We start from the raw sequence: 72089 nt of genomic DNA, 5'->3' as shown, positions 1-72089 counted from the left end.
GAGACGGCTGAGGAAGTGGACATCGCCCTGTTGAGACTCGGCCTCCTCCTCATAGAATTTGGCGAGGGATCAAATACATAATTAATAACTGGATTGCTATTGCCAAAGATGATGCAAACGAATTATTGAACGCTACGCGCCAAGACAAGTAAAATATATACTTTTTTCATAAAAGAATATACTCATATGTCTCAAAAAGTGTGCTCGAAATAACTTATGTCAATGCTTCCATGTTTTCTGTCTATTACGTAATGAAAATATCACAGGAACATTAGAACTATATCAGTTTGAAACCAGCAAAGCAGTGCATGCTGCTGATATGTAAAATTGAAAGGCCATGAAATGAACAAGTTGAGGACAAATATTTTGATGAAATTTTGTTAGCCTCCCTGCCTTTCTCTCATTTGCATTTCTCTCTCTGTGTCATTCAAGAACCTTGTTTATATTATTGTATATGCGACGATCAGGGAGAAATCTCAATGGCGCTATCCTTTGTCAGAATGTACTGCGCAGGCGCAGCTGTCAGTGGTCGCGTATCGTGAGCAACTGCACGAAAATTATAGTCGCAACCGAGAGGACATATAAAAGCCAGGAGTTCTGCAAAATATGCGAGGGCGAGTGAAATGAAAGTGAGCCAATGCGAATATATGACTAACGGCGTATTTTATTTAAATGTAGTATCCTTGAGCATTTAGATATTTGTCCCACTGATTAACAAATCGCGTGATTCCCGTCCGATGAAAGTCCTTGCGTTGCTGCTTCAAAAAGTCCGTAACGGACTCTTTCACGTCATCGTTTTACACGAATCTGGTTCCCTTGATCAGCTTTTCTTTATAAATGCTCCAAAATGTGGAAGTCAGAAGGTGGCAGGTCTGGGCTGTATGGCGGATGTTGCAGCGTTTGCCACTTGAAGTTTGCCAGTTTTGTGTTAACCACATCAGCGACGCCGGGAGGGGCATTGTCGTGGGGCAAGATGACCCCATTCCTCAATTTTCCACGTCATTTGTTCTTGATTGGGACACGCAGCCAATCCGACGTTTTAGAATATCAGAAACTATTCATAGTCTCTCCGGGTTTACAAAATTCGATCAGTCATGGCCGCTGACAACCGAAAAAAAAAAAAAAAAAGTCAACAACACCTTCCCGGCGGAAATGACGGCCTTTGCGTTCCTTGGGGGTGGTGAATTCAGATGTTTCCACTGTAAGATTTGCCGTCGTGCTTCAGGCTCGTAGTAGTGGCACAATGATTCGTCCCCGGTCACAATTACAGACAAAATGTCGTCACCCTCATTGTGATACCAGATTAGATGAGTCAAGGCAGTGCCGAACCTCTCTGTCTTCTGGCGGTGGTTCAAAATCTCGGGCATCTATTACGCACACAAGAGCCGATAACCGAGGTGTTCATGAATTATAGTGTGACCCGAACCGTGACTGATGTTCACAGGCCCTGCTAATTCATCGACGCTTATCCTCCGTTCTTGTCTAATGAGCCTTTGCAATTGTGTTGGGGTGATTGCACGGCGGCTTTGACCCGGTCTTGGATCGTCTTTGCAACGTTCACGTCCTTTGAACCGTTTTCTCCAACGTTTCACAGTGACCAATGAAATACAATGTTCAACGTACACGGCAGCGATACGGCGACTAATTTTTTCTTGGGAAACATCTTCAGCTCTCAAAAACCTCACGACACCACGCTGTTAAACTTTTGCAGTGTCCATTATGACACGAAGCCTAGTTCAACCCAGTGCACGAGAGCATTAAACAACCTTTATCCTCACACCTGCGTGTAACTTTTGTAAATGAGAGATGCCTGTGTGCTACGTGCATGCCTCGCAGATAATGAACCGAACCATTATTGCACGGGGTTGGTTGGCTCACTTTCATTTGACTCGCCCTCGTACATTAGAAATACGAAGATACAATGGAATACGCAAATGCGAAGATACAGCTTGATAAAGGGCAAAAAAGTGTCACTGTAAACAAAGTTCACTGCACGTATACACTAAACCTCGCAACAAAATATTTACTTATACATATAAGTCTCCAATAAATCTACGTATCTAAGAAAAAGTCGCGGCATATAATTCATAAAACAAGGCAAATAAACATCTTGCGCAACAACAGATTCACAGATCACAGCCCCCCACCCCCCTCCTTCCTCTCCCTCTTATGTATCGCGTGCGACAGGAGGCGGCGTGCTTCCTTCCCGCTTTCTCCCTTGCGCACTGTTGGAATCGCACCGCTGGCACGAGTTGTTGGGGTCTCGGTGCTGACGCCCGTTATTGCCAATGGGTCGCAAGCCCCAAGGGTAGCGTTGGCCTGGCGGCCTGGGGCACTGGAAGCATCTGAAGGTCCCGGCAAAGCAAGAGAAGACTGGTAACAGAACAACTTGTTTATTCTAACATAGCAAAAGAGCGGCCGGTCAGGTCGACCGAAGTGGAGAGACGGGAGAGCACGTAACTCAACAGTACAAATCGGAGCCTCTCCCCTGGCGTCCGGGGGCAGCTGCTCTTATACCCTCGGCGTCGCGGTCCAAAAGAGAAGGTCACGGGATGAAGGTCACGGGATGAAGGTCACGGGACGGCGGAGCATGACCCCACGACGGCGCGAACTGTCGGGCCGAGAGACCTGCTGAACCGAGTGTAGTGACGCATCGCCAACCCTCACCCACACGACGGCGCGAACAGTTGAGCCGAGAGACGTCCAGGCTCCTCATTCGGGGAACTCCGCTCCCCGGCTGCCGCGCTTTGACAAGCGAGGGCACACACACACACACGCACACACGAAGACACGTGGCACTGAAACACGCCTGGACACGCTTGGCGGGTAGGCGTCGCGGCGGCGTCGGACGGGCCAAAATGTCCGCCGCTTTGAACAAAGCCCCGGCGTCCGTTGCATCCGCGCCGGCATTACCGCGCGTTGTAGGCGAAACGTAACAGACCGCCCCGCCGGGGGAAGGAGATCCCGAAGGTCAGGGGACTGCATCCGCTGTCCGGAGGGATGTCGCTCGATGATGCTCATAACCGAAGTTGGGCGTCCTTGGGCGATTCTTGAGCGCAGCGCACAGAGAAGGCCTCGTTCTCACGTTCAGGTGCACACAGGACACTGCAAAGTGACTTCGGGAGAGTTGACATTTTTGTTCTCGTTTCCGGCAAGCGTTAGAACCACGCCAAAAGTCAACCGCTCAGTCAGCAAGCACGGCACAACCCTCACTAAGCCCTGCCAGGCTCTTTCCCCTTTTTTACTGCTGCCTAGTTCCTTACAGTAGTTTAGCAGCACTCAGAACGCGTCCACAAATCGAAAAAATTGCACTAAAAAGCACATCATCACTTTGAAACACTACACAAAAGCAATAGGTTAAAAATCCTGCCTCAGGAAGAAAAACATCAGTAACAAGCAATTTTGAGGCTGATTCCCACGTTAGGGGCTTCGACTTAAGCCATCGGCGTTACCGTTGAGACTCCCCTTTTTGTAACGCACCTCAAAGGAATATTGTTGCAAAGCGAGGCTCCAGCGCAGGAGGCGGCCATTTTTGGGAGAGATGGTCTGCAGCCATTGGAGAGGGCAGTGATCCGTTTCAATGATAAACCTCGAGCCGGCTAGGTAACATGACAATTTCTGAACGGCCCACACGATACACGCACACTCTTTCTCGGTGGCGCTATACGCCTGCTCACGACTGGTCAGCTTACGACTAGCATACAGGACGGGGTGTTCTACTTCTCCATTTTCCCGTTGGCACAGTACAACGCCCATGCCTCGCTCACTAGCATCACACTGAACAACGAACCCTTTTGTGTAGTCGGGCGATCGTAGCACAGGCTGGCTTGTTAGGGCGCTCTTTAGGGCGCTAAAAGCTCTTTCCTTCGTCTCATCCCAGACGACTGTTTGCGGCTCTGTCTTTCTTAGAGCATCCGTCAAGGGAGCCGCGATATCAGAGTACCTGGGGATGTACCTCTGATAGTAGCCGGCGACACCTAAGAACGACCGAATATCGGTCTTCGTGCGCGGTTGCGGGAAGTCTCGCACAGCGGCCACCTTTATTTCAGAGGGGCGGCGACGACCCCGACCAATCACGTGTCCGAGGTAGACAACCTCGGCCTGTGCTAACTGGCACTTGGGAGCCTTGACTGTCAAGCCCGCATCGCGCAGGCGGGTTAGCACTGCCCGCAAGTGCGCCGTATGTTCCGGCCAGGATGCGGAGAATATCGCTACGTCGTCTAGATACGGTAAAGCGAATTCTTGCTGTCCCCGCAACACTTTATCCATGAGGCTTGAAAAGCAGTATGGCGCGTTCTTCAAACCAAAACTCAAAACTTTAGGACGGAATGTCCCCATTGGTGAAATGAACGCCGCATACCTACTAGCCTCTTCTGTAAGTGGAACCTGCCAATAACCCCTGACAAGATCTAGGGTGGAAATAAACTGAGCGCTACTCACTCTCTCAAGGCGCTCCTCGATGTTAGGGATCGGATAAATTTGATCCTTAGTGATGGAATTAAGCCTGCGGTAGTCGACGCAAGGACGAGGTTCCTTGCCCGGTACCTCAACTAAAATCAAAGGGGAGGTATAATCACTCTCACCCGCTTCAATAACACCGAGCTGTAGCATTTTCTTTACCTCAGCCTCCATAATATCGCTCTGGCGGGGTGACACCCGGTACGCCTTGGATCGTACTGGCTCTGGGGAGGTAAGTTCTATGTCATGAGTAAGGACAGAAGTCCTACCAGGCCTCTCAGAGAACAGACCTTGAAACTCTTGTAAGAGCTGGTGTAGTTCTGTTTTCTGCTCAGGCGACAGCGATGCTTTACTTATTAAGTCACTAATGACTTGATCGGCGTCTTTCCTGTTTGTCACTGAGCCTAGTCCCGGAAGCTCGACCGGAAGCTCTTCGGGAACGTTTACCATCATGCACACCACTGCTTCCCGTTGCTTATAGGGTTTGAGCAGATTACAGTGGTAAACTTGCTGTGCTTTCCGCTTTCCTGGCAGACTCACCACGTAGTTAACGTCCGACAGTTTTTGAACAATCCGTGCTGGGCCCTCCCACTGCACGTCGAGTTTGTTCTTTAGCGATGTGCGCAATATCATGACCTCATCGCCCACCTCAAAACGACGGGCCCTGGCTGTCCGATCATAATAAACCTTGGCCCTCTGCTGGGCCTCTGCCATTGCTTCACCTGACAACTCCTGTGCCCTTCTTAAGCGTTCGAGGAGCTTAAGCACGTACTCTACCACGACTGGGTCGTCGCCCCTGCCTTCCCATGATTCTCGAAGCATGCGAAGCGGAGATCGCAGCGAGCGACCGTACACCAGCTCAGCTGGCGAAAACCCCGTAGCCGCATGCGGCGCGGTCCTTAATGCAAACATCACTCCCGGCAGACACAGCTCCCAGTCAGTTTGATGTTCAAAACACAACGCTCTCAACACGCGCTTCATGACGGAGTGGAGCTTCTCAACGGAATTCGACTGGGGGTGGTGCACTGAGCTGTGTAACAGCCTTACCCCGCACCTTTCGAGAAAGGCTGTCGTCAAAGCGCTAGTAAACACTGTACCCTGATCTGACTGGATTTCTGCAGGAAAACCAACTCGCGCAAATATGGACAGTAGTGCATTGACTATCTCAACTGAGCTGAGTTCTTTAAGCGGCACTGCTTCAGGGAACTTTGTCGCTGGGCAGATCACAGTCAAAATGTGTCGGTACCCCGTGGCTGTTACCGGCAGAGGTCCCACTGTATCAATAACGAGCCGTCTAAAAGGCTCCGTAATGATAGGTACCAACTTCAACGGCGCCCTCGATTTGTCCCCTGGCTTGCCCACCCGCTGACAGGTGTCGCATGTCTTCACAAAGTGGTCTGCGTCCCGAAAACACCCTGGCCAATAGTACTCCTGCAAGAGACGGTCCTTAGTTTTCTTAACTCCTAGGTGTCCGGACCACGAACCCCCATGCGACAAGCGCAACAGATCCTGACGATAGCATTGAGGCACGATCAGCTGATCGAACTCCACTCCCCTGCGGTCTAGATACTTCCGGTACAGGACCCCACCTCTTTCCACAAAGCGAGCATTTTTCTTGGCGACACCTTCCTTGATAATGCAGCGTATGTTTTCTAGGCTGCCATCCTTCTTTTGCTCGGCTATCAAAGCCGACCGGCTGACTTTTAGCAACCTGTTAAGTCCGTCTGACGTAGGCGCGATGAGCAAATCTGGAGACAGCTCTTCTAACTTTCCCGTGTCGGGATTTTCCTCTCCAGTATCTGGTGCCTTTAACGCTACAGGCTCAATTTTATTCAGTTCGGGCGTGCTCTGAATACCAGCTTGCTGCGCCTCTGACCCTTTCTTATCTTTCAACAACGTCGGCCCCGCAACTACCGCCTTTGCAGCGAGCTCCCGAACCTTCGATCTGGTTAAGGCCTGAACGCTAGCCTCACCAAACAAAAGCCCCTTCTCGCGCAGGAGGTGATCGGACCTGTTCGAAAATAAGTACGGGTACTGGGGGGGCAGCATAGATGACACTGCGGCCTCCGTCTCAAGTGCTCCGAAAGGTCCTTCAATAAGCACTTTTGCTACCGGCAGACACACGCTATGAGCTTCCACTGCTTGCTTGATCCATGCGCACTCGCCCGTGAACATATCGGGTTCTACGTAAGAGGGGTGAACTACATCCATTGTAGCTGCGGAATCGCGAAGCACTCGGCACTCTTTCCCGTTCACGAGGAGGTCTCGCATGTAAGGCTCGAGAAGCTTCATGTTCTCGTCAGTGCTGCATATAGACAAAAAGACGACTTGTGTTTTTGTTTCTGGACACTGCGCCGAAAAGTGACCCGGCTTCTGGCACGTATAACAAACGCGCGCTTGCCTCATCTCGAACCGCTTTCTGCGTTCGGCTTCGGTTGCCGCCGTCTCCTTACGTTCGGTCGGACTGCTTTCATTCGCATCCGCACTACGTGTGTCCCCCTTTGCTCTCATGGGCGTGAACTTTGGCCTCTCAAACTTGGAGCCAAATTCACCCTTTTGACCGTCCTTAGCTCCACGAGCCCGACGCGTCACAAACTCCTCGGCTAACTCAGCGGCTCTAGCCACCGTACTAACGTCTGGCCTATCCAAGACCCAGTACCGCACGTTCTCAGGTAACCGACTATAAAACTGTTCTAGCCCGAAACACTGCAGAACTTTCTCGTGGTCACCAAACGCTTTCTCTTCTTTGAGCCACTCCTGCATGTTTGACATAAGCCTGTGCGCAAACTCTGTATATGACTCACTTCTGCCTTTCTCGTTTTCCCGAAACTTCCGACGGAACGCCTCCGCTGACAGCCTGTACTTTTTTAGCAGACTCGATTTCACTTTCTCGAAATCCTCTGCCTCCTCTCTCTCCAAGCGAGCGACTACGTCGGCCGCCTCGCCGGGTAGCAAAGTGAGCAAGCGCTGTGGCCACGTTTCCCGAGAGAACCCCTGCTTCTCGCACGTTCGCTCAAAGTTAACCAGGAACAAACCAATGTCCTCTCCAAGCTTAAACGGCCGCATCAGGTCAGTCATTTTGAACAATACTCGTTCTCCTGCACCGTGTGCCTGACTTCCATTACGAGCGCGTTCCATCTCTAACTCGAGACGCTTCATTTCCAATGCGTGTTGACGGTCGCGCTCTTCTTTTTCTTTCTCTTTTTGTTCTTTTAGTTCGCGCTCCTGTTTCTCTTTCTGTTCTTTTCGTTCACGCTCCTGTCTTTTTGCCGTCTCCCTCTCCTCAATGGTCTCAAGGCATTCCGACAGCTCGTCATCCTCAGCTTCTAACTCAAGAATAGCCCTTAGCAGTTCTGGTTTTCTGAGTTTGTCTGAGACATCCAGACCCAACTCTCTCGCAAGCTCCAGCAATTTCGGTTTGCGCAACGACTTCAAATCCATGGCTGCTCTGAATGCTGCTTTCTCTACTGCCTACTATTGTCTTGCCGCAAACTAACCCGGTAGCAACGACAACCACAATTACCAGCTCTGTTTCTAACACTAACAAAAGCCTGGCAAAACTCAGAAGAAGAAAGTCCCGCACTCACCAAACCTCGCAGCCAAGACTTCAGCGCAGTCGTTCCGCTGCAGGCAACCAGTCATCACACAGGGCTCGTTGCGCTGCTCCCGGATGGTCGTTGTGCTGCTCAGCATACAGTCAACCGCATCTCTTCGCTGCTGGCCTCCGTTGTCGCGATCTCACCGCTGGCAACCAGATGTTGGAATCGCACCGCTGGCACGAGTTGTTGGGGTCTCGGTGCTGACGCCCGTTATTGCCAATGGGTCGCAAGCCCCAAGGGTAGCGTTGGCCTGGCGGCCTGGGGCACTGGAAGCATCTGAAGGTCCCGGCAAAGCAAGAGAAGACTGGTAACAGAACAACTTGTTTATTCTAACATAGCAAAAGAGCGGCCGGTCAGGTCGACCGAAGTGGAGAGACGGGAGAGCACGTAACTCAACAGTACAAATCGGAGCCTCTCCCCTGGCGTCCGGGGGCAGCTGCTCTTATACCCTCGGCGTCGCGGTCCAAAAGAGAAGGTCACGGGATGAAGGTCACGGGATGAAGGTCACGGGACGGCGGAGCATGACCCCACGACGGCGCGAACTGTCGGGCCGAGAGACCTGCTGAACCGAGTGTAGTGACGCATCGCCAACCCTCACCCACACGACGGCGCGAACAGTTGAGCCGAGAGACGTCCAGGCTCCTCATTCGGGGAACTCCGCTCCCCGGCTGCCGCGCTTTGACAAGCGAGGGCACACACACACACACGCACACACGAAGACACGTGGCACTGAAACACGCCTGGACACGCTTGGCGGGTAGGCGTCGCGGCGGCGTCGGACGGGCCAAAATGTCCGCCGCTTTGAACAAAGCCCCGGCGTCCGTTGCATCCGCGCCGGCATTACCGCGCGTTGTAGGCGAAACGTAACAGCACACAAAACGGAGCCACCATGATCGGCTTACCCATGCCACCGCTGCCCCCTTGCGCTTACATACAGCATGCTGCACGTGGTCATGATGTTATCGCCCGTGGACTTTATACGGAACATGAGTTTGACGGCGACGGCAGGAATGCGCCTGGAGTGTCCATATAATTGCTATTGCAATAATATAATAAGAGTATCCGGCAACTGAAGTGTCCCGTGGCCCATTATTTTCTGCAAAACAAGTAAGAAAAGTGAACTTTCACAACGCGACAATTCGCTTCGCCGTAGCAATTTATTTTTTTCTTTTGTGGGGCGGGGGCACGGAAATGAAAAAGAAAACGCAAGGAAAGCATGTTTGCCATAATCGAATGCCTACTTCGGGCACCTAATGTGCCTACCGAAGGTATATCGAAGAAAACGTCAGACGCTTGGTCCACAAAGACCCATAGGCATACTGCTCGGTATTCTACACCGGCGAGACAAAATTTTCCTGAGCGGTTGTGCTCAAGCAAACGCGTTGCAATCGAATCCCCGCAGTGATGGCGGCGCGCGACCATGCATTGTTTCTTTTTCTCGACTGCTGGTCAGAAAGCATCCAAAACTATGCCAGGCGCAAATCTACTAGGCCAGAGAAAAAACGATCGAACGCGCATCGAAGTGCACAGCACGGTAGTCGGGGCAACACGAGAAAAACGCATGCACTCTGGCTGGTTCCGGCAACCCGCGGGTAGCGAGAAAAAAGAAGATGAAGAGGCTCAATGTGTCCTCGCGAATAAAGATCAAAGAAAAATAAGAATATATAGTTATTTATGTGGACTTAAGTGTTTTGGTATGATTGCTTTGGCGCAGGTGAAAAAAAAAAGACGTTGATATTATTTTCTGTGACATGACGGCAAAAACGAACCACCATAACGCTTTGTCTACTCGGACCTCGCGGCGTGCTTTGTCAACTTGTCTTATAGTATGTTGATTTGACTTGTTCGTTGTATGGTCCCATGTACGACTTTAAAAAAGTCAATGCACTTTTGGCGCCAAATGTTTGTAACAACATTAAACCCACAAAGTTCCGTTGTTGAAAATCTAAAGCACGGCTTTGGAAATGTCAATGCACCTGTCGCATCAAAAGTTTATGAGAACTTTATACCCATAAAGTTTCATAATTGAAATGCATGCGCTCCGTAGATTCCGCGGCCTTCGCGATGTGCCACGACGAGCCCGTCGCCATCGAAACGCCCTTGAAACTTCGTGCTCGGATGCGGCTTCTTGCATTACGATATGTGACTGCCGGCGCATGGACGTTGCCGCGAAATCCAGCCCTATTTAGAAATGTTTGCGTTGAAATGTCTTTTCGAGCGTGAAAACGACATTCTAGACTAAATCCAGCATGATATCCGGCGCCGTGGGTTGTCTTGGTCGGCGGCGCACGACAGCACGAAAAAATTTCGGGGGGGGGGGGGGGGGCTGAAGCCCCATAAGCGCGCCCCCCCCAGGGCTAGGCCCCTGGTGGGTGGCGCAAATTACCTAACGCTGTTGCTACCCCCGTCCAGTGAGTCGTTTTCTGCCTTATTCAAAATAAGTGACATTTGCATAAAAGGCAGAAGTGGTAAAGTAAGTCAAGCACATCTCTTATCTACTGTTTCTATACTCTGGCTAACACATGTCGTGTGATTATCACTGATATTCCATTTTTGTTTTGCTTTTACAACTTTCACAGCATTAAGAAAAAATCTTTTAATGCACCGCCGCTACAATAACGCCCTCTGTGTGGCTGTAGTGCTGTTAATAAATAAATAAATAAATAAATAAATAAATAAATAAATCCCTCTTGTAAAATGGGAAGATTCCACAAATTTCTGAAAGATACTCCTACGAACGCGTACAAAAAACAAGCATCACGCCGTACACAATTATGGTTCCGCCGTTTTGAAATACCGGCCATCTTTCAGATAACACGTTGATAATGACAAGTCTATACAGCCTTGGGTGATATAGATTATGATATCGACATGCCCAAAGCGCGCGATCTACCCGATCCTTTTTTCGTGAAAATGAAGCTTATGCGAGAAGTGCGTAAGCCAGCTGCGCAGGAGCTTCCGCCGGACTGGGTGCACTTGATGTGTGTTTGTGTCTACCTGGCTTTTAAGTGGTTATGTAGCGATATTATCCCTGTTGTATGATGTTCTTAGTTTTGTTTCCATCTATTAAAGGAAAACAAGAGGTTGCTGAGGGGCAAAACCTTTGGCTGCTGCTCCGTGGCATCGGGGTTAGAATCCACTCGGGGCCTTGCTTATTACTTTCTTGAAATTTTTATAAATTTACAAAACATTTTGTAAATAATGAGGCGAAAACTAAGGGAGTAACTACTAGGCGATTGCTGTTACTTTAAAGTACGAGAAGAAAACGCGATACCTCTGTTTGAACTAAGCGTTACTCTTCCGGGAACACAAAATGCTGCATACAGACGCGTGGAAATCTAGTTGCCATTTAGCCAAATTGACTTTGTCTCTCCGAATTGAAGAATCGGCAGTGCGCAGTGGTGTGCTCCAAGTATAGTTGTGAGTTACTCCCTCTAGCCTGTGAACGGGCACAAAGTTAGAAGAAGGGACGCGAAGAGGGAAGACGTTTGTATTTGTCGAGAGGGAAGAAAAAAAAGAAAACTCACGAATGTGTAACGCAAAATGTTTAAGCGTTAGCCGTGGTGCAGCCAAAGCGTTAGTTCACGCGATCTCGAGAGAGAGAATTGAATTCCGGTGTTTTACGTGCCAGAACCACGATTTTATTAAGAGGCCCGCCGTAGCGCGGGACTCCAGATTAAATATGACCTGCAGGGGATCCTTGACGCGACCCTAATGCGCGGCGCGGGACACGGGCGTTTTTGCATGTCGCCCCCAACGAAATCCGGCCATCGCGGCCGGGGTTTGATCTCGCGACCTCGTGATTAGGAGCGCAACGCCATAGCCGCTGAGTAACCGCGGCGGGTATCCGAGAAAGAGGGAACCTTTTAGTATGAGAAGAGCAGAGAGGTCGGACCGACGAGCTTTGTTGCCGGCCTGCCACTCAAGGCAGGGAAAATAGAAACGGCAAACGAGAAAGACAGAGAAGGAGTCCGGATAGCGATAACAGCGTAGAGTGCACGCTTGTAATATGTGTACACGATCTGCGCACGTACATGGAGGCGAACAAGAGACACATACTTCTGCAGCCGCAATGGTAGCATCTCTCAGTATTTGTGGGCAGTGGGAAGAAAGAAGACAGAACTACGGAAGGGTTAGAAGGAGAAGGTGGCGTCCCCTGGTAGGACTGCGAAACTAAGCAACGTGGCGTTGCGTGCTCTCTCGCGCACCTTCCTCATGCTCCTCTGGTATCGGATAGTGTCAATGGCGCAAAATTGAGCACAGATCTAAACAAGAGCGCTAGCTTTAAGACCTGCTGGTTACATTACAAATGCCTAGCACGCAACTACACCTGCAAATCGGTCAGCTGTGTAGAAAAGGAGGTTAAAGGACTGAAAGATGACCGACACAGGAAGGAAGGAAGTCCTCGGAGCTGGAAGCTCTGCTGGCATGAGATGCTCGGCAAACAATAAGAGGGGAATACGTGGCAAAGAAAATTCACTCAACAAAAACCTGGCTGTTTTGTTAGAAGGGCGGGTCATTGAAAACGATAGCAAGGTGTAGGGTTGCGCTTGAGCGCCTCAGACGGCGTCTTAATGATACGCGGGGCCGACATGTTGGCGCGGTGCTGCACGATGCTGCTGTGCAGCAGAGATAGCGCCTTGGTAGCTACCAGGCGTCTCAGAACGACGGCGTGATCAGGAGCGCCACCAGCGGCGTCATAGGCGTCGCACATCGATGATGCACGAGATAAGACTGAAGGAAAGCTGCCAGCGTTGGCAGCTTGAAGTTTACTGTCCATTCAGCTCAGACCACTGTGTGCACCGTTGTGTGACAGGCGCATAGCTGCACAGCAGGGACGCTAGTATTCTTGTGCACTGCGCTAATACCAGCAGCCGAGGCCAGAACATTGTCCTGCATCATCGGCAGAGGCGATTGAGCGGAGTGGGATGGTGCGTCTACTTGGCTTCGTTCTTGTCTTTTTTTTTTTCAGAGAGAAGCACTCTTGGACGCACTGTGCTGCCTGTCTGTAGGCCTTCAATCCTACCACACGCGGGCCGTGCCTGCGTTGTCGATACCCAGTCACGCCGATGTGGCGCAGCCTCAACGACGCACGTACGACTGTGCTACCCTAATTGTGTGGAAAAGCGAATACTAAAAGGGAAGTTTATTACGACTTGCTGTAGTTTACATTGCTTCGTAATACAGGGTGCAAAATGCATAGAAATGTTGTCTTCAGTAAACAGCAGGCGTAGATCTCTAAACACACGAGCCCGGCCATGGTGCTCTGCATGGCGACAGAACAATCATAAACGCAGCAGAAAAATAACCATAACAACTTGATTCAGGATTCGAGTTGCGCGTCATTAGGCGCACGAAGAAAGCTTCTCTTTGTTACTCCTGGCGCACGTAGGCGGAGAAACGTGCTTGGAGCCCGATTCGGTCACATAGTTTGGGTTTGTTGTTTTCTCTAGACCCTCTCTTCTCCTGTGCCTTGCCTCCGGGCATTCTGAAAGCGGGAATTGCCAGGTTGCATTAGCGCCCGCTTACGTGACTGCCGGTCTTTAGGCCTAGAGGCTGCAAAGGGCGCGTACAAGGTGTTCGGGAGTTATAACATTAGTTTGAATTGCCTTTGAAGCGATGAAGCGAAACATGGCGACAGATGGCAGCTTTGATGCAAGAAGGCAGCCACAAGGTATGCGTGGTATGTATAAAACTTCAGCGGACGAGCGTTCTTGTTTCATTTCTAAATAAAAACGCGTAATAAAATCAAAACATATAAACTTTACGCTTGCAGACAAAGCTACAGATAAGTGAGCAGAGAATACTATCGTAATTAGTGTATACTCGCCCCGAGGCGCCAGTATTAAATATTGCACGCCTTCCATGTTTTTGCGGTATTTGAAAAACTGGAAGCAGCAGCTCTGACTGTGCGAAGGGCGAGCAATGTTGACGACGCGGCATTTCAGCGCAAAAGATTCCGTACCACTTTGGACGTCAAATGACCAAAATGAACAAGTCATTAGCTAGCTTCAGCGCGCCACCGTTTCTTTCCGAGCGCTTTTTCTTCAGAGAATTCTCTTTTGTGGCAGAGTTTAATGTCATCTCGCGCCTCTTATGCTCAGAGCGCGCGTTCAGAAACAAGTCTCGCACTGACAACACGCCGCCCGTTTGCGCGTCCGCTCTTGCGCTTTCTCGGAACCGTTCTCTCAAATAATATTTCTGCGAAGAACTGACCCCTAAAACGGCGTGACACTGCAAGTGTGGTTCGTCCTTGGTACGATGTCGTTTTTACCGGCATGTCAGTGAGAAAGTTTAAGTACATACTTTTTATCGAATGGCAGGTGGATAGGCTACAAAAACCAAAGTCGGAACAGAATAAATAGAGAAATGTAAACGGGTGTTGCGAAGAAAATTTATTGAAAGTATCGGACATTTTCACGACTACAATTCACATGCACTTACAATCAAACACAGTGTACACTTTGCACTGAGTGCCACTTTCTAGAACGTTTGGAGGCGAATACCTGTGTGGGATACTGTTCTTAGCAGGCGACTCGCGGCTGAGAAGTGACAATTTCCGTCGTACAGTGTCATAAGTGCAAGCCGCTCCCGTGCTTGAAATGTTTGCGTTCTATCAAAGACTTTCTGGTGAATTATTACTCATTATTAAGCGAAAAGAATGGCTCGTCTGGGAAGACTCGCGGGAACACAGTGAACCTTCTGAGAGGCCTCCATAGCTTTCCAAACGAATTCAACTTGGTGATTGGTATTCAGCGGCTTGAAGTGCTTAAGGAGCATCTTTATCAGTTACAAGTATTGCAGGTGACACGGATCACGCAATATAAATCCACAGAACAATAAAAAAGAAGTTTGAATGGACATGATGAAGGCACTCTCAAGTGGTGAAGAGCAGCTGGCCGATGTTGTTGAAAGTACTAGCATCTCTAGTAGTAACTTGGGGGATAACCACGTTCAGAAACTAGGGACCGCATAACGAGCAATGGAATCAAGAGTGGTGTATAGGCCTATTATTATTATTACTATTCTTATTATTATTATTATTATTATTATTAGATATGAAAACATACAAACACAAAAAGGAAGCAGGGAGGGAGCAAGCTGACAACTGCCACCGAGAGGGGCACAACGCCTGCCTACTCTATCAGGAGGAGGGAATGAAAAGAGGAGAAGAGGAGAAGATAGGAAACAAAAAATAGGAAAGAAAATAGGAAATAAACTCCTAGCAGCAATAAGCAGGAGTGCTCGAGAAAAGACTGCTTTAAATTGTATTCATAAATGAACATAGAAGAGCTCGTGTTCACAGAAGAGCGCGCGCGCGCACGCACACGCACACACGCACGCACACACGCACACGCACGCGTACACGCACGCACACGCACACACACACACACACACACACACACACACACACACACACACACACACACACGCAGAGAGAGAGAGAGAGAGAGAGACTTAGACGTATAGGCATATTATTCTTATGAAATATTTTAAGATAATATGCGAATAATTATCCTACAATCGCGTCAGCATTGCTTGTAGATGACAATGAGAGTCACGCGAATGCCACTGTAACTGTGAAGCTCGTTGGAGCTTCAGCTAAGGTTCACTCCTTACGAATTATTATAGTGGTTTCTCATCCACCACTGCCTAAGACTTTCACAAGGATATTTCAGACATTGTCTTACGAATGTGTACGTGAAGTCAGTGTAGAAAGTTTTAGAGTTCACAAATGTTGTACATGCATTTATCGAAGCTACACCATAGGCTCGCTGTATATAGGTGCTTCGCTGGATGATGCGTTTTTGTACGCGCTACGATTTTCTATAAATTCTCCATAACTTATCCTTGCGTCCCCTTTTATTGTGTGCAACTTCTTTTCATTTTTCTTTCTCTTTAGCCAGTTGAAATTGCCTAACAATAGCACAATGGTTCTCACCAGAACGTTATCCTCTTTCCTGAACCAAGTTATTCCACATGAGCACGGTACGAACACACGTGAATCAAGAGACGTCGTAGAAGTTATGCATGCCATGAACGGGAGTTTCACGATTCGACGGAATAGCGCTCGGTCCTACGCGCTAGTTTCCACGGTAAGGAAGAGCCGAATATTCCTGAGTCAGGCAGTGACCACACTCACTCGTGTGCTGCAGAAGCGCACGCCAGGCCGCTCCTGTCAGCGTCTCATTGAGTGCGTACTTCTGGTCCGCGAGATAAGCATTCAGGGCGTCGGTAAGTTGGCGAGGAAGCGTGGGACAGAGTAGGGGGAAATCGCGCTGCTGTAGCCGGGCCTCCTTGACGAGGCAGGCTTTACGCCTGACGTGTTCCCCATCTGGCCTATACGGTGGAGGAACGCGCACCGTTCTCTTGGAGTCGCATAAGCGACGTACGTGCTAGCGGCAGCGAATGCTGTGAGGACAGGTTGAGGCGGTGCCAGAGGCAGTTTCACACAATCGATTCGCTTGCGCTTGGAAACAAAAGCAACACATATCGCAGCATCACGCGCGTCCCGGATTTGAAGGGGAGGAAAACTTTTGTCACGCGTAAAAATGGGACACTCAACGGGAACGCGAAATATGATTTATATTTTGGGATTGTTAATTTCAGAACAAAAAACGAATGTGAGCGTCTCGATATATGGTGACGGAATTTTAATTTGGTTTGATGGTTACTAGCTGAGGAGCGCTAAATGAAAACACTAAAGGTGACATATAATTGAACATTGCAATTTTAAGTGGAAAAACAATATGTACACTTGTCCACATACGCCGGTGACATATGTATTTGGTTCAGCGTGTAGAACATCGGAACTTCTGCGAACAATACCCAAGAAGATAATCCTGTCCAATCAGGCTCATCTGGCGACAGTCGGATTGGAAATATCAATCGACAAATGGTGCTTCATTCTTTTCCCTGGATTGTGAAGAAATTAGCTTGGCAATCAGCATCGGAGGCTTGTGTAGCAAGATGACAAGGCAAGCCTGTTTCCTTTGGTGTCATGTTCCACTGCAGTGTGCCATGGCGGCCCACCACCGATTCCATCGTCTTATCACTTGACCCACTCCTCAACGTGGTTTGGTGAATCACGGGTGTACGTTGGGGATGCCATCCAACGACAGCAATGGAGAAGCGTACAGCTACGGTGATCAACCGAGTAGTTTAGCAACTTCCTCTGCTCTCGCCACCTGAAACTCAGTACAACGTATTAGAATCACTACACAGTGAGGGTGTCAAAATTGCTCTGGGTGTGCCAGAAGTAACAGCGAGTGGAAAAAAATATTTATTCCTCCCGGTCGCCAAATGTGTGCTTGCTTTCTTCTTAAATACTGCTGACGCAGCTCTGCCAAAGGAGGGAGTCTGATATCGCAAGAGTGCTGCACCGACGCCTCAGAAGAACTGACTCTCGTACTTTCGTTGCTCTCAATACTTACAAAGCCCTTATTCCTCAATTGTCCCTGAAAAGAGAGCGACCGAAGCCACCGCGGTCATTTGAGCTTATGGAATGGTATCCAAAGGTCCGTGGTGTAGTACCACACCAAGTGCAATACGCTTACGACACAGGTCAGGTGCCCTATAACGTAGAACTACTCCATTTTAATCTTATTCCAAACTCTTGACGCCAAACTTACGTAACCACCTACGCAAGCATTGGGATGTGACCCGAATCGCTGTTTGAACAGTCCAATGAAACACTCTCGTTGTTTATAGAACATCCCTTTTGTTTGCCTTAAAAGCGAATACCATTGCCTGCTTTGACAGTTTCTTTTATTCAGTTGGCTGCCAAGCGGAGAGGAGCCAGAAGGAGTGGAGAGGGTTTCGATTGGGCCGAGGTAGCGCAGTGACAACTGATAACAGGGTGAGAAGAGTGGTACCGGCATCTGCGACTGGTCTGCTTCCCCTTCCTCAGCTTGCGGAGGCTGGTTGAAAATCGCGTTCAAGTGCAAAGGAAAGTTAAAAACGCTGCTAAACCGGGTACTCGGCGAAGAAGAGTTGGTAGAGCTATGTCGTATACGTGCCGCAAGGGCACAACGTTATACTGCCGCGCAAAAATTAATTTTTATACGCAAGAAATCCATTCTTGCCGGCAGCTCCGAGTAGCCAGTGCTAGAGCGATCAGCGGGCTGCCATCTTCTATTCCTTTGGGAACGGGGCACTCTTCCGCTATTCCGAAAAAATGTAAGTTTTGTGCGGCATAATAATGCATCTTTAGTGCTTACGCGCCACTTTGACGTAGTGAGTTATTGCAACTTTGCGACGTCGCGTAACAGACAGCCTAAGTGGGGGCAGCTCGAAAAAACCAATAGCTGTGCACTAATGACAAAAAAGGTGTCGAATTGGAAAGAAGCTTTTGTTCTTTTGTTCGAGGTAATCACGCATAATGAGCGTGTACACACCATATGACACGATATTTCGCGACGTCGCGTGACAGACAGTCGAAGTGTGCGTGGCGCAAAATGTTTTCACCAATGATTGGGGGTTAATGACAAGAATGGAACAGAGCAGGCTTGTATAGCTTTACCTTATAGCATCCCAAGTCCTTAGTAAACGACATATTAGTTATAGGGCTCTGGGACACCCCCTACACATTAATCAATAGCGGTTCTGTTGATGTGGAAAAAAAGGGTTAGAGCTATAGCTTTCGTGATCTTCCTGGGTGCATCATGGGGAGCCTGAGTCGAGCAGGTTGTTTCTACGATGGTAAGCAAAAGCAGCGGAATCGAACCTGCCTTGGGGTAATATAAATCTTGCCCAGTAGAACCGGTAGGGATAGTATCGGACTGCAAGCCGGCGCTGGAGGTATTGAAGCGCGGATTTATGCACATTTACCCTACGCAGGTGTTTACCCAGCCTCAAGCAACTGTCAAGTTTAGGATTCCATCTGCATTTCCTGTGGCTCTGATAATATATCCCCGGGTCTGGAAATCAAACAGCCGACAGACTTGCGCGCCGAGCACTAAGGTGCCACCCGATGGCGCGATTGCCTGAAAACACCTACATCGTATAGACTTCTATCGTGAACCATTCTAACTTCATGTGGTCCCCAGCGTACTAGCCCTGCGTGTTGAACGGGCGCACAGCTGATCAGAAGCCTCTTTACTACCCCACATTCGTGATCAGTCAGCGCGAATAGCGGCGCGGCGATATAAGCTATAGGCCTGTCGCCACAACCAATTCGTTATTTGTGCCGCGCTCAGAAGAGGGAGATGTGAAACAGTGCTTGTTAGAATCCCCAGAATAAGTCAAAGAGCGCAAGACTGGCCTGAAGAACTGAAACAGAGTGGCCCTACCACGGAGGATTTGAACTGCTCTTGGGGGCCATAGATTTTCCGAACACGTAGGTGTTTCGCGTTCTTTTGAAGTTTCCTAAGGATACCGATCTATTCGGTGAGTGACGACGTTTAGCAAGTAATGCCAAATGTCACCAACCACTTGATGTAGCAAATATTTTTATTCAGTACGCAATGAAACTGGTGGAATGAGGAGATTCTACCTCTGCACCCCTAATCACCACGGATTTTCGTGAGAGCTTTAGACCTGCTCATGCTGCATTTAGCTCTTTCACAAGTTTATCCCTACACCTTAAAAGAAGACGCTCACGCTGAACCATTGCTGGCATGCTTTTGCAAGGCAAGATCTATCCGTAGCCCGTGCCATCCTTTTCATCTTCTCCCTGCTGTGGAAATGTTCGTTTACCCACGTCTATCTCCCTCAATTTAAAACTGGTAAACCACCGGCCAGGTTACGTGACGTGACCTACATCCCAGTCTTCGTTTCTGATTTGCATCGTTGTAAAAGAAAGTGTGCGTAAGAGCTGGCAGCTTAAGTACTTTTTAAAGGTGTAATTGCTAAATGTTTAACAATTAACAAGTGTTGGCCTGTCACTGCCAATGTCTCTGCCAACAAAGATTTACTCCAGAGATCGTAAGTCCGAGTTCTTGAGTCTGGAAAGTGTTAGAGGCAACCACATAGAGTTTGTCTCGGTATCGTCCTTTGGTCGACCTAACAGAGACGCAGGGGTCACGCCTTCGCTATAATATGGCCTTGGCGCTTCGGATGCTTTAATCAAGATTGCTGCTAGTTATAGAATTGTTGCCGTCATGTTAGGGTTCTCTTCCGTACGAGAAATCTAGATCCATCTGAGCTTGTTCTTTCAATGCATTCCGTCTGGGCACATTTTTGTTTTGTTTTATACTACATAATATTACATAATGTTAAATACATTGTTATAATGCCCTGGGTTTTTATTGGTAATCATACTTTACCTTATTCCATGCACTTTGCGGCAGTTCGCTCGGTCGGTCGGCCGGCCGGTCAGTAGGTTGGTGGGCGGGCACCGTGGCCATGTTGGCGGGGGCCGAGCTATTTTGACTTATCACGGAAGGTTTATGGCGGATATAGAATAAAAACGGATTTGAGTAGTTTTACGTGTTGCTCCTACCACTAGTTCATGATCGCAAGCATACCCTTCTCGTGCCAAAGCCGCCTAGCTCTTTGAGACGTCTGGCGCCTGATGCCTGCGTCCCATACCACTCTTTTGTCCTCTTGCCTCGTGACAACTCACGCTATGGGCGCTCTGTCAGAATGCAGACTCCGGGATCGGCCTAAACATTCCTCCGTGTTTTCCTCGTCGTAGGCAACGCTGCTCAGAAACTCTGCAACGTTGCATCGCCTTCATCATAAGTCCAGGATGATCACGCTTTATCCCTTCATCGACGGAGCGCAAATGCCATTGCAGTTTTAAAATGGACCATTTGACATAAACATAGGTACGTACAATTGTGTTACACTAAGTCTCAGATCAAGTCACTATGAGTTATTTATCTTAAGGACCGTTCTGTACCTATACGGAACCCAACTATCGCCATGCATAAATTCGGCCACAGTAGAAATCATTCCTTTGCCGTCATACGATCGTTGTCAACGTGGTCGTCTTCTTGCTGTTGTCGCCGCATAAACGTAGGCGCGCATCACACACACGCAACTACTCAATTTATATAGACGTGTCGGTCCACCTGGTAAAGCTTTGCGGAATCCAAAACAACGCTGGATAGCCAGCTACCTACAAAGTACTTCGCAAAACATAGATTCATACAGTGCATGGGATCTGCACAATGTTTGATGCGTTAGCATTAGGAGTGTCAAAGTCGAAAAAAGTGCATGTGTGTGCATTGTGGGAAGCCGGTAACGTGGTGTATACATACATACGTAAAGCACAACTTACGGTAGTCTGCTCCGGACCATTGCGAAATGCACTTCGTTTCTCGAAGAGGCAGGTTTCGCGTCGAGGGAGCTCCTGAACGACACTTTGCAATATGATGAAAGTGCTTGAAATCATGGATCTGGCATCTCAAAGAGGTGCGACGTAATTCCAACGCACTTCACTCGCATTTACCGCAACATTGCCGCTGATGTTTTTCTTTGCCTGTTTAAATTACTTCAACTGTATTCTGATTTATTTATTTTTTCGTGCGAAAACCACGATATTATTAAGAGGCATGTCACCATGGGGGACTTTATTTTGATTTTGACCCCTTCTAATTTTTTATCGTGCACCCTACACACGAAATACGCATGTGTTTAGCGTGCACATACACGCTAAAGAGCGTTTTTGCACGCTAACCGAGCCCATCGCAATGCGGCCTCAGCGGCAGGGTTCGAACCCGCGACGTGGAGTTTAGCAGAACAACGCCATAGCCACTGGATTACCACCATACGTGGCACGTTTCTTTACCCGTTTGTCCTTGTGTTGTCTTATGTGCAGCGTTCTTAGTCGGTGTTCCTTTTTATTTAGAGCACGTCCGACGAAGATATCTCACGTGCTCTAGAAGTAAAGAGGCCTGCTCGATAACTCCCGCGAAATGCGAACACCTCGGAAGATTACGTTGGTGTAAACCGCTCGAAACACCGACGCCATAACTTTGAAATGCACGCACGACCAAAACAGCATCGTCCGTGGGGAGCCGTCACCGCAATTTCGTAGACGTTACGAAAGGAAGCTGCTGACTCAAGAGACCGGGAGTTCGAAAGCAACCGTCACCGTCGGTGAGGTGCTGCTGGCTACGCGCTCAGGATTCACACTGGTGGTGTGCTGACGGCGGACACGCCGGACGACGCCGTCCCAGCCGCTGCAGCTCATGACACGGGTCCGGCAACACATGGTAACAGTTTGGGTGTGTTCCAAATTCTGGCCAGCATTAGAGATAGTCTGCGTTGACAGTTACGGCGACAGTCTCGAGCTCAAGTAACGAAACGCTTCTGGAAGTCGTCTCTGCGTCTTGACGCCACCTCGTATCGACATGAAAAAAGCTAAGGAAAGCACATCATATAGCTTTCTAAAGTTTCTTTTCGGGGCGAATCTATGGAAACACAGCGAAAATTATATTAAGCAGTTAGTAGAGCGTGGCTAAGTTTTCTTGTGCGCAGAGGTCCTTATTGTCTAGTTGCCAAGCATTCTGAGTTTGGACGGCAAAATATCCTGCGCAGTCTCTGACTTTGACGCTGTTTTCACTTAGGTGTCCTTTTTTTTTTTACTGCTTCATCAGAATTGGAACGAGACTTAAGATGGCCGCTGTCCGCTTAACTGTACTTAGCCGTTTACGGCGAGTATTGAAACATATCCTCGGAAGCATTAAAGACAAACTGAGTAAAGGAATGGGTAGACTATGGAGCCACCATTCATCTATCTCTAGGGATTGTAATTGCCAGGGAGAGAATTAGTTCAGAGTAACTTTGTACGGTTCGTATTCGCTAAATAGTATTTGGGTAATGTTTCCATAGTGTGCCTTTAAAAACATTCAGTACTCCGGGATATTTATTTCCGAGAAAGAAAGAGGAGTAGCAACTTAATAAAGTAGAAAAAAAATCGAGCCTCCGCTTCACATTAGCCCTAGTGTTTGTCATTATACATATGCTGCAGTGCGTGGAGTTGTGAAATGTCCGCGTCAGGGCACCGTTTGTATTACAGGATGACGAAGGGATAGTTCCATGCAGCTGCAATTTGCAATAATGCCTCCTGTTACTGTCAGCGCAGTTGTGTCGCTCTCTTTAAGCGGGAACTAGTAATAACGCCGCAAACATAGATAGCTCTGTTGGGCCAGACTCGCGACAGTGGAGTCCGGAACATGAGCGGCAACATCGACACCATGGCCTGTGGCCTGTGGGGGCCCGGCGCTCCACCGCAAAACCTTGTAGGACTGGTGATCGCTATGGTTAACCTACTGGTACACTTGCCCTTTACCGACCTACCTGTGCTCCGGGACTACGAGCTTGGTGAGCTGCGGCAGAAGTACGACTACGTCATTGGTGAGATAACAAAGTCCGTATATCGCTTTCTTTACGCAACTGCCTTCACCGAGCGCCTATATACTCAAGGTGCTCACTCTAACGTCACTGGAGGCATACCATTTTTCTTTGACTGAATACCGAGTACAATATAGGCTGTGCATCACTTATGTATGCTCTCCGTTCTCGTGGATGCTACGAAGGTTGCACTTAGAAACTGATAATTCCAGAGGGATTACGAGTAGCAAGGCGAGGTGTCTTGCGGATAATTAATTTTGCGTTTCTCGGAGGACGCGTGGTTTGCCGCCCATCTTATGACGTGACTATATCACGTTATGAACACACCGGTGATACTACTACTGCCACGTCTACAAAGGTACAGCCATGTGTACAATTAGTACATTCACTACATACAAACATGCGAAGTCAGCGTGAAGCTTCCATCCTCCTTTGCCGAGCGATTCGCTTAGTTTAGCTGCAACGAATTCAAGTGCAAGTCAGCAAAAAAGCATAGTACATTGGTCGGTCAGAAGCCACTGCTACCTTACTACACTTCTACACAGATTTAATGACAACAGCAAAGCAGGCTTCGACGACAAGGAGAAGTCGCGATTTGTAATGGTATACCGCGTGTACCATGCAGCTTGAGCCCAACATAAAGATATGCAAATGCCACGTGTAGCCAAGGTAAGGTTGCTTTCGGTCGCTTGGAGATACTGCGAGAACCTTTTGCATTCCGCCCAAATACATAATTTTTCTTAATTAGTTATTCAACTTGTGAAATAATAATTTGATGAAAAATGTAAATGAGAACATTGTAAACCAACGTGGAAAGCTCTCGATCCAGCTTTCTGCAGCTTAATACGTGCTACATAAGTGTTTTTAGAAGCACGAGAAAGACAGACAAATAACATTTATGAGTTCCTGAGAAACGCCGCACTTACAGCAGCACCGCGGGCCGCCCCGACGTGGGGACGGGAAGGCCTAGCCTCACCGCCGCATTGTGGGCTCTCTGGACAGCCTGGAGTAGTGGGAGAAGCTCGCAACTCTTGATGGCAGAGCTCCACTGCTCCTTGGTGACCTGATTGGCTCACTGTAACGAGGGGCAGCGCCAGAGCAGGTGGTGTAAGCTACTAACCGACCCGCAGTCCGGGCAGGTAGACTCGAACGAGTCAGGAACAATAATGCTGAGGAAAGCTACACTGGGATATGACCTAGTCTGCAAGATTATGAGTGTGATTGCATGAGACCTGGAGAGTTTACCGTGCAGAGGCGGAAAAGCCCGCCTGCCCATTTGATAGTGCTTGGTGACTTCGTTCAAGGTGAATAAGGTCTTTAAATTCCGCGTACCCATCCTGCACACCTGCATCCTCCCCGGCGCGGAGGGTTACAGCGCGCGCCTGAGAGTGAGCAGTAGCATTGTGGTTGGTGAGGAAATCTAGCTGAGAATCAATATGTGCCGGAAAGCAAGTGATGGTGTGCGGGGATATAATCCTATTGCCGATAACTTTAGAGGCTTCGATGGAAATGGAGCCAGAAGGAAAGGCCTCAGCCGCCGATCTTTGCGATCTACTATCATCCAGGAGGGATAGATCTATCGCCGCCTGCTCGGCCCACGAGGGAGTAGAAAGTTTGAATGATTAGGAATTCAGGATCGAACCCTTGTGATCGATGACAACGGCAGCGAATCTGATCGGGCGGCCATACTGGGCGGCATCTACGAAGCAAGCTGAGTGAGGTTCGTCCCTAATGTGTTTTAGAAGCGCGACGGCCCTGGATCTGCGCCTGCCGACGCTGCGCTGTGGACGAACGTTGCGAAGAAAAGGATAGGCCTGAATGCTGGCCCCTTTGGGCATAAGAGAGCTGACGTCGCCGCTACGCAACGAGAGTGGGCTTGAGGTCGAGTACGCCCAAAGCCTTCCTTCCGGCCGGCGTAGATGACAGCGGAGCTACCTGGGCAGATTCCTGTGCACCGATGATCTCTTCCAGGGTGTTGTGAAGCCCTAGGTGCACGAGGCGCTCGCTGTTGGCTTGCATGGGAATGCCCAGCACTCTCTTAATGCTCTTTCGAATTAGCGTGTACAGTTTCTTCTTCTCGTGGATTTGCCAACAGTGTACGGCCGCCACCTACGTGATGTGGCTCATGAGGAAGGCGTGAAAGAGCCTCAGGAGGTTGTCTTCGCTGAGACCTTCCCGCCTGTTCCTGCCTTCCCGCCTGCAGATTAGTCTGATTATGTTCTGCGTCTTCGTGGTGATGTTGTTGATCGTTCGACCGTTACAGCCGTTCAACTCTATCAGCGTGCCGAGAACTCTAAGGACGCCCACGCTGGGAATGGGATTACCGTTACTCGTGCGGAGGTTTATGTCGACTGCCGACAGTGGCATCCAGCCTTTGAGTTTGCGCCCCCTCCTGACGGGCCTTTATAGGAGAAACTCCGACTTGCTCGAAGAGCACTTAAGGCCCCTTTTGGTGAGAAAACGTTCTGTTTGGTCAAGGGCTTCATGAAGCGCAGTTTTGACCCCACCCTCGCTGCCGTCGGCACACCAGATGGTGATGTCGTCGGCGTAGAGTGTGGTTGATGCCTTCGACTCGGGGAGATTACCGCACCTTGCGGCGTAGCTTTCGGGCCCAGCTCCACGGGGTCGGACCTCAGATCGGCAATCTCGAGCGTGATTTTCCTGGATCGTAGAAACGAAATGACAACCTTTTGAAAGTTCTCGCCCAGCCCGAGCTGCGAAATGAAGTCCAGGACGTGCGCGTGGGTAATGTTGTCGAAGGGTTTTTCCATGTCGAGTCCCAGGATGGCCCTGACATCCCTCCTGTTCTTGTTAATAACTTGGTGCTCGAGTAGATTCATCGCGTCCTGCGTCGGCAGGGACGGGAAGAAACCAATAATCAACGCGAAGAGATTGTTCCCCTCGATGTGCCTTGATATGCCATTGTGTATAACTTGCTCTGCCACATTGCCCACGCATGAGGTGAGGGAGGTGAGTCTGATGTTAGCCATCCCCAGAGGCCGACCCTGCTTCGATATGATGACGACCCGCGCCGTCTTCCAGTACTCTGGGACGGAGCCCTGCTGCCAGATGCGGTTGATTTCTTCATTGAGGGATCTGATAGAGCAGTCTTCGAGGTTTCGAAGCGCCCTGTTGGAGAGGCCATCGGGGCCCGGAGCCGATCTGCAGTTAAGGTTAGAACTTCCCTTACCTCGTTGACATTGAAAGGCTCCCCGAGCTTCAGGCAGGGGGCCACTTATAGGACGGGCAATCCGCCGGGCTCGAGATACCGATAGGTAGGTACTTGTTCGTCAGCGCGTCCAAGATGGCGTCTTCTGTCTCAGACTGCCTGGCCTTATGGAGTATTCTGCTAATGGCCTGGCTCTGGATTTGGAGTTAGACTCGTTCAGCAGGTGCTTGAGTAGATTTCACTTGCCGCCGACTCGCATTTGGCCGTCGACCGGGTTGCACACCTCATCCCATTGTTCCCTGGCGAGGAAATGGCAGTGGTCTTCGATGGTTCGGTTGAGCGATGCAATATTCTTGCGGAGCCCACGGTTGAGTCGCTGTACCTCCCATCTGTCGAGAAGCGCCTTTTTGGCCTCCAAAAGGTGTGCGAGGCGGCTCTCCATTCTATCGATGTCTAGATCCGTCTGGACCTTCTTTGTCGCCGATTTGACGCATTCTTTTAACTGCGTCACCCAGAGCTTTAGGTCGATATGCGTGTCCTAGGTCTTCGCCCGCTTCTTTCTGATTTTGCAAAACTGATCCCAGTCCGTGATGGTGAATTTCCTAAGCGGTTTACTCTTCACGTTGATGCAAGTCGCGAGTGTGTTGTGATTACTGCCTAAATCCTCGTTCAGGTTGTACCAAGACACAGCCCCGACGTTCTTGAGAAAGGTCAAATTGCGGCGCGTGTCCCTCGAACATGAATCGCCGATCCTGGTCAGGAACTCCGGGCCCGTGACGAGAGTGTGGTCGTGATTAGCCGCCCCCTGCGACTGGTCGTCACCCTTTCGTATTGTTCGCGAGTAACCCCACACCCGGTGCGGGATGTTGAAGTCGGCGGCGACGATGAGCGGGGAACAACCGGGTTTACCAGCTGCCCTGCTAAAGAGCACTGCGAACCTCTGTTCTAGATCCCTAGGCGAACTGTAGATGTGGAGTTTAAAGATGCTACATTTAAGCTGACCACTCGGAATGATTTCAACAAAGGAGTGCTCAACCTTACTGGAGTCTAAAAAAAGATCATGCGCAACGGAAGTGCATCCTTTAAAGACGAACGTACAGATGCCCCTCTTCCCTTCACTGTAAATGACGTGCGATTTGTAACCCGGAAATGTGAACGCGTAGGAAAGCGTTTCCTGAAGTTGAATAATGTGTGGCTTCTCCGGATGGGATCTAACCAACTGCTGGAGTACAGCCCTGCTGCGCTGAAAGCCGCAACAATTCCACTGCCATATTCCAACTGCCTTAAGTTAAGCACGAGAGAAACCCGCGAATACGCGCAAAGTGCCCGAGCGGCTAGTCGCGCGGAAGTTTTTCCTGTATTCGCGGACCAATTCGAGAAAGTGCAGGCGCACGTAGAAAAGCAAAAACACGCATTTAATGTGACGTTTCGGCCGCACCCAAAGAATTACTACTTCCTTCACACACACACGCACATACGCATGCATAGACACGAAACACACGCACGCATTTGATGCGACGTTTCGGCCGGATCCGATGAATTACTACTTCCTTCACACACAGACACAAAGACATACAGACACGAAACACACGCAAGTGCGCATTTAATGTGACGTTTCGGCCGGATCCGAAGAATTACTACTTCCTTCACACACACGCGCGCAGACGCACACGTACAGACACACACGCACACACACACGCACACACACACGCACACACACACGCACACACGCACACACACACAAACACCGAGAGTAAGATGTTATCTCTGTGTGTGTGACTCACAGTTTGAGAAACACTGCAACATAGTCATAAAAACTAAGGCTCACTTAAAACACTTGCTGCTCCAGAATTGCGAATCGATAGTGCCGTCCCTATGACCTTCTTCCACCGTACGAGCGTATACGCCGTAAAACTGCCATATTTGTGGCGTCTGTTCAAGTCCGGCACTAAATCAAGGCGCTTGCAACCCGCATATTGCGTGCCCTGACCAGGACCCCACAGCTTAAAGAGCTTTGTACAATGAACAGTATATTTATGGTCGTGTAAATGACCCACTTCGACATTTCCCGTGCATGAGTAGGAGACGGCTGGTGCTGCATATAGTAACTGCAAAATAGTACGAGCTCGGATGCGACGTCTATTTTCACGGTCTTCTTTGTGCTCACCATGCTATGCAGCTGACTGTTTATCTGCGCATTGAAAGGACCGCTTCATAAAATTACGCTTCTGTTGAATCCAAGAGCTTTTTGTGGCCACCATGCGAGTTTTGAAAGACGCGATACCTTGCTTGAGGGAGAGGTTCACGCTGTAGCGGGAGAGGGCAGAGATGTTGGCGGCTGGAGGAGGGAAGTCTGCTTTCAGCGAAAGGCAGACAGTCGCGTTGAACGCTAGTACCAGCCGCAGGAGGAAATCATGTCGCCTAGTGTCAGAACACCGGGCTGGGTGCCTCCCTCGTTCCGCCACTCAGTGCGCTTCAAGTTGCAGTGTCTGGCTTGCCGTTTGCTTAATCATTCGCTTCGCCAGCTCTTTATCGCTTAAATATGAAGCAACGTGTGTGGCGCCATCCGAACTTACGAGTAATATTCCATTAGGCCCTGCTATTCGATTCTTATTGAATTTCAGAGTTCGCCATTTGGCGCTGTCCGGCATTCGCTTATTTCGTATATATCAGGGATAGAAACACATATTGTTGTCTATAGAGAGGCACAACAATGCCACATCAATTAAATTACATTCTGCATCAGAATGCGGCCGCCGCTGCCCGAATCGAACCCGCGTCCTCTAGCTCAGCAGCACGACGCCATTGCCACTGGGCCACCGCAGCAGGTCACGTGAGGGCTGTACCGGAAGATTAAGCTGCAGGATAAATGCGGATGTTGCGCAGGAGAACTAGTTTCGGAGCGAGCGCACGGGCAGGCAACTTCATGCTCAATGAACCAATGAACCAGTCTTTGAACAACGATGACTCGCTTTTAAGAACTCAATTCAATAATTTGTTTATATTCATTATTTGGCTAGTCTTACTAGGCTCGCATCCTTCTAAAACAGCCTGCTGTGCTGTATACCGTCCCACTTCTCTCCTTCGGCGAACACAACAGTGTCTACGTGCATCTGGCCACGCGCTGTTTCCTAGTTTAAATACCCTCTTTGTTTTGATGCTTCAGATAATTCAAAACAATTATCGGAGAGGCACTTTTGCAAGGTTGCTTTTTTTTTGTCCTCCACTATATGTGTCGGGGAATCCGCGACTAAGTGCACCAGTAATGATATCAGGTACCAATATGGCGTTCAGCAACTAAACACGCATAATTCCAAGGTACTACGCCATGGCAAGCAGTGTCCGTATATATTGAGCACGCTTGACGTTAAAAATACACAATGTTCAATTTCGTTATTCTCCTCTACACATTTTACTTTTATGGATTATTAACAAAGTATATATCGAGGAATACGCAAGGCAAACGGTCTGAATTTGGTTCCAGGTACGCGAGAAATGTTTTTTGCGATAGGTTCTATGCGGATTCCGAGTACAACACAAAATTTGCGTAGATAGCAGCGAAAGGAAAAGACAGATTCAGAACTGGCCTGCTGTATCATTGAACTGTCAGTATATACCATAATAATGACCTCAGATGCCATGATGTTTACCGATTCACTTTAGCAGTTTGCCTCTTTAGCTCGCGCGATTGCTTATAGAGTGTTTGGATGCGTGCAGTCGGTGGTGGCTCTGCTGGCTGCGTGATTGCCAACCGCTTGTCTGCGGATCCGGGCATCACTGTGCTTCTGCTGGAAGCGGGTGGACTGGAAGACGCCTCGCGTCAGATCCCTCTGACTGCAACCTACAACCTCGCCGGCCATGACGATTGGGGCTACCGGACTGTGCCACAGAGAAACGCATGCCTTTCTTTCCATGAACAGGTGAGCCTACTGTCCGCGGTGTTGATCGAAGCGCTTTTTAAACCACGGATATATTAACCCCATAAAACATTCCACATCAAAGAAAATGAAAAGAACTTGCTCACCTTTACTTCTGATCATGAAGAGAACATACTTTCGAAAAAGAAAAAAAAATATTTTGGCAAAAAAGGGAAGGAGTATGGTAATTAATTGTTACTAACTAGTTTGCTGACTATGACCAACTGGAAGTCTTGCTGCGGCTTAACAAAAAAATTAAAGTAGAACACATCTCGCGACGGCTGCCAACGTTAATTCGATTAGCATTGAAGCCACGTAACGACACTCCACGCGCCGCGCTGCTACCATTAGCCTAGCGCAGTCACTTGCGACACTAAATTGCTGCAATCGTTTGCAATAGTGCCCTAGATTATGCGGAAAGGCAAGATTGATGGTGATACAAGTGGCATTCGAAACTAGCTGATCGACAAGTCAGCAAGTACCACTTCCGCCACTGAAGTCGTACCATTGCCGTACGTATATGAAAGGTAGTTAGTTGACAGGCAGAAATCTCCCACTTGTAACGCACCCTTAAACTGACTGACAGCCCGGTGCTCGTCCGTGTCTTCGGCGTGGAGCTGGTGCCTGTATTCCCAAATTCACTCTAACTGAGCGTAAAAGCGCTTCAGTGCGCTGCCACCTTCTTCAGGCGATGCATGGCTGGCGGCCCGGCGCGGTGCTGCTTGCGACCGTGAAGCCTCCTTTTCTTCGAGTTCGGGCTGCTGCTTGCGGACTGAGTTTTTTTTTTTTCTCTCTCCGCTGTCTGACGAAGCTTGTTGTTCCTTGTTCTTTTTCTGTGTGTTTTCTTCAATTCTGAGGTGAGTTCAGAGGCAAACAAACCACCCGGTTTCCGCGACCCCATTAAACTGCCAATGTAAAGACAGGCGAAAGATACAAACAGTTACGAAGTAAAAGGAAAAATTTCGATCCTCAGACCAGGACTTATTACTCAACTGCGAAGCTTTCTTTCTGGAGGAACCTCCATGGGTATCCCTGCACCTTCATGTCTACGTTCAAATGAACAGTAATTTCATTTTTATTGCAAACGTGCTTTGGATAAGCCTGGATTTTCAAGAATAAACTACTTATTTTATGTAGTGTACTTCGTAACATCGCCAGGGAAGCGGGGGGGGGGGGGAGGTAGTGAGCGTAAGACGTTTGGCGACAACTGGGTCTGAGAAAAAGCTGAATATTTCTCCTGCCTGCGCACAACGTAGGCTCTGGTATTAGTAGTTTCAAACTGTAGCAGAGTTAACCTGAACAACGTAGTGCTGTAAGGCAGAAAGATGGGCGAGTTGGAAAGGATGCATACTTATTAAACAGCGCGAAAACAACAGAAGGCACAGAGTTAGAAGGACACAGGAAGAGCCCTGAGCGTAGTACTGTGCAGTTTTACGGGCTCTGGTGGCAAACTTCTCGTAAATTGACCTTTTCTCAGGTTCCGTGGTCTGTGTACTCCTGACACCATCAGTGCAGTTAGAGGAACGCCGTAGGTCTTCCTTTTTCTTTTTTTTTTTGACACCTCAAGTTGGATGTCTAAGCTTCCGCACTTTTTCCCTGTCACAGCGATGCCCTATGTCACGAGGCAAGGTTCTAGGTGGCACCAGCGTGTTGAATTTTATGATGTACGTACGAGGAAACCGCCACGATTACGACAAGTGGGCTGGAACATACGGAGCAGCGGGATGGTCATATGAGGATGTGCTACCGCATTTCAAGGACATCGAGGACTTTCGTGCGGGCCCCGTTGACGGTGAGCATTGTGAACCCTACTGCACAGCGGGTTCGAAGTGTTCCCTTTTTGGTGATGACCACTGTTGTCCCGAAGCAAGGTTATGCATTACAGCGAGTCTCATTGACAAGAAGCCATTCTCGGCGCTCGGTGGGACGCGTATGACGTTTAGGTACAGGCAAGCAGTAGGGTAATGAATGACGGAACTCTTTTTTTTTTCGGGGGGGGGGGGGTGGCGGGGGGTGAGCAGGGTGCGACAATTATATATATATATATATATATATATATATATATATATATATATATATATATATATATATATATATATATATATTCTTTTCTTTTCCAAGTATTCGATCGAATAGCCTGCCCTTGGTTACAAGCTTCTGTCCAAATTTCTGCATTCGTAGCTTGAGAAGTATTCGAACGACATGTTATTTCTTTAGTTCTTTTTGTATTTGTCTTCTTGTTTCTTAGATTTTATAGCCATTGGGGCTTATGAGTGATGGTGTTCGAATAGTCGGTGTTTGAGTGGTTTAGTTTACGAGGTTAAATAACCTAATAGAATTGCGAACGTTACTGCTAATAAGTGAAGTAAAATAAAAGATCCGATATGTACAGTTTTCGGCGTACCAAGCTGAAGGGTTTGCAAAAAAGCAAAGATGCGACGAAATTTTGTGAGCCATGGATACTAACGTCATTTATGTTAGGAGGATAAAGCATAAGATAATCAGTGATTGACAGTTCGGAAGGCCGGGAATGGTGGAATGCGCGTTTAGCTGACAACTACTGCCAGGCCGAAACCATATTGCCACCAAATGGGAACAGTTCACCTACTCGTTCCTGCGCCATGCAGAACGTACCCAAGGAAAACACGCTCGTCTGAGCGTTTCGCCATTCCTGTTCGTTGCTACTTTACTTCATCCTCCTTAATTTCACCACAGAATGAGACAAAACTGCAGTTATTCCACTTGCAGCGTGCAACTGCATTAAAGCGGCTGCGCTATTTGTTCTCTACCGATAGCGGTAGAGGAGTGAGAACAACGAAAATGGGCCGTCGTATAGCTCTGGTAAGCGAGCATAGAAGGAAAATGCCATGAATTAACGTGAGTCCATCAGCGATTCTTCCCAGGGGCGTCGAATATCTGCGCTCCAAAGACGTACGTGGGCCTTCTAAGGCGCTTCGCGTTGCTGTGGCTGCAAATAGTCGTCAGCACTCGTTCAAATGACCCCGGGTAGGAGCTCACGCCGTTGACATGCCACATCTCTAAGTTTCTTCGGCTATTATCATTACGACAAAGTGATCGCACGGTGGCTAGAATTCCTGTGAACTGCACGTAGTTCACAATAACTGGAACCCTACTATGGGCTCGTCGACTACTGGCATGCGAATCTAACCTGAAATATTACTCTGTGTCTGTCGAAAAAAAAAAAAAACGTCTAAAAACATTTACAAAAGCAGCATGCGGCAGATGGTGTTTTCGTTCAGAATACATATCGAGAGGAAGCCATGACCTCGCAAGAGTGTCTGCCTACCTGTGCTCATTCATTGCATGTATCCACATCCGCTCCGCAATATTCGCGCAATAAGCCGGGGAAAAATATAAAAAAACTGGAGCGATTCTTGCCGTTGTTTTGACCTCAGTACGTGAACGGGTAGTGTGCAATTCACACACACACACACACGCACACGCACACGCACACGCGCACACGCACACGCGCACACGCACACGCGCACACACACACGCGCACACACACACGCGCACACACGCGCACACACACACACACACACACATGAAGAAATCTGCTGTGTTTGCGTCGGCCTAGGTTATTCAACGATATCAAAGACACTTAGTTTCATCGCAATCTCTCTATTTTTTTTCTTGTTGTGGCTGATGCACTAAAGTGGATGTGTGCTGCTAACCCTCTTATTTTGTAGAAAGCAGAGAGAGCGAGAGAGAGTAGGGCAACATTTGCGAAGGGAAATTACTTTTGTTTTTTTACTACAAAAATTAGCAAGTATATTAAAATCGAGGACAAAGCTGTGTGCAGGAGCGCTGAAACGTGCGAAATGAAATCGGAGATTATACAGCTGTCAGATGTCATGAAAGAAAGACAAAAAGAAAAAATTGCCAGTGGCTTAGCTCGGCTATGCCAGGATATACGTAGCGAAAGCTAAGGCATAGCATGGTTAGCCTTGGATAATCTTGATTGCAAGTCCAGGTTAGTCTGGTTGTCTAGCTATGTTGCGGCGTTTAGCCAGTCGTTCGGCGCGCTGTTCGTCTGTTTCCTGGGCGATTTGTTTCTTCTTTATCTCGTTCCGATGTCGATTCCAGGCCTCCTCCTGCTTATCAGAATTGTCGCCGTCCATACTGCCGCCTCAACTGTGCTGGCGACGCATGCGAGCTCCCCTTTTCAATCATCCGACATGTTATTAGGCTTGCGACGCAGCTGGCGAAGCGGGCGGAGGCGAGCGCAACGACTAGGAACGCGGTGTGACGTCATACCAAACGGCGGCGGCAGTTAGGCGCGGCGCTGCACATAGGTGTAACACCTGTGGCTCGGTGCTACTGGTGGCGCATGCGCAGTAGTGACTAGGGAGCGAGAGAGAGAGAGAAGTGTCCGTGGCGAGGCGCGCGTTGTGAAGTCATGTGCCTCCTTGGAGCACCGCCACGACGAAATCGAAAGTTCGCGGCCAGTAAAGCTTTTGCTTTAATATCCGCGGCGAGGCGCGCGTTGTGACGTCATGTGCCTCCTCGGAGCACCGCCACGGCGAAATCGCAAGTTCGCGGCCAGTAAAGCTTTCGCTTTAAAACACAGCTTCGCCCGATTGCAAAGCAGTGAATGCGATAACATAGCTTATCGTGGCGCTCGTGAGCTCCACGCATGCTAAACAACACGTGGAGGCGTCATGGCACGACGAAGCACGCGAGAAAACTGCATGTTGCGGAGCAAGAACAGTGCCCTGACATGAACCAGGCGTCTCACAACGCTGGAGTGATGAGGCGAGTCTCCAGTTGCGTTGAACGCGTCGTACTGCGATGGTGCATGAGATGGGACTGATGGAAAACTGTCGGCGTATGTTAGCCTCCAAAGAAAAGATCAGCTAAATTTAGCTTGCCGATGACTGTTCATTCCGCTCAGACAAATGAATGCGCCTCCGGAATGTGGCATGCACACAGCTGCTCAGCGGGCACGTTTTTGTGTCTGCGCACAGAGGTCGCGCTATAGTCAACTTTCTGTGGCTATGAAAGGAAAGCTACGGGCACATAGATTACTGAACACTACTATCTCAGCCGTAGAACCTACTTTGTCCCTCATGCGCGCCTTAATAGAGCTCAAGCATTAATGCTCCGTCTACTACAAACGAATCCACGATTGTGGAGAAATAGCCACGTTAGACCACATGCTCTGGCGGTGTGCCCGGTCACGCTCTATCATCGCTAACAGCTCGGCCAGATGGGAGGCGGTTCTCCGCATCCCTCTTCTGGCTGACCAACTCTGGGCTGTCCAGCAGGCCCACGATGCGGCCGAGAGGCTCGGCCTTCCGGTTCCCACGTGGGAGCGGCCCGCTTCGTGAAGACTCACGATCTGCAGGACTTCCTTAAAGTTTTACCCTACCATACCATACCATGGCTGCTGCACATGTTTTATCGCACCAAGTAGTCCGACAGCGTTTGAAAGGGCTTTTGGTTGCTGGGAACAGACGTTGGATCGCCGCAGTTTCCACGTGCGACGGTTTCGCGTTTGCCCTGACATAGAAGGGAAAAGCCGCAAAATAAGAAAACTTTTACACTCAGTAGTGTGTTCTATCTTATTTAACTGCTACTAATAAGGTGCCCCCTTCAGTTTTCACTTCCCCAGCCTAACCCAACGTGGCCTAAAACGTGGGACTCCTTTCAGAAACGCTCTCACCTGTGCGTGCTTTGCCTCCGTAGCTTTCCCTTCATAGCCACAGAAATTTGCCTGCGAGTAAACCAGCGGAAGCCCGAACGCTGCCCGCACTCCGGCAGAGCCTACTAAGCGGAGTGTGATGGCGTTAGATGGTGCGTCCACTTGGCTTCGTCGCTCTAAGAGACAATCGCACTGCGCGTATCTGAAGACCCTCCAAAAGCTACGCGCGGGCCCCGCAAGTGCGTCGACATAGTGACATCACAACGGCGGTGGCGCCAACGGGTACCTTAAGCGTCCGTATAATAGGAATTCCAGGGTGTCACGTGCCGAAGCCACGATATGATTATGAGGCACGCCGTAGTGGGAACCGCTGCGGATTAATTTTGACAACTTGGGGGGGTTCCTTAACGTGATCCCTATAATCGCTACCGCAATATAAATGTTTCGCGATGTTCGGAAGGTACGCTTGGCCAGTATTATGCAATAACATTTCAAAATTATTTTCCGTCGTTCGTGTCCGTCGTGGTGTGATCGCCCGAAGCCAAACTTACGCAGTCACCGAGATCGACCGAAAACCATCGTCAGAAAAGAAACCTTATGCATATTATGCCTAGCGCAGAAACCTTTTGTGGGACATCTTGATCAGGGTCGAGTGCCAAGTGATGAACTTAATGAAACTTTTCCTCCTCCACACGCTCATTTGAGCGTTTTTTGGTTGGCACGACTGGCGCGCGCTTGATTCCCACAAATGAAATTCGTGTATTTTACACGCAGCTTCACCACTTCTCGCTGTGAACTTTCCAGGGAAAGGTGTTTTCAGAGCTGAAGGGGAGGGTCGCTTAGCCTTTGCTTAGCCTGAGAGAGAGCATTTGACCGCAGACGTCTTTTTACTTCCATGACCAGGCTTCCATGGGACTGACGGCGAGGTACCAGTGGCGCATCCAAATGGCAGCACACATTTGACCAAGCTCTTCTTAGATGCGTGCAAGGAGTCCGGCTACTCCCTTGTCGACTACAATGGTGCAACACAGTCAGGTAAGCCGGACGTTGTGATTGCCGTGGCGAGAAAGCTCCTCCAAATGTTTTGCTGTCCATAGCGCAAAAAGCACAACGTGTTATGTGTGTCCTAAAAAATTGGTAACAGGAAGATCCATCGACCCTCTTTCGGCCGAGCGTACGACTTAAAAACCATAATAACGGACAAATGTATTTCCTGAACACACTTTGCTCGTTAATTCTTGTCACTCATGAATTTTCTTTTTGATGTGCAGGTTGCTCTCGTTTGCAGGTTAACATGGCGAATGGCGAGCGGTTTAGCTCCAGCAAGGCGTTCATCCAGCCAGTGCTGAGAACGCGAAGAAACCTCGATGTGGCGCTATTGAGCCAAGTCACAAAGGTGTGTGCAACGACGGCGTCGCGCCAACCATGCTTGGAATTGTCGCACTTTTATTATACCGCCTAGAGTTCTGCTCAGGTTATTCTTTCATTGCACAAAATGGAGCAATAGGCGGGACATCTACAGAGCACTCATTAGCGCTTTGTTGCAGTGTATCTGGTCGCACTTCATTTTATTTTTAACATGCTTTCCGGCCAAAGAGAATTCCGTCGTTCGCTCGACATCGAACGCTTCACTATTAACTAGGTCACTACTGTTTTCTTTTATGATATAAAATAGCGAGATTTGGCCTTGTCCTCAGGGCGTCTCACAACACTGGTGTGATATAGAGCGTACCAGCGATGTTGCAGGCGTCGCATCTCGATAGTGCACGAGATGAGACCGAACGAAAACCGTGGGTATTGGTCAGCGTTCATAGACACGATTATATACATTCCTCTTCACGTTTATCACAGTGTCGTATGCGCACGGCTGCTCAAGAGGAACGCTAATGAGTGTGAGCACAACGCTCCCAGAGCTTGAGTTAAGCCTAAGCGTGGTCAGGCTTGGCTTCCAGAGAAGCCGATCTTGAACACTACCGCAAACACCCCTTGACCACCACCATAGAGATGGAAGCCACCAAAGGCGACCATCCAGCAACAGAAGGATATCCAGATGACGCGGCGGATAGATCATGACTCACCGCCCGCACTCAGTGGGGCTGCTGTGCCGGCGCTAGGCCGGCACAGCAGCGCTTGAAACAAATTGCACGTACCACGACCACCCAGCGGTACCCAGCGCTTGAAACAAATTGCACGTACCACGACCACCCAAGCAGTCCCCACCTCTCCCCATCGGTAAAGTCATCCTGCGCCCCAGAGGCGGTGTCACGTTAGTTGAGTGGCCTCGAGGCTCTCTGCAGAGAGCCTTGAGGCCACTCAGATGGCATGAGTCATGACTCATGCCATCGGCATCGAGGTGGGCTTCAAGGTACAAGAGGTCGACCAACTCTTCACCTGATTGTCAGAGCTTCCCAAAATATCACCCTCCTCAGCACGCGAAACGAAAGGATCACGACCAGCCTTAATAAAATGCCTGGTCCCCATCGCTATCCCATCTCAACATACATTGCATACATCGACAATTCCCTACGAGAGAATTATCACGGGTCCCGACGCATGGTCTACACGAATTGAACTTTTGGACTACCTGTGGCACCTAGGGGGGAGGGGGGGGCGATCCTTCATGCTTGCATGATGGGACGAGCACCCACGGCCATCAATACATTTGCCGGCCTCCAAGTACCGTGCTAAGGCAGGTATTATGGGGCCGAATACAGACGCTACATGCTCACTCCGAGAACCCAGGTCTACGGCAACATCCTCACAGTAGGTCACCGTGCGGACGTCTGCGCCACACCAAACATTAAGCGCTGCACCACATCTGCGACGGAAAACCCATCCAACACCGAGCTTGACCTGAGCCAGCATGGGTGCCTGACGTGCAAAGGGGATCATCCGACCTGATGCCAGCTTCCCAAGCCGGGCACAAGAAACGCGTATGAGTGTGCCGGAAAATCCAGAAACAAAAAAGGCAACAGCCCCGTCCTCCGGTACAATCCAGAAAGCGACGAAGCCGATACCAGTCCCGATCCCGGTCGCGATCACGGAGCCAAGGTCCTGCCGACCATTCCAAGAGCCAGGAGCGGGGCCACCATCATCTTCCTCATAATCATCTTTATCCCCACCATTGTCACCACCATCGAACAAGAAGCCGCCGCCACTAAGGCAACAGCTGCCATGAGCAGCGTCCAGAAGGCCAGCCGGACCTAAGGCGTCAAGTTGGTCGGAGGTCCCCCCACCTTGACTGCGAAAAATTTCCTCACTCTCATACGAACCCTAGTTCATACCACAACAACAGTCCCAACAATCCCAACCACAGGCGCCTCGGACCGCACATATAGCTAGTACATAACTGCAATGTGCCACGACATCCAGCATGAGCATCGACAAAAATTTCACCGAGCTATTCAGGAGCTGCGAGAAAGGGTCCTCGCGGAGGTCAAAGAAATTATCAGAGCCGGCTTCGTCGACTTTCAAACAACGGTGCTGAAACCAATGCTACATGAAATTGTGCGAGAGCTCACAGCACATTTCAGTCCCTCTAAATCCTCCTCCTCCTCGTCCTCTTTACTAGTCGCACGCGCTGCATCTACGTCAGCGCCGTCACTAACGACAAGCGAGCGCGCTCAGCCATACGTTCGCCCAGCCCAACCACAGAATGATGGCCCCTCTAATGCAAATGCGAAATAGAGCGGCAGTACTGACGCTTTGGCCGTGAAACACCAGGGGGTACCGTTATAAACAGGGCTCGCCGCAACAGTAAATTTCCGCAGCGTCAAAACTGCCACACATCGTGTTTCTCCAAGAGCCGGGCGCCGCACTTTCTCATATCAGTGGCTACGAGACTTTCAAGGGACACTAAAGGCAAATACTAAGTCAAGCTAAAGTGACAGATCAGTGCTGAAAAATCTCTACGGCGTCAATATTATCGCGAACAGAGCCTTAATAATCAAGAAGTTGAGGTAAATCAGGACATGGTTAGAGACACGCCCGGGAAATTCAAGCAGTTGCCCGATGACGAAAACACTCTTCAGCTAAATTCTGTCACTAGTACTCAATTACTAGTTGCAAAAAACATCCTTGTATTTTATAATAATAAGCTCTACTTGTCCAGTTCTGTCTAATTATTAGAAAAAAGAACTCATTGAAATTACCCTTGACAACGATGCGAGTGGTCGAAAGGTTTCGTTTTCGCTCCACTCTGCGCCGCCGACGCTTTCACGTTTCAGTTGTTTCGTTATCGCGTACTGCTGAGCTGGTTTTGCTGTCTCGCGAAACTCGCGGGAACTGCAAGTAGCAGAGGATTCAACTTCCATGGTACGTCGCGGGATGCCCGAACGGTCTACGCCACTTGACCAAAAAGCAGCTGCAACGGCGAATCCGCTGCTCTGTCTTGGCTCGGTGCTGCCGTCTGTCGGGCGCCGTTTTACTCACCGACGGCAGCAAAGAGTGGTAATGGCGCATGCGACGTCACCACTGCACCTCGGTTAGGTCGCGGGAGTTTTGAATTTCGGAAAAGGTATTCGCACCCTTCCGCTGCGTCTGCTTATCGCTATCATGAACCGCCGCGAGGGAAGCACATCGCTGGCGTATATCGCACAGCTCTTCGTCACATCCCTGTCGCCTTTTAAGCGGCAGCATGCCCTGCTAGATGCTATGTTCGTTTGTACTCGGACAGTTTGGGAGCGCTGCAATCACGGCGCGCAAGCGGATATGTCACGTGGAATTTTTTTTAATTGTCGCTGGCATCCACAGTATGCGGGAAAACACTAATACTTAATAGATAGAAAGTTACAAACTGCCTAATCGGACGTTTTGCGAAGCGCTCTGCAACTTGCTAATTGGAATTTTTCGCCTAACTTCATTTCTTTAGAAATTGATGAATTAATTTTAAGTACTTATCTAATTAAGAAGAATACGAAAAAAAAAGGATTGCCTGACGCACTGCATATAAAAGTGAGCAACATGCATTACGCATCGTCTTAGAGTGCACCGGCATATTTTTAAACTCTGGGTAAAGTTAGCTGAAACACCTTGTATAAGCGTAGAACTTGTAGCTAGGCTATTTGCATGGTAATAGATCTTGGTGACTGGTTCACAGTGCAAGTATACTCAAATACGCGCGGGCACTCACAAAATCACCCCCCGAAAATCACAACTATTTCACTCTGTGAAGATGGAATGGTAGCGAAAGCTGACGACAGTCAAGGCTCTCAAATGAAAAGCAAAGTGCTTTCGCTGCCATTGCATCTTCACAGAGTGGAATGGTTGTCATTTGTTCGTTCCGCATCGCGGCAACGCTCTTCGTTGGTGGTCGTTTCGCCCCGGCGCCGTTTACATGCTCGTTGCTGTTCCCTCCGGCGCTCCTCGTACGCATGTTGTTCTTCGGGTGTAGGAACTATACGTGTCCGCCCCATCGATAGCGCAGCTCTTTTTAGAGCCGATACCTCTCCTGCTTATATACTGCGATAACCTTGACGTCACGCCATTTTTCACGGCGAACGATCTAATCTCTGCCGCATTTGACATATGCGCCACCGCACTGCACCCGTACGTGATCACACACAAGGCAAACATAGAAACCCACTGAGTATATGTTTGTTAGAAATAGCGAAGTCTGTTTCTGTTGCCGAACTAGGGAAGGTTAGTCATATATAGCTTTCGCTGTGAAAAGGACCTCCCTTTTTCACACAGGTGCTCTGGGTGAAAGAAGGGGGTCTGTTTTTTTTTTGGGGGGGGGGGTGTTTGTGTGAGTGCGTGCGTGCATATGAATGTGTTTTCTTGCGCTCGGCAGCTGTTTCCAAGAGTATAAACGACTTCTTAGGTGCGTTGATTTCAAGAATGTTTAATTAAAACCCGCGTAGCATTCTGGTTTCATTATAGGTGGGACCATGCACGCAGGATCTTTGCTTTTGCAAACGGTCGAACATTCAATCAGCTGAGCACCAGGACTTAGCTTTCAGGCAATGGGGCATGTCTTCGTATGGCGAAAGCAGTGTCTCCGGTGGAAGCATTGTCTGAGGCTTTCCTTGTTCGGCTTCTGATTAGACGACTGTTCCGACGCTTGGGATTGATTTCTGTTTTCATTCGCACGCTGAGCCCTTATTTATCGCATCCGCGTCCGGTCGAAGAAGGGTATTTGCGTGTTTTTACACACATGCTGGACTTGTCAGTCGTGGCCGCGTGGCTTTTGTACAGGAGGGCGCAGGCGCAGCTTGCCGAGAGTGACATTCTTCCTCTTGCTCGATTCAAGGCAGAGATCGCCGACTGTCTGACTTCCTATAACAAGTGTGTAGCAGCCAAGAGACCAGGAAGGCCACCTTCGCAATCCATCGACGTGCAGTTGCAGGCACAGAAATCTCGCGGACCAATTGCAGCTGTGCCACCGAAGGATGTTCGAGCCGACCAAGTGGAGCACTGGCCCGAATTTGACGACAATAGAAAGCGCTGCAAGCGTCCACTTTGCGAAAAAAAAAAAAGCTTCTGTGCGCTGCAGTAAATGCAAAGTCAACCTGTGCTTGAATTCAGGAAGCAATTGTTTTGTTCTGTTTCACGAGGCAAGATAGCGCCTCCTTCAGTTGCCAGTTTCACTTCACGTAATGCGGGAAAAGTTTCTGTGGATTTGCACGATGTGTCTTATTTGGCACATACCGATATCTTTATTACCACGAGTCCAATAAACAATTTTTTCAGAATGCTTACTTTTGATGAAAAATACAATTACACAGCAAAAGAAAATTTTTTTCCCGCGTGGTAGAATAATTCGTGCACTAGAGGGTTAAGTTTCCGATGCTTGCCAAACAAACAGAGGCCCGGTCTACTAGCTGTCATGGTTTTCATATCGTGCACGATTTTAGGATCGAAATTTTAACGGGACTAGAGAACAGTGTGTGCTGTATATATTCGACAAACAACTTTTTCCGTAATTTTATTTAAAGCACCAAAGCAATGCATTCTGTTTTCCGGGGACGCAGATAAATTTCGAAGGCAACCATGCAGTGGGCGCGACGTTCACAAGGTACGGCAAGCCGCAGAACGTGTCTGCCAGACGAGAGGTGATCCTTTCTGCTGGTACCATAGGATCTGCCCAGCTGCTGCTGCTGTCCGGTGTGGGACCAAGAGAGGATCTGGAACGGCTACAGGTGGGGCTCTCCTGCACCATCTTTGAAAACATTTCACGGTGACCTTGAAGACGTACTTTGCTAAGCCAGCGAGGTTTCACTGTAGAATAATTTCGCGTGTTGAATACTTATTTCAAACCACATCACACGACAAAAATCACCAGTTTCAAACAACCCACATTCAAGGGTGGCCGAGATGTTTTCATGTAGGCAATGGTAGTGGGCGTTGCTGAGCGTGCAGGATGGGTGGGGGCGGCGCAAGCAAATGTTTTATACAGATGTTTAGCAGATACTTTCATAAACTCAATCGTTATAAGAAAAACAAATGTACTTCATTTTCCTTCGGGATCGCAGAGTTTCTGAGCGTCCCGATTCCAGTTCAGGATGAGCAGCAACGCAATGATATGTTTCCGATAAAATATATAATGGCATTTCTCCTCCACTTGAACTGGAATCAGTGTTTTTCCATAAAATTTATTAATTCGTAATTGCGCCAATAGATGGTGCCGCATTACTTTTTCGTTGTGCTGAGAGCGAACTGGTCACCTATTTCAGCGAAGAAAAAAGGGCTGTCATTAAAGTGCATTTTGCGCTTCTGTCTTCTTACTTTACCAAAATACGTAATCTTATTCTTATCGCTCGCGCATTTTGTAAGGACGAAAAAAGAAAGTCGCCGCTTCACCCGCAATGCGAAGCATTGATTGCGATAGCAAATTAGTGCACAGCTTATACGAAGTAAGGATAGTAGTTTTATCGGCCGCATACAATTGGAAACATTCGCTTACTAACTAAATTAGCAAGAATATGATGTCAACACGCACGAGCAAACATGAACAATCCCACTCGATGAGCGCGGACACTCGCTGTCAAAACGCTGGTCTGAGCAACGCGGCAGCAGCATCGAGCGAAGTGACCTTCGTGCGGCCTACGCCTTCAACATGAGAGTGGCGGGCACACAGCGCGCACAAAGGTACGAGCCGTCTCCAGATCATTTTCAATTCTACGGCCGTTCTACGGCTGAGCGCGGCCGTAGAACGTATACGGACTTGAAAGGGAAAAATTAGCGTCCACCCGAATTGTTGCACGAAGCTAGAAAGGAAACGGAGGATTTCTTTCTGAGAAACCCGTAGGGGTTTCCTTAGTAGCTACGTGTTACAATTCGGGTGGATGCTAATTTTTCCCTTTCATGTAGTTTCCTCCAGCCGGCGGGCTTCTGCAGAACTGATTTGCCTTGCCTCCAGCGCTGCCTCCCCGCTTTCCTTCATATATGGCGAGCGAGATAGAGCCCCGATCGTCAGTTCCCCTTGAGCCCGGTCACGAAATGCGCAATTTCCGGAGCAATCCGCAATCCGCCATGTGTGACACATTTGGCGATTATATATATATATATATATATATATATATATATATATATATATATGTATGCATGTGCATTATGTCTGTCACTCATGTTATTGGGACTTAGGTAATTCTAGCTGAATATGTAACGCCTCACCTTATACAGCGTCACTGGCTGTTAAAAAGGGCTGCGGACCTCGTCAAGCCATAAAAATCCTTTTTGTTCGCGGTCCTCAACATTTTGGTGTTGAAATCAAGTGGATTGAATTGAATTGAATTTCACTCGCACACTTACAGCATGCGACGCGCGGCGACGGCGACGCCGATGGCGACGGCAAGAAATGCGCTTGGAATGTTCACAAAATTGTTATCACAATAAAAGGATGTCCTTCGTTCAACTTTGTCGTGGGAGGAAAACATTAATTTTAACGAGAACATCGAGTGGGTAGAGCTGCCGGAGTTTAATATTTTCTTGTATCGTCCTTTTTGCTTTTCGGCCCCATGTGGTTGCAACACGCGATCTCTTTCCGTTCGTGGCCCTTTGATGAAACTGATGCCTGGTGGTGGCATTGATTGTTTAACGACAGTGCTTTGAAATCGAACCAACAAATCCAGTTGCAACAACTAATTTTGTGATGAAAGCAAGCCAGTACACCCGATGAATTTCTTTTGACGATTGTGCGCTGAACTGCGCTGTGGCAGTATCAGTGAACGTCCCCTTTCGGTACTTTTATAAGCACTTTACATTGTATGACGCCGCGACAGTGAAGCGTTATGGATTTACTGTGCAGATCCCCGTGGTGGCCGATCTTCCTGTAGGGCGCAGCATACAAGACCACTCGTTCCTATATATAGCAGTGCCTGTCATAACCGACTGGCAAGCGGGGATCTCGCCCTTCAGCTTAGAAGATATTGCGCAATTTGAGAGCAACAGAAGCGGTAAGTCCACTTTTGAAGCGATTCCGATGAATAAGGCTGATTTATTCACTGCATCCAATTGTCATGTCATGAAAAAAAGAAAAATAGGGACGAATACGAAGCGTATACCGGGAAATGCACGTTTATATGAGCCTGGTTCACAAATACGAAGCTTCGTTCCAACAAAACGAGTTGTAACTTGGCCCTTGAGAACAAAAACACCATGCATTTGTTAATACAGAAGTTTGCCCGGCGGCATGAAAAAGTTTTCCGCACGCATTTTATATGTACATGTATAAGTTGTGTTCGACCAAGTACAACAAGGATCTACGGCGCGGACTATAGATCCACAGATGGTGATGACTTATTTGTGTGCAGCAAGCGGATGTTAACACTAATCACCTTTTTTCTTGGTTTCTTCCTGTTTCGGCATAATTATGTGCACCAGGGATAGTCACCATACCGTCGGCTATCGAAGCGGTCCAGTTTTTCGGTACCCAGTACGCAGTGGGTCCGGATTCTACTGACATCGAGCTGGGCATCCTTTCGTCTCAACCAGCTAGCCAACTTGCAAGAGCCGAGGTACTCAAAATCGGCATGTTGCCAGAGGTAAGAGCCAAGCGCCGTTCGTATGAAAATGAACTCGAGGTGCGCGATTTTGAGTTACTAAAAAAAAAAAAGAAATCTAGCCCCGCGGATACTCTTCTCGCTGATCACATAGCGGCGACGCCGACTTTGCCAGCCTTGATGCCTCGAGGTGGCATGTTAGGATTTATTGGCCAGTTGCCGGCGCCTACGCTCGCGTACGCATAAAAATTCTGGGGTTTTACGTGCCAAAACCAGCTTCTGATTTGAGGCAATCCACAGTGGGAGACTCCGGAATCATTATGACTAGCTGGGGTTCTTTAACTTTCCCCTAAATCCTAAATCCACAGACACCAGTGTGCTTGCATTTCGACCCTATAGAAAACCGCCGCGACGGCCGGGATCAAAGCTGCGACCTGGAAGGTCACAGGCGCAATGCCGCAGCCACTGGAATACCGCGACAGATAAGGTCACGTAGCGCAGAGTTACCCCTACGTTTAAGCGGTTGTTTCTCATCTACCGCTATTTCTGTGAGGGTACGCTGGCTAAAACAATTCTTTATGTGACCTCGACCACCCGGTCAGGAGGAAGAAATTAAGTAGTGAGACGGACCCTCACTTGAAACAACGATATGGACGGCGTTGTTGCGTGTTTCACCGAAAGCCACTTATTTCTGTTAATCACGGAAAATTGCCGGGATACCACGTGGCATAACGGCAGCCACTATACCATCACCGTCTTGGCCATTCTCTTAAGAGGAAGCTTTAGCTCGGGCCCAACTCCGACGCGGCCTATTCAAATACATGTAAAATGCAAAAAACGTTTTTCTGAGATAACCCCAGGGTCAATTTTAACAAAATTTATTGCATTTGAGAGAGAAAGCTAAATTCTAGTGACTGTTGGAAGCGGAATATCGATTTAGGGCCTGAATTTCCTTTAAACGATTTTGAAATATCTGACCGTTTGAAAAAAATAGAAGCACGAAGTTTACAAATTAATAGCTCCGCATCAAGAACTGATATCGCGGTTCTGTAAACAGCATTCTTTAGACCATTCAAAGCGGACAAATTCGATATGTCATTTTACATCTTACGTGAATTTGTTACGTTGGTTACAAGGGTTTTGCAAAAGTTGTATTTCCCTATTATTAATTTTCTTTTATATTCGTGTGTAACATGCCAATTTTGTCCGCTTTAGATGTGCTATTAGATGCAATTCACAGAATTGTATTATCATTTTTAGTTGTTGAGTTGCAGACTTGTAAACGTGATAATTTCGTTTTTTGAAAATTTTGGATTTTTGCCAATTTCTAATAAAAAATTGGCAACCTAACTCATATATTGAAACCAACAGTCACTAGATTTTAAGTTATTCTTTTAAATACAACAAACCTCGTCAAATTTGGTGCAGTGGTTGCCGAGAAAAACGAATTCTGCTTTTACATGTATTTAGATAGGAGCACTCGAGCTAAAGCTTCGCGTGTTGCAACCACATGGGGCCGAAAAACAAAAAGGACGATACAAGAAAATATTAAACTCCGGCAACCGGAGAGCACGTCATGCACTCGTACTGTTAATTATTCTTGACAGAGGGCTTGGCGCAACTACATGGTCAAATTACAGCGCGAATAGACAAGTGAGAAGCAAAATCCCTGACGAAAGTCGCAGTTTCGCCCGAAAGGCGAAGCACTGATTGAAACAGAGAATTAGTAGATATCTATACTAAGCAAGGATAGTAGTTTCATCGACCGTATAAACTTGTATACATTCCCTTACTAACTAAATTAACAAGCATGGTGTCACGCGCGCACAAGTAAACATCCACACATCTCGCTCGATGACCGCGGAAGCTCGCTGTCAGAACGCAGGAGGGAGGAATCGCGGCAGCAGCAGCGAGCGAATTGACCTTCGTGTATCCTTCGCTTCAACGCAAACGAAACGAAAGCACAACGCACACGAAGCTACCGCCACTACGCGCACTCTGCGAACATCGCAGATGGTTTTTGAAGATGAGCCCCGCGTGAGCGTGCACTTGGGCCATGTCGCAGATTGCCTTAAGTGTACTATAATACGGACCTCATTGTAGTACACTCTACTTTCAAGATACGGCGCCCACACGGCCGGGTTGTAAGCACCAGCCGCCGCAGAGGAGGTCACCCCCCTCCTCACCTCACCCGGTGGCGTTTTTACAATTGCTAGTAAGTACAGCGAGGCGTGGCGCTTCTCATGGCGCTTGACGTTTCTGCGCATGCGCGAGTAAGAACGGGTGCGAGAGGGAAAATCTGGGGGCCTTTGATCCTGGAAAATGTGAGTCTGCCTAGGCACAACGGAGGATGTTTCTTAACGCGTGTTGTATGCGTTTGTCCCCTGGACATGCCGGCGTTGCGGAGTACAGTCCAGTTTGTTTACGCTCCGCCGCCAGCTGCCCGTGCGGTGAGGCAGTGGGCACGGACGCCCCCATTTGGTGATTGCTGTGTCTGAAGGGGTAAGGTTCTGACTGGTGTTGTATAAGTCGCGGGTCAATTTTTTGGTCGTGATGATAGATTGCATTATTTACAAGCACTGCTCCAGGAGGGCACATGTAACCGGCAAACGGAGGCCTCAGGAGAGCACCTGAGGTTATATTAAAGCAGGCGGCGCAGGATCTCCAGGACACCCAAGCGGTAGCAGAGGGATCAAAGCTGGAAGCAGGGCGGCCGGTGGGTTGGGGCCGCGGAGGCTGAAGCGTGCCAGGGGTGTTCGCATAAAAAATTGGCTGTCCGCCAACAGCCGATCTTATAGTCTCCTGGCACGCGCAGGCCTCGCGAAGCCCCAACCCATGGACCAGTTCGGGTACTAGGTTTGATGTCCCCGTTTCCGCTTTGGTGTCCTGGAGGCGCTGCCAATAATGCGAAACAATGACACGCTTTTAATTAGTCAAAAACACGATTGAATAAATATAATTACGTCCAGCCGACAACTTGCGATGCTAATTCATCACTACCGCGCCCCGCGACTTCTGCCGGCACGCCTAGGGACAAACGCATACAACGCACGCTAAGAAACTCCTCCGTTGTAACTATACCCGCGGAAACTTTTTTTGGCTATGAAGCGAAAGCTACGGGGGCGGGGCTTTTGCACATGACTGTATGCGCACGCAATGTGGTCCGGGCGCGCTCTGCACCAGTTTCGGTTTCGCCAACCTCGCACAACCTCTCTAGCCAAGGCAGATACAATAACTCAGCGTGAATCAATGTTTATTCACATACGATATGTACAAAGTTCTTAACAGCCAGCATCGCAGCCTGTGTCGGAGTCCGCAGCAGCCGTATGACGACGCGCCACCGACGCTGCCGTCGGTAGAGCCGGCGCAGCAGTCAGCTCGTTCACTCGTTTTTACGTGCCGATGGTTGCGATTTCCAGAGGGGCTCGCTTGGTTTCCGCCCAGACGCTGGAAAAACTTTTTTTATGTGCTTCAACAGTCTTTAGTTGCTATAGTTAGTCAACAGCCTCTGAGGAGAGTTGATTGGCGGGACAGCAAGCGACGAACACCCTCCAGAAGACACGGGCGTCACGTTGCGTTTCGTGAATGAACAAAACGCGCGATGGTCTCGGGTGTGCGAAAACTCGAAAGAGCAAACTAAAAGTACAATAAAATCCTAATATTTGACTAGTGAATGTCACGTATTGTTTCAAATTGGGTGCTGTAAAAAAACAAAAAGTATTGTTTCCTATTTCTCCCGTAGGAAAACTTCAGCAAAATTGCGGGACTACTTCCAGCAGCGGTGAAAAAGGCGCGCTTAGTTTCCGCAGCCTTCGCTTCATAGCCGACGGACGTTGATAGCCGACGGACATAGCAAACGTCCGTCGTCTCCGCAAGTGCCACGCCTCGCTATACCTACTAGCAATTGTAAATACCCCAAGCGATGCCTCGTGCGTGACAGAAGTGGGCGCGATTCTGCCCCCCTCCTTTCCTCGCTCGCGCACGCGAGATTGAGCCGCGCTCGCCGGCTTACCCCAGCACGCCTTCACTCGCACATACAGCATACTGCGCGCGGCGACAATATTATCGCCCCTGGGCTTTGTACGAAACCTCATGGTGATGCCGACGGCAGAAATGCTCCTGGAGTGCCCATATAACTGCTATCGCAATAAAATTACTTGGTAGTTCATTAGAATGTCTACACACCTCGAAGACTGCCTTCTATTTGCCTTTTACGTCTACAGATACTCTTTCCACAGAGGTGCTTAAGGAGTCCACTTCGCTCTATCGGTCTATATGTCGCCTGACTTTCGGACTGGCTGCTTGGTCTGCAGAAAGTTATTCATCAACAATAAATGTCAGGTGAGAAGTTCACAGGGTGTCTGTATAGAATACGTAGAATTACGCGAACAACACCGTCGCACATTCTGAACACTGTCTTATATTTTCTTTAGGGCTGAAAAAGGACAAGTCGTCGTCCTACATCTCGTCCTCGTCGGTCATTGCATTTGCGCTTGCACTTAACAATGCTTTACAGCACCAAGTACCACCAACTAGCAGCAGTCGCATACACACTAGTGAATAGTGAAGGTACAAGTAATCACATCTCCCCAATAACTGCTTTTGCGCCATGCATTTACTGAATGCAGGCTTACGACAGCTATTTGGGACCGAAGGACAACGTGCCTGGCTTCAGGGCAGCAGTCATCCACAACCGACCGAAGTCACGTGGTCGCATCACGCTGCATTCCTCTGACCCCACTGACTATCCGGAAATCGACCTTCACATGCTGGAACACCCAGATGACGCCAAAGCGGCCGCTGAAGGTATGCTGCTCGCGCACGAGGCTGGCAGAATGTCGGGTGCATTCATTACATGTGAAAATAAGCTGTTGTGCAGGGTATATGACTAAAACTAATTAAATTTTGGGATATTAGGTGGCAAACCCATGACCTAATAATGAGGCATGCCGTACTGAGGGTCTCCTAATTAATTTTGAACACCTAGAGTTCTTTAACCTGCATCTGAATCTAAGTATATGGGAAGCTATGTCTGAGGACTATTCGGTAGTCACCAAGAACAGCTAGCTTGGAACGAACTGAAAGCTCCGTTCGTCCTAATTGCTAAACCGTAATTAACGGTAGCATCGTAACTACGGCACAAAAATAAACTCTTAGCTGATATAGGGGAGCTTTCAATAAGCATACATGAATTTCAGTGTCAACTGAAAGCGAAACGACGAATGTCCACAACTATTTGCAAACGTGATCATTTTCTGATGCTGGAATTTTCACAGGGAACAGTGAATTGTGCAGATGTTTGCATGAAGAACATGAAAAAGTTTGAATACACCGGCTGGCTGTCGCAGCATCCTTTAAGTTGCCAAATTTCCCATAATATGCCTATACTGATTACAGAAAGAAAGAAAGAAAGAAAGAAAGAAAGAAAGAAAGAAAGAAAGAAAGAAAGAAAGGAACAAGCCGCAGTGCTCACACGTTCCACGAAGGGTGCTTGTAACTCTGCAGAATATGTAATAGTAAGGCTCAGGATTTTGCCAAACGGTCTCTAAAGGGAAAGAAAGAGAGGAGCAAGGAAAGACAGAGAGGTTGCCCAGAGACCAGTCCGATTTGATACCTCGAGCTGGGGGAAGGGATGAAAAGTCAGAAAGAAGGGAAGATAGAGAACACTGGTCGCGCCCACATTTGTAGTCTGCAAACGTCTGCTGAGACCTGTCGACTTCAACTACTGCAGTAACGCCTTCGTTGCTTTCTGCGCCAGCGACGCATACGTCCAAGGGTTTTAATGCAGTCCATAGGGAACGGCACTTAGGGTCACAAATAGAACAAAGACACAGGACGTGTCCAGTAGTTTCTTACCTCCCGCAGGGGTCGCATGAAGGTTTGTCAACCACCCCAATCCGGAACGAGTATGCTTTGGTGAATGCAACCCCGCTCAAGAGGTGGCTTAACAATGTTGCAATGGTGCGGGGAATTCGTGATGGCAATCGCAGATTCAAAGAAGGATCAAGTTTATGTAGTTGACATTTCGGGAAACTAGGAAACGACCAATAAGTTTGTGTACCAGTTTGTACCAGCAAATAAAATTTACTTGCCGCCATGTTGATTCTGGATAGTGGAATCGGAACCACTCGGATTCCTACATGGGTGATGACTTCGCCTCGTCGGCGAAGTCATTCCCAGCAATACCGGTATGTCGTGGCACCCATAGAAATGTTACGTCGTGTCCTTTTTCACAAGCTTGATGGTGATCATTTGTTATCTTCTGTAGCAAGTTCTGAGCGCGAGTTCTGTGGCGTGAGGCAAACTGCAATCTCTGAAGGGTTGCCTTTGAGTCGTAGAATATGATCCATTTGCTTGGTCGCTCTTGTAGGACGTGTTGCATAGCACCACGCAGGGCAGCAAGCTCTGCCTCCGGAGATGTTATACACGACAATTTAAATTTCAATGCGAGGAAAAGAAAGCTCTTTAGCTAAAATGCAGAGCTTTAGACAGAGTATTTTTGCCTACATGCTACTTTCCAAAGAATGTGACGAAGGAGAAGAAAGGCCCTAGAAAAAGGTGGGCTCTCTCCTGCTTCTCGAGATTCTTTGCAAACACAAACACGCTTAAAAGCACGACCTCCAGTGACTTCCGGAGGAGTAAAACATCTTTATTAATAATATTTGAATGGCGAGAGCAGTGTGGGAGGAACCCTCAGTCCAGGGTCCCTAAGATGATTCCGGCGATGTTTCGAGCCCGTTGTATCACAGCTCGGAGGACCTCGGGAGGTCCGTCGCGGAGGGCATCGTCCCACAGCTCTTTGTTGCGTAGGGGGTAAAGGAGAGTTGGCAAGGGAGGAAAGAGGTTTGCAGTGCACTCAATCGTGACGTGGAAGATTGTGGGCGAGCTGCCACAGCCAGGGCAACGATCTGCATAACAATGTGGGTAGAATTTATTGAGAGAGACAAGATTAGGAAAAGTTGCGGTTTGTAACTGGCGTAATGCCACTGCTTCCTCCCGCGAGATGGACGGCGGTGGTGCGGCGTGGGTGCGACGAATGCGTGTATAATGACGGAGTATGTCTTTGTAACGGAGCCAGGGATCCCCACACTCTGAACTAGTCGCCTCACCACGCCGAGTCGCCCGGAGGGAAATTTCTCGGGCAACCGCATGTGTGCGTTCGTTACCCGGCAGCCAGGTATGACCACGAGTCCAGAGTAAGTGAATGCGGGGAGGTGTGGTTGGTGTATTTTGCGGGATCTGTTTGAGAATTTGGTGCGCCGCTCTCGGGATGCCATGTCCTGATAGGAACACCCGGCATGCCTGCTGCGAGTCCGTCAATATATAAACTTCCTCAGGAACACGGATGGCGTATCGAATTGCAAGAGCAACACCGAGAATTTCTCCGTAAGCGGCATTTGTTCCGCGCATTGCAGCAGAGTCTCTCAGGGATTCGGTGCCATCCAATACTACTGAGTGCGTGATGTGTCCGTGTATAAAGTATGTGTTTCCGGGATGTTTGCAAGCATGCGGCCAATGTATCGTACACGGGCTTTGCGCCGCCCTTTGTCATGCTCGGGGTGCATATTACGTGGCAATGGATGAATACTTAGTGCTTGGCGTATCGCTGACTACAAGATCGTTGGACGGGTTTCAGACTCAAGGGGTGGGACAGAGTATCCTAGCCGTGTGAGAAGATGGCGGCCAGTAGGAGTGAGTAGGAGGCGCTGGCGATGGCTGACCCAATGTGCTTCTAGCAGCTCGCCTAGTGTGTTATGTGTCCCTAAGTTAAGGAGACGGTGTGTGGAAGTATAGTTCGGGAGGCCATGGGCCAGCTTCGTCGCTTTGCGAATCATTGCGTCTATGCGAAGTTGTTGCGCTTGGGTCAACTGCTGAAATGGGAGATGGTATGTAAGGCGGCTGATCACGCATGCCTCCACCAAGCGCAGCAGGTCCTCTTCTCGAAGGCCCGAGCGCCTGTTGGAGACCCTCCGGATCATGGCCAGAATTTGCTCAATCTGTCTGGATAGAAGGGAAACAGTGTAGTTTGACCTGCCATCCGCTTGGATGTGTAGGCCGAGCATACGAGCACGATTAACCAGTGGTATCGGTGTGCCATCCACGTGCACAGTGATAGGGGGAGTAGAGGAACGGCTCCGGGGGCGAATGATTATGAGCTCCGACTTTTCCGGAGCACATCTTAAGCCGCATTTTCTCGCGTACTCAGAAACTGTATCGACTGCTTGCTGCAGTAGGTCCTGGAGTGCTCCGTCGGAACCCCGTGTCGACCAGATAGTAATGTCGTCCGCATAAATAGCGTGGGCGACATCAGGGATCTGGTCGAGTAGCCGGGGTAGCCCTGCGAGCGCGATATTGAATAGAGTAGGGGAAAGAACTGAGCCCTGGGATGTCCCACGTCCTACAAGGCGAATCGTACCGGATCGATGCGGTCCCATTCCTACGGTGGCTGTGCGATCTCGAAGAAATGCGTGGATATAGTTGTACATACGAATTCCACAGTGTGAATGTGCAACATTGCGAAGGATGAGGTCATGTTCAACATTATCGAATGCCCCTTTTAGGTCTAAGGCGATGAGTGCTCTCGTTTGGGCGGACGACGGAGGTCCTATGAGTTCCTCCCGCAATTGTAAAAGCACATCTTTGGCAGACAGATGAGCCCGATATCCGAATTGAGAGTTAGAAAAGAATGATTTTTCTTCCAGGAAGGGCTGCAGAAGCCGCAACAGTACATGCTCCATGAGCTTACCAATGCAGGATGTTAGGGAGATGGGTCGTAAGTTTTCAACCTTAACAGGCTTGCCCGGTTTGGGGATCAGTGTGATGTCGGCGTGTCGCCATGCTTGGGGAAGCATGCCCTTGCGCCAGCAATGATTGAAGATGTGAGTGAGGTGGTCAATATCCGCGTCACTGAGGTTACGAAGGGTGGCGAATCGGATGTGGTCGGCTCCCGGTGCCGTGTTGCGGCGTAGGTCTTGTAGGACCACCCGCACCTCGTCAGATGTGATGTCTGCATCGAGCAATTCGTTCGCTTCGCCTACATAAGGATAGTCAGGGTACTGCGGCGGCGGGCCTGTGGGTATGAAATGTTTCTCTAGCTCTCTGAGGAGTGTCGAGACATCGTCCCTGTAATCGTGCATTAGGATGTGCAGCTCTTGAAATGTTCTTCCCTTTGTTGTGGTGGGATCTGTGAGTGAGCGAAGAATCGACCACGTTTTTGCTGTGCTCAATGTGCCTGAGAGGCGATCGCAAAATCCTCGCCAGTTACTCCTCGTAAGAATCTCTGCATACTCCTGAGATTCCCGTGTAATTTGATCTATACGTTTCCTAAGTTTGCGGTTGAGGCGTTGTCGTTTCCATCGTCGTGTCAACCCTCTGCGGGCGTTCCAAAGATGAAGTAAATGCGGGTCTATGTCTGGTGTCTCGGTTGTGGTGCGCAGTGTGCTCGTGGTGACATCTAGATCTTGTCCGAGAGAGTCAAGCGAGCATTCGTACCCTTGGCGCTCAGGTGGGTCCTGGCGACGTTCCCTGAATTTCGCCCAATCCGTTATACGCACATTTCGCTCGGACCTGCGTGCACCCTTTAATGACAAGGTGGTCGCTACAATGTAGTGGTCACTACCAAGGTGCTCCTCTAAAGGCCCGTGCGCAACGACCGGGCCAGTATTGCGCACGAAGGTAAGGTCAGGGCAGGCGTCACGAGATACGCTATTGCCCATCCGAGTGGGGTGCTCTGGGTCGGTAAGCAGTGTGTATCTCATGTTACAGATGGCATTCCATAAGCGGGTCCCTTTAGCCTGCGATTTAACGTAACCCCATGCAGTATGCGGAGCGTTAAAGTCGCCGGCCACCACACAAACCCGTCCAAACCTACCAAATTCTGTTAGTAGGTGCTGAAAACAGTACGTTCGCGAACGGGGGGAACTGTATGCATTGAGGTATAAACAGACTCTCGCTGCGTTTACCTTGCGTAATTATTTCCAATATTTGGTGAGGAATGTCAATGTTAGTGGTATGCATGCGACATGTAACATGTTTCGAAACTAAGGCTCCCACAAGAGGAGAGACACCCGAGAGCGTGCTGTAGCCGGATAAAGAAGGGGTGCAATTGACTTCCTGTAAGAGGATGACATCGGGAGGGTTCGTGGATGTGGCGATATACTGCTGTAGGGAACTTCGTTTTCGGCGGAATCCCCTACAATTCCACTGCCACACCACTAGTTGCTCCGCGTTACGCGGCGCCATCATCATCGCGAGAGGAAGCAGGCGGTCGTGCATAGGGATGCGGGCGCCGGTTGCCCACATTTGAAGGTTGCGGCCGAGAGCCTTGGTCGGAAAGCGTGCTTTCGTTGTTACCGCTAAGCTCAGGAACTAGCATGCGTGCGAAAGTGCACTCTATACATGATTTCACTTGCTCCGTAATCCCTATTTGAAGGGTCTCCATTTGACGTTCTATATCCTGTCCAGAGCCGCCTGCATACTAGTGCTCATGTCTGCTACCAGCGCGTCCATTTGTTTTTGCAGGCGCTCACAGCGCGCTTCCATGTCACGACGTAGGCGGGCTATTTCTATTAGAGGATCGGGATTTGGTAACGAATTGGTAATAGGGGAAAGGGTAGGGAAAGATTTACAGGGCGGAGCGAGCTGTGGGGGACCCTCCGCCCGACCTACCTCCCGAGGCGCCTCCATTGCTGTTTTCTTCTCCGGGGTCCGCTGCACCCCTGAAGGGAACAGGGTCACCTTGGCTGGGGCGTTGGTCAGCAGGGCCTTCTTGTAGGGTTGTTGGGAAGATGGGAAAGGAGGGCGCTTCTCTGGGAGGAGCACCGATGCCTCGCGGGATCGGGACCGAGACTTGAACTTGCGACGGGATCGCGAACGGGTCTCCGACCGGACTTTTCTGGTCTCCTTCGTTGGGGCGCGCGACGTTCGGGTGTCCGCCGTATCTGTGGTAGTGGTCGGGTCGCTGGAGGGTTGGAGTTCACGCTGCTCTTTCTCGAGAGCTTTCCGAACCCAAGCTTTGTTCAGTGTCTGCCTAGCACGCCGCGGGCAGTCTGGATCCGCTGTAGGGTGGGTCCCGTCACAGGATCTGCAGTGTGGGGCGCACGGATGTGACGGGGTGGGGTTGTCAGTCACGCACGTCGCGCAACTGACCACGTGCGGCGTAGGACAGTAATCAACCCAATGGCCGAGCTTGTGACATATCTTGCAAACCAGTTGGCGGGGTCGATGGGGGTAGCAGCGGAGTTCTACGCCATAGAAACGCACGTAGCGAGGCACTTTAAGTCCTTCAAATGTTACCAACGCAACGTTGGTTTGACCCATCATTCGTGCTTGAAGTATTTGAGTTCCAGGAGCCACAAGCTCATCCACTAGCTTGGAAGACGGTGTACCGGGCAAAAGGCCAGGAACAATTCCCTTGCATGAGTTGTCTGGGGCCGCAAAATATGTCGTGATGGGATGGACCCGCTGACCAAGGTTCAGCTCCCTCACCTTGTACAATGCGTCGGCTACGTGTGACTTGGGTGTGCTGATGATTGCCAAGTTCTGCTCAGGTCGCAGTCGGAATATGATGTCCTGACGATCATCGGTGGTCAAGCCGGCTGCACTCCATAGAGCACTGGCGAGTTCTGGGCGCGTCCACTTATCGAGACAAAGTCCTCCGTGAGGCCGCAGAATTATCTTTTCATCGTGCAAAGGAAGTTGAGGCAGGTTCTGATTCCGACTGCGCTTGCGTACGGTAGGCTGGGAGGCGTCCGGAATGCCCAAGATGCTATCGGAGAGTTGCGTCTTAGCGCGCGTTTGACGGATGCGTCGCTTATATATGACTGTCTTCCAACAGCCACCTGTGTCGTCGTCAGCTTTGTCGTCGTAAATGTTCGGGGCAGCATCTTCCTCCATCCTTTCCCCGGTCGGAGTGTCCACCTCTCGCGGTTTGGAGAGAAAATTGGCGACGATGGGATCGGCGGCCACTCCCGCTGTATCCACCTCGGGCGTCTTGAGGAACGCGCGCCGGCGTTCTCTATCGCAGAGTGCGTCTCCTGCTCGTTGGAAAATGACGTTGCGGTAGATAAATTCCCCATCGAAACGGACCGGTGAATTGGCCGAAGGCCCTTGGCACGCCGGTTTAGAACATGGGCCTCAGAAGAGCTGGTCGCCTGGCGCTCTTGGTTCATGGTGTAGAAAACACGCCAAGGCAGCTATGGCCCCGGCAGGGGCAGCCGCGTTGGAACGAGCGCGCGGGGAGCGGCAACAAAGTCCCGGGAAGAAAAGGCGGTCGGTGGGAAACGGCGAGAAAGCCGCTTCCCATACGACTCCCGGCGAAAGCGGCCCGGGCAAGGGCGGTCAGGGGCGGTCGGTGAAGGTCGCGTAGTCTCGGTGGTTGCGGAGCGCGCCGACGACACGTCCGTTCACTTCGGCCGACCGATTGGAACTCTCGATTTCCGGAGTGACGTCCTCGAATGATCATGTTCACGCATTCGCCGGGCGCGTACAATGTTTATAGGAGTATTATACCCCTGTCACACTGGGTGTTTTAATGTCATTCGAACCGAATGGCATTAGCATCGAATGACATAATCCGGTTGCTACACAGCGATATTTAATGCCATTAGCACCGAATGACTTCCGCAATCGAATGAGTTCGAGAAACTCATTCGGCTTCGCACTCGGAGCGAATGTGTACTCTCAACCCCAGAAACTAAGCAAAACAGGACACAGTATTTGCAAATTGAAAACCGTACTCGTATAGAAATAATAACGTTTGCGTGTTTTAATGGTTTTGTTACTTTAATAAAGAGACAAAATATGTGCGGCCGGCTGTGGCAAAATGTTGTTACTCTCCAGCTCAGCAGCGTCTGGCCGCCGCCCATGCCGCCGCCACTCTGCTCGTCGGCCATAGAACGTCTAATCGCTTCCTCCGATTATTACGCCTTCTCGTAATGCAAAGTACGCAGCAACTAATCGCTTCACCTACTGCAACTTAGCGTCGTCGTCCAGCATCGTCATGTCAGCCATTTTGTTTGTTTTCAATTTATCGGCTACTCAGGTGGCTAAGCCTTGTTTTGGCTTATAGTGGCCACATGGTCTCAAATAGAACAACTTTTTTTTATAGGCATTACTAAAATATTTTTTTTTTTTCAGTGAAGTGACGTCCCAAAAACACATTTAAATATATGGATTGCTTATGCAAGCACTTTATACCTACCTTGTTCTACTTTCGGTGCCACGTATTTTTCAGAATTATCGCCATTGATATCGCCACCGAATGACATTAATTTTTCGAGTGTAGCACCTCCGCGGGCAAATGACATTCGTTGCACCGAATGCCATTCGATTCGAATGACATTAAAACTCCCAGTGTGACAGGGGTATTAGTTATTTACTGCGAACTTTACGATATTACCGCAGCACACTTTAGGGCTTCGCTTCCCTCGCACAAACACGACATGTGTGATCAATTAATTTGAGGCGGACGCGAGAAGGCTGGAGTAAGTAAAAAAGACCTGGTAATGCGAAATAATATTTTAAAGGGAACAGCCATTAAGTAAATATATTGCCAGCATTCTACAAAATGGGAGTTTTCCATTGATCCAACGCAAATATGATAGAGATACAGGAGTCTCCTTCAGGTGAGCCTCCTCACCGGCGATACCATTATTTCCTACATGGCCGACTTGAGCGCACTTGGCGTCTGGCTTGATCTATCTGAAAAAAGTAGCAGTTGTGAAGCAAGACCTGTGCGTCGGAATGCAAGTGTTCGACGCAGACGTACACATTCACGTCTGTATTTCGTGAAAGCTGACAACAAAGGGGTCTGCCTTCCGATATAGTCACTGCGTCTTTTTTTCTGTTTTCTATGTCCTTTCTTTTAAGTTTTCTTTTATTTTCACGGGCTGTACCATTGGGTTGGCCAACCAACAGATGAGTCCACTCACTCAAACTCACTCAGAATCGGACAGAACCGTGATTCTGGCTCTGACTGAGCCTGGCTGAGTAGAACTTTGGTTTGTCTGAGTCCGAGTGAGCCCGGTCGAATATAATTTTTGTGCGTCTGAGCCCTGGTAGCAAGTGCCGCTATAGCTTTTTTTCAAGCCACTGAGCTGGACGCACGACTTTAGAGATGCTACAATTCTGTGAATTTGTATATACGCATCTCTTCCTTATACCATTATCATCATTCATCAGCCCTTTCCCTTCCCGTCCCTTTTCCCAGTGTAGAGTAGCAGGCCAGAGCAAATTATAACTCAGGCCGACCTCTCTGCCTTTCTGTAAATAAATTTCTCTCTCTTTCTCTTGTGAGACTCAGACCCGGAGTGAGCCCTAGCCAGAAAATGTATTTCCTGAGTGATGCCGCTTATTTGGCGGACCTATGGCTGCACCAGTTGTGACTGCCTTAGAGGGAGCATGGGTCCTGTCAAGAAGGAATAGGACTGCTTTTCACGCATAAGCGTGGATGGCCATTCTGTAAAATCGGCGAAATTATGTTTGAAGTCGCGAGGGAAGCGAACGCCGGAGAAGGAAGGCGCCTGGTGGTGGAGAAGAGAATCGCCGCGGTCGCACCGCTTCCGTTTGTGCTTCGACGCCGTGGTGCTCACTGTGTATGTTCGCGGCGTCCACACGCTTGCGCACAACGAAGAGAAAAGTCACTGCAACTTTTTTTCCCTTGTACCCTGCATATTTTCAGTTCCTGTAAAAATGCAATTAAACAAACATATTATATACAGGTCATTCATAGTTTCCGAACTAAATGCATTGGAATTATGACCAGGATGCATCTTTTGGCACTGCCCGTGCCAAAAGACTGCGCGAATGTGCACTTCAGTCAGTCTTGCGTCGTGCGGGCACAAGTACGTGCACAGAGGAAGGCGCTGTTGGGAAGCCCTCATGGCACCAGACCGGCAGCATTCTCGACTCTTGGCTGTTACTCTTTAATGGCTTCGCATAGGAATGCGAGTGCGTATGGTATACTAAAAGAAAAAATCAGTTTGGTAAACGATGCGAAACAGCAAGCGTTTGTAATTTGCAATAGCAGCTTGATAGCGCGCAGTTAGTACATAGTGGTGCCGCAGAAAGTAAGAAGTTGGCAGTGCTTTCAATGGGAAATAAATCGACAGTCTCTTAAGCATACGGCAAAGAGGGTGAAGGCGAAAGCCCGCGCGCTCAAGAGACTGTACATTCTCATTCAAATGCGTTGTTACTTCTCGTTACTTCATTTCTCCGACCAAAAGTCGTGGGTTCGAGTGTCTTAACTGATCCTACCTTAACTGTGCCTTAATTACCTTCGCCCTAATTAACGCCATAGGTCGTGGGTTCGAGTGCCTATTTTAATAGTGTCTTAATTACCTTAACATCAAGCGTCGTGGATTCGACTTCCACATAAGCTCGAGGGTTCGACTCCCACCGAAGCTTGTAAGTTTGAGTGCCTGAATGAACTCTATTTGCTTTTTTTTGGCCTGGTGAACGGCATCGGAGCCAGCTGTGGAAGAAGACGTCAGCGAACGCGAAAGCAGTAGCGCGAATGCGAGGGGCAGTATGGGAACGCTGGCATGATGAGCGGCATCGGAGCCAGATGTGCAAGAAGGCGACGACGAACGCGCGAGAAGTGACACGAGCGCGTATCTGCGCGAGGTGAGCTGACATGGCTTTCTGTACCGCATGCTGCGTTTTCCAGACTATTGGGGGTATGAGCCACATAAGGCTTTTACCATTATAACGGCACTGAATATTTGCAAGCTTCTGGAAGTTAAACACAAAAAACAAGCAGACCGAACGCAATATTGGAACAGGAACGTGGCGGAGCTTATTTGATTGAGCAAGGAAGCAACATTATCGGAGGACACGAGTACATCCTCGTCGCCTGTAGCTATAAGGTCTCTGTGTCACGATGACGGAGGGGATCTATGATGTTCATTGAGCGAGGAATGTTGATGAAAACTGTACGCCCAGCGAAGTGTGACAGATGTGTAGATATTATAAAGGAGGTTTATTAGACGTAGGGCCGATGACGGGTAGAGCGGTTTACTGAGCACAGTCTCTAAGCTCGAGCCTTTGCAGCACTCCATGCTTTTCGCAATGCTGCAGCTTCCGGACAGGCGTGCCTCTTCATTAAAGTATATTTAAAGCTTCCATACTCCTTGTACCATAGTCGCATATATTCATTATGGCTGTTACGACCAGCCGGCGGGGTTAGTGACCTTCTAGCCTCTCCTAGCCCACTGCGACGAATCGCTTAGTGAAGCTAACAATGCGTCACACTCGGACATACCTGTGGCACCCGCAAGGCGAGACACGTTTGGCGGACCGAGTATTGTTAGCTGGTTCACTGTCGCCTTCACGGAACTATGGGAGCAAGAAAAGGGTGTCTACTGCGTTCCTTCACGGACTCCGGTAACCGCCACGGTTGTTTGACAAGCGCCCCAGCTCTTTGGGTCACCCAAGAACCAAGGCGTGCCAACTTGAGTGAAGCGTGACAACCGCTGTCTACGAAGCCCTCCTCCTTTCTGTGTGTTCAGTGAAACAAAGGTGCGGGAGTGAGTGTGTGCACCCTCGCTCTCAACGCGGGTCTTTCGACAACTTTGGACGCTCCGCTTGGACGAAGGTTGGACGATAGTTTGTCTGGCCTAGGGATCTAGGCAGGACAAAGGCGGTTTTAAGTAGCTGTTTTCGGCTCCTCGATGTGCTTCGTTTCAGTCATGCCAGGCTGATGAAATGTAACGTTCTCCACTCTTCATGTTGATATTGCAAATAAACGCAGTACTGCTCTTCTCGATGAGAACACATTCCTCCTTCCAACATTGTCCTTAGCTTGGATGAGTCGGACGATGGTATGGGCCAGCTACCTCTTTTGACATGCCCCACCCCAACTCTTACATGGCATATTGACCAATAATTGACCCATTCCCTGTTACCCAAGAATAGGGTATGCAGACTAAATATTAAAAAAGTAAGAAATCAGTGAAGCCATTGAGCAACCCGCGCTATTCCATTAAGAAGTCTGTGTGCTTTCGATGTACCTGTGACATAACATTATGTGTACAGGTTTTATAACGTAATAAATTGTTTGATTACACGAATCACAGGTGCGCTCACTAGCACTACTTTTTCGGTCACGATTATGAGATGCATAACTCATTTATTGGGCGAAGGAATTTCGCCCTTATACCAAACCACTAAGGTTTGGTATAAGAGCTGGTATATAAGCATATAAAACATAGCTGCGCCATCACATGCATACGTACACCTCTGGTGAGCAGAAGGCTGAAGGCCAAGGCTCTCTGCTCCCCTGCTCGCAGGCACCAAGAATTTCATCGATCGCATACTGACCACGAAGGCCATGAAGAGCATAGGTGCCAAACCCTGGGATGTGACCTTCCCGCCTTGCGCTGACGCGGGACCGCGGTGGAGCCTGGAGTACATCGAATGCCTGTTTCACCACCTGGCGAACCCCGGAATGCACATCTGTTGCTCAGTGCCCATGGGTTCACATGACTCGGCTGTCGTGGACGAACGCCTTAGGTGAGTGAACAAAGCAGCGAAAATACAAGCGAATGAATGCGCGCACAAATTCGTGATAGCATTGCGAAAGGCGCAGCCTACAGGAAGTGGTGCGAACAGAACAAACGCACTGTTCGTTCAATTGTACCGTCGTCTGCGCTGCTGGCTTTGTTGAACATAAGCTAACTAGTCTAGCTAAAAGCTCTGAGCAAGTTTATCGTGTCAAAGGCGTGATCCTATGGTGTTGGTGATAAACTTTATTGAAAGGGGGAGGGCGAAAGCGGGGCTGCGGGATCGGGCTCAAGTAAGGCCCTGGGCCTGCTTGGCCTTCTCCGCCCAGTCCACCAGCACAAGCTGTCGGTCGACGTTGCCGGCTCTGAGGCAGGTGGTCCAGTCAGTCTCGCAGCTGACCGGGGGATGAGAAAACGGGAGCAAGGTGCATTCCTATATTATATGTGTGAGTGTCCCTGTCTGTGAACAGAGCCTACATAAGTCGGTTTCTTTGCCCCCTGTAATTTTGTTAATGTAGTTTGGGATCCTGTTTTAGTAAAAGGTCTTTGTGCTTGTGTGTGTAATTGCGGCTTGCCTCAAATGATCGCAGGCGGAATTCGTCGGTATATATACAGTGAGCTGCGGAATTTGTCACCTAATAAGCAGTCAAATGTGGTCCCTTACTTAAGAGTAATAAGGGAAGTTGGGGGCCTTATGAAGTTTTTCCGAACCCACATTGGCCGTAGAAGTTTTTAGCTAGTGCTCCTCCTTGTTGATGTTTATGTTTGAGCTCCAGCAAACTCATTCGGTTCAGATTTGAGACCTTCGCATACTTTTTAATGAAAGTGACCACATCTGGTGGGCTTACATGCCAAGACCCAAGAAAGCCGTTCTACCCTTGGATTCCTCACATTCGGAACTGATTAAAAGGGGAATCGCAATATGATGTTTCAGGTCGGCTCATTTCGAGTTCTGCCCGCACAGGATAACAGAAAGCTTCGGTCACCAAGTAGCGAGGTTCGCTACTTGGTGACCGTGATTCGGCCAGATTGAGCGTAATTCGGCTTAATCGGCCACGCAAGGAACCTTTGGTAGACGTTGTAGGTACCCCGCAGAAGAGGTGTCTGTTCGTGGTTGTGCCATAAGTGCACAAGCTTACGCACAACTTAAAAAAAGTCTCAGGGAGCATGGGGTGGATCTTGTGTTTTATTTATTGCGCCACGGAAGCTGCCACAACTGTTCAAATGCGTCACGAGAAGTCCAGTAAGCAAATACTGCACTAGGAAATACGAATATCAGTATGTCCCATGCGCTACACTTATGTCGTGTGCAGAATTCCCTTCAGTAGGCTGCCGTCGTGTCTACTGGCCTGTTCTGAGCGCTGGCCAGTTCCTGAAAGACATGCTGCGACAGCACTTCAGGAGTTCGTATTCAGGAGAAGAGTCGAATGTTGCTTTACAATGCGAGAGCTCCATGCGGTCGCTATCCGCGGTTGAAGAAAGTGGAAGTTCTAGGCCGTGGAAGAACGAAATTAGAGCGTGCGCGTTTGGAAGCGGTGTGAATCGAGAATTATGGATCTGATATATGTGCGTTAGCGTGGCTTCGGTGCCACTTTTTAAACAAAGAAGCCCGATTTATGGGCATCTACAGCTAAGTTGGTTCATTAACTTCTCTTTTGCTTTTTATGCCTTTTGTGTCAGTTGAGCGCAGTTGATTGCGTACACATGCTTCCCAATTATCACTTTCCATGAAGAGATTGTGCGTGCTCTGTATGTACTTTTTTGCCTATGTATTTGTTCTTCTTTTTTTTTTTTGCTCCTGCGCTTTTTGTTGCCGGTTTGCGGGTGTCTTGGACTCATGCACGCATTGTCCTGCTGCAGCGAAATTTAAAAAAAAGAAAGAAAAAAAAAACGTTCACACTTATCAACAGGGTATGTCATCGCCTGTCTCACCTTACTTTGTCCCGTATGTCGCGCTTCATCATACTCAAGTATAGAAATCATCCCATTAGACAAGAAAAGGAAAAGATCGAATGACAAGGAATTTAAAAAAGGTTAAAAAATAAATTAAGGGGTTTTTAAGTGCCAAAACCAAGGTTTGATTATGAGGCACGCCGTAGTGGAGGGCTCCGGAATACTTTTGACCACCTAAGGATTGTTAATGTGCAAACGTGCACCTAAAGCTATGTACATGGGTGTTTTCACATTTCAGCCCCATCGAAATGCCACCGATGTGGCCGGGATTCAATTCTGCGACCTCGTGCTTAGCAGCCCAACACTATAGCTACTAAGGAACCCACGGCGGGTACAAGGAATTTTCATCAGTGTTATAAGGCTGCCATCATGGCTCAATTTTTTTGCACGCATGATCACGCGCTTTTGTGCGTGCATATTCATTTAGACCAAAACCAGGTTTCTAGTGCAGTCAATAATGAGAAAATAGTTGCTATACGTAAAGTTTAGAGTGAATTTAATGAAATATATGTTCAGCTTGTGGTAGCGCGCAGTACACTTCGCAGTATTTTAAAAGGTGCCGAAGCTGCTTTTTCAAAGAACATCATAAGTCACTTCTGAGGCAAGCAGCACGAAAAGACTTCAAACCGTTCATGAGAACAGTGAAATAGCTTATCCTGGGCACATAGGCACTAATATAGTGTGCCGAACCTAATACAGTGGACCTCCGTTCATTTCACTGCGGTTACTTCGATATTTCGGTAAATTCAATCCCAGTGGAATGTCTTGGCCGGCGTCAATCCATTTCTATGGGCCCAACTTTCGTTATTTCGATCCTAAAATTGGCCTTCGTCACATAATTTGGACTTCGTTACATACTTTGGAATTTGGACCAGTTAGCACCCACTCGTCTGACCCTATGGTGATCTCAATAACGACCGCTTTAGTGGCAGCGTCTGTCTCGGCAGAGCTTAGGGAATAGCGAATGCATTGAGCACACGTCAACTAGGTCTGCCATAGGAAGATTTTCAAGCAATAACCGTAGTTCACAGTGTCTGATTACGTTACGTACTCAATTTTAACGCACGCCTTTTTTTAAACAGGAAATTCTGCCAAAAGTTGCCTACTTGGTGGAATCGGACAAGATACCAAAACTGCATTCGCGTCGTTTGTAAGCTTTACCGCATAGCGACGGAGTAATTCGGTAAGACTGACTTCTAAAAAGAAAAGAAAAACTGCCGCCATTATGCAACACATATTAGACCTGCATTGGATAAGAATAGCCATTTAGGCCAGTTAAGTATAAGCTCTTGGCGTGATTTTTGCAGCGTGAAGCACAGAATGGCGGAAAGCAAAGAAAAAAAAAACGAATGATTAGGTTCGTTCTTTATTTAGTGCAGTGAACTTTCTGATCTACTTGCTCAATGTTTTTCTTTGCATATGTATAAATTTGCTATTTCATTGCATTCAGGGTACGAGGCAACGTGACCGGTCTGCGAGTGGCTGACGTCTCCGTGATGCCCGAAATCCTAACCGGCAATACTAACGCAGCCGCCATGATGATTGGCAGCAAAGCGGCTGCTATGATAGCGGAGGACAACGTTAATGAATGAAGACTCTGTTTAATAGAAGAGAAGCTAAAGGGGATGCTCAACTTCCTGAGTTGGGCTCCTACGAGGCCAGAGACAAGATTTGTGGTCGTCTGTACACTCCCATAAAGATTTTAACAATACCAATTTGATTGAAGCTCTCATGTTGCCAAATGGTGTAGCATACTGCGTGTACTTGAAGGCACATGCAATCTGAGGAACAGGACAGCAAACGGTGCCAGAGAACACGATGGACAAACAAGAAGGTTGAGACGATCACAAGGCACCCTTTGATCGCCTCTTTTTTTGCTTGTCCCTCGTGACTGGTACCGCTGCTGCCATTGAACCAACTAGCCCAACAATACATGATGACTGAAGAACCTATATTTTCGGTTCACGAACAGTATGTCGTCACGTCTGAAGCTCTGTAAGGTGAAATTTGACGGTTAGCTGGCGCAATTTTTAAGCGCGACGTCATAACGAGACAGAGATGACAAGCAAAAAGTAGTAGGGATAAGCGATGCTCGTTAGACACTTTTGCTGCGCATGGCTGCCAAACGTTGCTGTTTTGTTTGACGCTTGCGCGACCATACTTTTTAATAAAGTTTATATTCTTCTTCTTTGAGCGACATCTACAGTACCTAGAGCAGCCATGCTAACTTCATTCCAAGTAACGATGAACTGTAGACTCTTTATATATCTGGCGATGAAGTTAGAATGCTGTTGCAGGATATGTCCCGGGAAAAGCGGCAGAAGAAGATGGAATACCAGTCGCTTTTATCAAAGATGGAGGAGATATTATGTTTGAAAAGCTAGCGGCCCTTTACACGCAATGCCTCAGGACTTCAAGTGTACCAGAGAGCTGGAAGGATGCCAAAATTATACTAATCCATAAGAAGGGAGACGTTACAGAATTGAAGACTTACAGGCTAGTTAGCTTGCCTTCAGTGTTGTATAAATTATTCACCAAGATAATTTCAAATAAATCAGGGCAACACTTGACTTCAATCAACCAAGAGAACATGCTGGCTTCAGGAAGGGATATTCAACACTAGATCACATCCATCTTATTAATCAGGTAATTGACCAATCAACGGACTAAAATCAACCTGTCTGCAAGGCTTTCAATATTATTAAAAAGATTTGATTCAGTAGGTATACCAGCAGTCATGGAGGCATTGTATAATTAAGGTGTTCAGGAGGCATACGTCAATACATCAAAGATCCCACAGCTGCCTTGACTATCCGCAAATAACTGAAAAAAGAAGAAAAACAGGAAATTACCTATCAAGCAACGGTTCAGGCAAGGAGACACAAACTCTCCAATCGTAATCACTGCATACTTAGAATAAGTATTCAAGCTATTAGACTGGGAAGGCTGGGAAGTGAGGATCAACGGCGAATATCTTAGCAACTTTCGATTTGTAGATCACACTGTCCTGTCTGCAACACTGGAGTTGAACTGCAACAAAAAAATTGAGGACCTTAACTGGGAAAGTGCAAGAGTGGGGTTGAAGCTTAATATCCGGAGACAAAGGTAATGTTCAATAGCCTGGCAAGGAAAAGAATTCATGATTGCCAGTTAGCATCTAGAGTTAGCACAGGAGTACGTTTAACTAGGTCAATTATTCACAGGCGACACTGGCCATGCATGAGAAAGAAATTTACAGAAGAATAAAAATGGCCTGGAGCGCATACGGCAGACATTACGAAATTCTGACTGCAGGAGCTTACCACTGTCGTTGAAAAGAAAAATGTAGGATCATTGAACACTACCGGTGCTAGTATGTGGGGCAGAAAACTGAAGGTTAAAAAAGAAGCTCTAGACGCAGTTAAGGACCACGCAAAGAGCGATGGAACGAAAGATGTTAGACGTAGCGTTTAAGAGACAGGAACTGAGCGGTGTGGATTAGAGGGCAAGCGGCGATAGCCAATATTTTAGTTGACGTCAAGAGAAAAAAATGGAGTTGGCCAGGCCATGTAGTGCATAGGGAAGGTAACCGGTGGGCCATTAAAGCTACACAATTAGTGCCAAAGGAAGGGAAGCGCAGTCGAAGACGGTATAAAATTAGGTGGGGTAATGAAATTAGAAAATTTGCAGGCGCAAGTTGGAATCAGCTAGTGCAAGAATACGGTAATTTGACATCACTAGGAGAGACCTTCGTCCTGCACTTGACATAAATATAGGCTGATGACAATTATATATTTTGTACGCACGAAACATACACATAATATTTAGTCCTAATCATAAATCACAGTAGGCATACATACATACATAAATACATAAGGCATTCTCGTAATGTAACCTTATAGGACTCCATGTATACCTATGGAGCTCATCATGCCACGCGTTGCAGACGAACGGGCAGACGGACATATTGACGGAACATATCTGAGGGATGTAGCCCTAGAATCCTTTTGCATTAAACACAATCGTAGCGTAACAGGCTAAAGCATCGACAGCTGGGCTCGAGGCAATACACTCCCGCTTGCTGCACATGTGGGAAGCCAAAACCCACCTGCAGCGCCGATGGAAACAACAGAGACACAATAGGAGACTACGTAAATGGCTAGCGCAGCTCAACAAATAAATAGAAAAGCACGCGCTTAATCTGCAACAACAACAATGGGAAGAGAAATGCGCGGAGATGGACGGTCAACTCACCACGCGTTGCACGTGGCAGATACTGCGGTACCTGATTGATCCCACCAACACCGAGACTACACACATGCAAGGCATACACGAAATCTTACACGCTTACGGGGGAACAGAGCAACAATTCCTACGGGATGTGGAAGCCCTTTACATATCCCGAACGCCACCGCAAATATATCCGGACTACTAGGGAGAAAGCAACGCCACCCTAGACGCGGAATTCTCCGTTGCCGAAATCCACGCGGCCCTCGTGAAACTCAACACCAAGTGGGCCTCAGGCCCAGATCGAATATCTGATAAGGCACTACGCAGTCTCGATTACGGATAGATCAAGAAACTCACAAAATACATTAACGAGTGTTGGGCGCACGGCAAGCTACCCCAGCAGTGGAAGGAAGCAAAGGTCATACTGATACCGGAACCCGGGAAGAAACTACACCTGGAGAACCTGCGCCCCATCTCCCTCGCGTCTTACGTGGGCAAGTTGATAGAGCACGCGTTTCTCAATCGACTCACAGATTACCTCGAGGGCAATGAATTATTTCCACACGCCATGATTGGGTTTAGAAGATATCTCTCCACGCAAGATGCCCTTCTGCAACTAAACATTAAATTATAGACAATCTGGGGTGCTAGCCGAGAGCCATCCTCGGGCTGGACCTGAAGAAGGCCTTCGATAACGTTCGCCACGATGCCATATTGCGACAAATAGACAAGGTAAATCTCGGACTGCGAACGTACAACCACGTTCAAGACTTCCTCACGGGAAGAACCGCTCGCATGCGAGTGGGACAACTGGAGTCAGATCAAATCAACATGGGGAGCTTGGGCACACCACAGGGCTCGGTGACCTCGCCGATGCTCTTAAATCTCGTCCTGCTGCGGTTACCCGACCGATTACTTCAAATTGAAGGACTGCATCACACGCTATACGGGGATGATATTACGATCTGGACGGCAACAGGCAGTGACGGAGCGATCGAGCAACGTTTGCAGCAGGCCATCCAATGCGTGGAAAACTACCTCGTGGGCACGGGACTTGCCTGCTCGGTCGAAAAATCCGAACAGCTACTACATAGACCGGTCAGAAACGGGCGCCCACTTAAAGACTACAACCCCCCGGAAAAGGAAGAGACCCAATTAAGGCATCAAACGGCCTACCCATCCCGATGGTAGATAAGATCCAGGCATTAGGAATAGTGTTCGAACACAAGGGCGGCAATGGCGAAGCACATCGCAAGATAACGGCAAAGGCCACCAGCACGATGCAGCTCATTCGATGCATCACCAACAAACACGCGGGCATGCGCGAAGGCAGCGTCATACGACTCATACAAGCCTTCGTCATTTCTCAAATAAAGTAGACGGCACCGTTTCACAACAGGACGGTAGCGGAAAGAAACAAGTTCAACGCCCTCATACACAAGACGTACAAATGTGCGTTGGGACTTGCGCCCGGAGTCAGCACCACCAATCTCTTAGAACTAGGCTTACACAATATGCTCGAGGAACTCGTGGAGGCGCAACAAGTGTCCCAACTCGAGCGCCTATCCAAGACCCGCCGGGGCAGACACGTGCTCGAAAAGCTCGGCATCACGTACCACACGCAACACGGCATCAAAGTAGAAATTCCTAGAACCATACGCGAGCAACTATACGTACCCCCATTGCCTCGCAACATGCACCCCCAACACCACACGAGGAGACGTAAAGCCACGGCACAACACATGGACCAAAGTTACTCCAACAACAAGGAGGCGGTCTTCACCGACGCAGCCCGTTATCTTACGTGAATGTATTTCGTTGTGCGCAAGGATTCTGCAAAAGCTGCACTTCCATATTAATAATTTGTTTCATATTCATGTGTAACATATCACTTTTGCCCCCCTCTCATATGCAATTCACATAATTGTGATACTTCTTTAATTGCTTAGCTACAGAGTTATAAGCTTCATAGTGTCGGTTCCTGAAAATTCGCGATTATTGCCTATCTCTAAAAAAACATTTACGACCTAAATAAAAAATTTGAAACGAACAGTCACTAGATTAAATTTCTTTCTTTTAAAAGCAACACGTTTCTTAAAATTTGGTGCCGCGGTTGTCGAGAAAAACGAATTATTCTTTTACATGTATTTATATAGGAGCATCCGAGCTAAAGCTTCCTTGTAAGGCTTCCGCCTTAACAAGCAAGCAAGCGAAAAAGCAAACAAATTAGCCAACAAGAAGAAAAAGCAAAGGAGCTAAATATTAAAATAAATTACAAATAACTAGCCAACCTCAGTTTCCTTCTCTGTATTTATGTGTTATACAATGTTCATGGTCGGTTTTCCTGCTGTCCTCAGTGAACTAAACAAGGAAC

At 48.7% G+C, this 72089-nt stretch overlaps 2 protein-coding genes across 2 annotated transcripts in view; both read left to right on the top strand.

The window, feature by feature from the left end:
- Nucleotides 1-23182: 23182 nt before the first annotated feature.
- Nucleotides 23183-67283, top strand: LOC126541184 (glucose dehydrogenase [FAD, quinone]-like). The gene is made up of 12 exons (XM_072286157.1): nt 23183-23363; nt 30247-30485; nt 31908-32268; nt 37015-37146; nt 37383-37507; nt 39019-39303; nt 43083-43250; nt 45359-45506; nt 45934-46094; nt 50675-50858; nt 63341-63563; nt 66957-67283. The coding sequence occupies exons 1-12, from the start codon at nt 23183-23185 to the stop codon at nt 67096-67098; spliced, it is 2349 nt and encodes a 782-aa protein (XP_072142258.1). The 3' UTR covers nt 67099-67283.
- A 3946-nt stretch (nt 67284-71229) lies between these two features.
- Nucleotides 71230-72089, top strand: part of LOC126541186 (glucose dehydrogenase [FAD, quinone]-like) — a 20528-nt gene continuing 19668 nt past the window's right edge. Inside the window, exon 1 of the mRNA XM_072286156.1 lies at nt 71230-71437. Within this exon, the coding sequence (XP_072142257.1) occupies nt 71230-71437 (208 nt within the window). The remainder of the gene's footprint in view (nt 71438-72089) is intronic.

The sequence above is a fragment of the Dermacentor andersoni genome, chromosome 2 (genome assembly GCF_023375885.2).
Source record: "Dermacentor andersoni chromosome 2, qqDerAnde1_hic_scaffold, whole genome shotgun sequence".
NCBI classification, from domain to species: domain Eukaryota; kingdom Metazoa; phylum Arthropoda; class Arachnida; order Ixodida; family Ixodidae; genus Dermacentor; species Dermacentor andersoni.
Note: the sequence above shows the minus strand (reverse complement) of the source record. Positions and strands in the feature narration are given on the sequence as shown.

What these genes read in the sequence shown, in the direction of transcription:
- LOC126541184 (XM_072286157.1), top strand. Translation starts at nt 23,183, where the DNA reads ATGAGCGGCAACATCGACACCATGGCCTGTGGCCTGTGGGGGCCCGGC. An exon ending in CAATGGTGCAACACAGTCAG is followed by an intron (nt 37,147 to 37,382) that starts GTAAGCCGGACG and finishes TTTGATGTGCAG; the next exon opens with GTTGCTCTCGTTTGCAGGTT. An exon ending in CGCCAAAGCGGCCGCTGAAG is followed by an intron (nt 50,859 to 63,340) that starts GTATGCTGCTCG and finishes CCCTGCTCGCAG; the next exon opens with GCACCAAGAATTTCATCGAT.